This window comes from Mercenaria mercenaria, unplaced genomic scaffold (genome assembly GCF_021730395.1).
Source record: "Mercenaria mercenaria strain notata unplaced genomic scaffold, MADL_Memer_1 contig_3081, whole genome shotgun sequence".
Classification (NCBI taxonomy): domain Eukaryota; kingdom Metazoa; phylum Mollusca; class Bivalvia; order Venerida; family Veneridae; genus Mercenaria; species Mercenaria mercenaria.
In genome coordinates this window covers 1-67,280 of record NW_026461188.1, presented here as the reverse complement: position 1 = coordinate 67,280, position 67,280 = coordinate 1, and the positions used below count along the sequence as shown (strand labels likewise).

The following is a 67,280-nucleotide window of genomic DNA, read 5'->3' as shown; positions in this document are numbered from 1 at the left end:
ATTTAAAACATCTTTTAAACATGAATACTATTTGGATAAAATACCACTTACTATGAATACCATTTACAAAGTTAAGACTATCATTGCACCAACTATGTATTGAAACAGGTTGTTATGGTAATGATAGAATTGAACATAATCAAAGATATTGTATGATATGCAACTCTGGTGACCTTGAAGACGAGTACCATTTCATTTGTATGTGTTCAGTATATGACCAGATCTGTAGACGTTATATTAGTAGACATTACTTTTGTAGACCAAGTGTTGTAAAATTTCTAGAACTAACGCAGTCTGTAAATTATGAAGTTGTATTTAAACTATGTAAGTTTATAAATGAAGCCTTTGCAATTGGACAAGATATAATAAATAGTCATAATTAGACATGTATTCACTGCCAATTTTCCCAAACCATCATTTACATACCCTACTTTTATCATTATAAGCCATTAGGATTAGGATTATATTGTACCATTGTTCCTTTTCATATGATAATATATGTGATGTACGCCGTCCATCCTGATGTGCATGTTTATGTAAACTAGTATAAATGTTGTCATATAGTTTTTCATGTCCTTGTACATAATTATCATGTTTGTATGTTACGTTTAGCAAATTATTGTATCGTGTAATAAGAAACGTTTATATGTTTACATTACTTAATAAAAGAATCTTGAATCTTTTTATTAAAGTAAACACATAAATATAAAAAAATTATAAAATTTCAAAATACCCGTTAACATTTCCTGCTAAAAAAGGTAACTGATTCATGATATTTGAGAAATTTAAATATTTTATTTATAAAGAGCTGCTATCATCTGGAGAATTTTTGTTGATGCATTTATCAGGAAGAACATGTCTTTCCTGAAAGAATTGAATCTAGCAGTAGTTTCTTTAATGTTGAATAAATTTTGTACAGGTAAAGTTTATGACCTGAAAATGGTAAAAACTGACAAGTTAGAAATAACTACTGGTAGCCCTTTAAGTAATTGTGTATTTTTCAGCAAATATTTCAGTATAACGTTTGATTTTTCACAAAAAATGTCATGGTTTAAATAGGTATCTACCGGTATATGTCATAAATTGTTAATACAATAACTTTATCAGAGTAAACAACAATTTATCAGTTCAATAAGCCACAGGAAGTGATCAATAATTGCACAAAGTCATGTCTATTTTTAGTCTGTTATGGTCATAGACTTTATGTATAGTGCTGAGCAGTCAATAATATTGTGAGGCCAGGGAGTCATCCTTCTGTTATTTCATGCTTGTAAAGACCTCCATTACACTGTTAAATATCTCTAAATTACCTTTTTGTTTAAACTGTTTGAAAACCAGGAAGCAGTGTATATAGTTACACTTACATTAGATTTTAATAGTTCAGGTATGTCCAGACTAAAATGATTTATGTATGAATGTAGATAAAGCATGTATTCAGTACACACTTTAAAAAATCCATGTAAGTCAAGGCATGCAAAATTTAGTATGAAAATGGATTATGATGAGATGTGAGTCAACAGTAGCTGTTGGTGGTTCCCCTCAAGTTGTCCAATTTGCACTTGCAGTTACATTATTTTATTGATCATATAATTTTTACCTTGTTTTTACCTTGATTACTAATTGACCAAGAAAACAGAAAGCTTATTATGAGTCATGCGATGGCCTGATGTATCTTTGACACATAATAAGAGGTGTAACTTTTAAATATAGTTTGAAGTTAAACAATTATTTGAGTAATAAATTGATTTGCTGTTATTTAATTGGTATTTTGGAATGTGTTAATACATTAATAGGATGTGTAAACTGCTAAATGGTATGATAAATTTATTGTACAATAAGTACCTTGTGTCTGAAACAATATTATCTTCTTCTTCTAATTATTATTATTATTGTTACTATTATTAATTTCATGTACATGTTTAAAAATTACTTGAAAGCTAAACAGTATGGGTAACAGATTTCATGATGTATTAACCATGACTATAGATATGTTGTAATTGTTTAAAGCAATTTTTTAGGTGAAATTGTTTTTCTTTCAAAAATGGATAAAATATGGGTACTGTAATGTGACCAATGGTACTTTGGTACTTCTTGACAAAGTGATTTTTGCAAGATATTCTAATGAATTATCAGATATATCATACAGAAGGGAGTAAACAATTTGTAACACTTTTAAAATAAATGGAGAAAGTCAACATTCTGTTTTTTTTTCCACCAGTATGAGTATATATAACATTTATTATGTCTCCCACCACACAGTGGTGTGTGCCCGCCCGCTTAGCTCAGTAGGTAAGAGCGTTGGTCTACGGATCTCGGGGTCGCGAGTTCGATCCTCGGGCGGGGCGTATGTTCTTCGTGACTATTTGATAAACGACATTGTGTCTGAAATCATTAGTCCTCCACCTCTGATTCATGTGGGGAAGTTGGCAGTTACTTGCGGAGAACAGGTTTGTACTGGTACAGAATCCAGGAATACTGGTTAGGTTAACTGCCCGCCGTTATATGACTGAAATACTGTTGAAAAACGGCGTTAAACCCAAAACAAACAAACAAACACAGTGGTGTGGGAGACATGTTGATTTACTCCTGTCTGTGTATCTGTTAGTCTGTCACAAAGCTTGTCCGCACTCTAAGTCGAACATTTCTCATCTGTTCTTCACCAAACTTTAACAAAATGTGTTTGACCATAAGTCCTCGGCCAAGTTCGATAACTAGCCAAATCGGTCCAGGCACTTTGGAGTTATGGCCCTTGAATTACTGATTGGATCCAATCGTCTAGGCCATGATTGGATCCACTCGTCTAGCCCATCTAGACAAACAAGGCAATTGTGGGAGACATGCGCTTTTCTCAAAAGCATCTCTAGTTTTTACTTATAATTACTTTATATTTTTTCAGTGTCATAATTATATGCACATGTGCATATGCTATATGCCAAACTTAGGAAAACTGAACATGTTTAAAGTGGTTAATCAGAATTGTGTCAAGTACTGTATTTGTTTAAGACTTTAACATGTGACCATTGAAGCTTACTTATCTTGGCTGTGTGATTTATTCTTGTTAGATTTTAACTGGAGATATTGTTAAAATTTGATTTTCCTGTCTTTGTTGGGTAACCAGGGTAACCAAGACAGTGTTATTTTTTGTATAAATGAACTTCATTAACCTACCTAGCCTGAAGGAAAGATATGAATATAAGAACTATTATATCATATTTTATCAAAGAGTTGTATTGACAACTATGCATTTAGCCAGTATTCATTAAAATTGTTATTGCCTCCCTTTACCTATCTTGGTTGTGCAACATAGGTTGGAAACAAATTAATTCTGAAGCAACACACACTTTCAAACTTGCCTTTTGGTTCAAGTTGTTGAAATATCCTAATGTCTATGAAATTGAAATGTAAACTAAACCAGAAATTCTTTTTGAGTATTTCCAGTTACATAACTTAATAAAAAATAAAGTTTACAATTCCAGTAGAGATCTAACTGTATGTAATGGTCTTTTTATTCCTTAAATAAGTCTTTTATACAATTCTTGTATATGAAAAGTGAAAAATGTCACGAAATGTTGCTTTAATATGATTGAACACCTTTAAAGGTTTTAAACAAAGTAATCTTTTTAATTACTGTTCTACCACATCATAGTGGAGTGCTTGAAACTGTTATTAATACTTACTTTAATGCAAAAACCTAAATTCAAAACTTTCATTGCACCAAAAGAGATGCAAGTCAATCTGTACAAAAAAAGTTTGAGTTTGAGTCTATCATTGGACAAAAACAATCTTCTGATTATCAGAGAAAATCTATGTGTTATGAAAACAGCTTGAACAAAGAAAAGTGAAAAAAAAAAAACAACTCCAAAATATTCAAAAGAGAATATATCTGAAATTTGTATTTTATCTTTTCATGTATTTATACTGTGCTTGCCATTTATATTTGTACAAGAAAGGGTTATCTGCACCATGAAATTTACATGGATGGTTCTGTTTAAGCATTTCTTTGTGTCATAACTTCCAAACAATATTACTTACCGAAAAAGATTTGTATTGCAAATATTTGTCAGTTTATAATTATATGATATAGAATGCACTGCATCATAGATATTCTTTTACTTTACAGTCTCACAGTAAGCACCAAATGGTGGAAATAGTAATCAGGCAGTGTACCATGGAAATTATTTTCATTTACAGTCAGTATGTTAGCAGTGCACTGTAAAATTTCTTAACAGTTGGTTACTTTTTAGCTCGACTATACGGAGTATATGGAGAGCTATCCTACTCACACCGGTGTTGGCGTCCTTCCGCGTCACCACCTTGGTTAAAGATTTTTTACACTTTCTCTTTTTTCTCCTTATCTCTGTAATTACTTGATAGATTTGTTTCAGACTTCAAATAGTTATTCCTCATCATCACCAACATCATATGACACAAGGTCCATAACTCAGGCACCAATTTTTCATGAATTATCCCCCTTTTTTACTTGGAATTTCAGGTTAAAGTTTTGGTGCACTTTCACTCTATCTCAGTTATTACTGTATGGATTTGATTCATATTTAAAATGTTTGTTCCACATCATCACCAACATCATATGACACAAGGTCCATAACTCAGGCACCAGTTTTTCATGAATTATGCCCCCTTTTTACTTGATGTTTTGGTGCACTTTCACTCTATCTCTGTTATTACTAAATGGATTTGTTTCAAACTTTAAATAGTTGTTTCACATCATCACCCACATCATATGACACAAGATGCATCACTCTTGCACCAATATTTCATGAATATGCACCTTTTTGTATTAAATGTTTTGATACACTTTATCTTTATCTCTCTTATCACTTAATACTTTTGACACAGACTCAAGCAATTGTCCAATATCTTCATCCACATTGGAGTCATTAAACACTCCAGTGACAGCTCCAGCCTCCTCAGATGTGCCCAGTTTCACTATCCAGCGTCGAAATAGTCGAGCGTGCTGTCTCCTATGACAGCTCCTGTTAATCAAGCATTGTACTATGAAAATAATTTTTATTTACAGTCAGTAATTCAGCACTGCACCATGGAAATTCGTTTTATTTACTGTCAGTAATTATATGCTTTGCACCATGGAAATTCTTTTCATCTACTGTCAGTAATTAAGCAATGTAAAATGGAAAGTCTTTGCAGTCAGTAATTATGCACTGCACCATGGAAATTCTTTTTGTTTACTGTCAGTTATTAAGCACTGCACAATTATAAATGGAAGATCTTTACAGCCGTTAATTTAGTACTGCACCATGGAAATTCTTTGTATTTACAGTCAGTAAGTGAGCACAGCACCATGTAAATTCCTTACAGCCAGCTAGTAAGCTGTGCATTTAAATTATTTACAGTGAATCACTCAGTAAGTACTGTACCATAGAATGTTTTTCTTTACTGTCAGTAAGCACTGCCTCGTGTAAGTGTAACTTTACAGTACAGTTAGTCTTAAAGCACTGAATCATGACTTTTTAAATAGTAAGTATGCACTGCACCATGGAAATTATTTTCTTGACAATAAGTAAGCACTTCTTCATGTCACTTCATCTTCTTTACAGTCAGTTTTTAAGCACTGAACCATGACTTTTTTATCCCCCCCCCCCCGCCAAAGGCGAAGGAGATATTAGAAATGCTCTCCGTCCGTCCGTGGGTCCGCAACGATCTTTGTCCGGAGCATAACTCCAAAAGTACTGGAGGGATTTTCTTCAAACTTCATACACTGATAGAACACATTGGATGGAAGTGCATTGTGCAAGAACAATAACTCTACCTTGCCTATTTTTTGAGTTATTCCCCTTTATCATATTTTCTTAAAAAAATTTGTTCGGAGCATAACTCCAAAAGTACTGGAGGGATTTTCTTCAAACTTCATACACTGATAGAACACATTAGGAGGAAGTGCAGTATGCAAGAACAATAACTCTTCCTTGCCTATTTTTGAGTTATTCCCCTTTATCATATTTTCTTAAAAAAATTTTGTCCGGAGCATAACTCCAAAAGTACTGGAGGGATTTTCTTCAAACTTCATACACTTATAGAACACATTAGGAGGAAGTGCAGTGTGCAAGAACAATAACTCTACCTTGCCTATTTTTTGAGTTATTCCCCTTTATCATATTTTCTTAAAACATTTTGTCCGGAGCATAACCCCAAAAGTACTGGAGGGATATTCTTCAAACTTCATACACTGATAGAACACATTGGGAGGAAGTGCAATTTGCAAGAACAATAACTCTACCTTGCCTGTTTTTTTAGTTATTCCCCTTTATCATAATTTCTTAAAAAAATTTGTCCGGAGCATTACTTCTTCATGCATAGAGGGATTTTGATATAACTTGGCACAAATGTTCACCACCACGAGACGGAGTGTCATACACAAGATCCAGGTCACTAGGTCTAAGGTCAAGGTCACACTTAGAGGCCAAAGGTCAGATACAAGAATGACTTCGTCCGAAGCATTTCTTCTTCATGCATGGAGGGATTTTGATGTAATTTGGCACACTTATACACCATCATGAGTCGAAGTGTCATGCACAGTTCCCTTCTTTAGAATTACTTCCCTTTGTTGTTACTTTAAATAGCTTTTATTGTAACTTTTTCATTAGGAGTCATAGTGAATTTCTGTAGTACAACATGCATGCTAAATCCAATTTTGAGGTGTATTTTGACTAATCTCTACCTGATAAAGAGTTTTGTGTGGACTTGCAATTTTTTTTTTTTTTTTTTTTTTTTTAAGATTAACTTCCTTTAGCTGTTACTATAAATAACTTATATTGTAACATTTTTATAATTGACCGTAGGGAAAAAACAAGACCACTTTTCTGTGGTACAATATAGATGTTACTCTCCAATTTTAGGTGTATTTTATTATTATATATATAAGATATCTCTACCTGGTAAGGAGTTTTTTTGTGGACTTAAAAAAAAACAAAAGCCTTACAATGATTACTAAACAACCACAAAATTAACATTCCATTTGCAAATACAGCTGCTAGAGTAAAGAAATTTGCTGCGACGGGCATATATTGTGACATTCTGGCACTCTTGTTCCCTGTTAGCTTTCCATTCCTTCTTTTTACAGTAGCCATATAGAAAAACATCATAGCTATACTGTTCATGAAAATTAATAAAATTTAGCAGTAAACCACCTCACTACTGACTTATCCTTTCTTCCACATCTTAAAAACCCCTTATGCGGACCACAACTAAACGGTTGTTCAAAGCTTTCCCCAAAATTAATAGTTTCAGACACTAACTTGCTAGGAACTTTAGCCTCCAATTATAATATGCCCGGTGGGGGGATTAGCCATGTCTTAACATGGCTCTTGTTAACAGTAAATATGCACTGCACCATGGAAATTATTTTCTTGACAGTAAGTGAGCACTTCTTATGTAACTTCATTTTCTTTACAGTCAGTTTTTAAGCACTGAACCATGACTTTTTAACAGTCAGTAAGTATGCACTGGAAATAATTTTCTTGACAATAAGTAAGCACTGATCTGTACTTTGTAAAGATTATACCATGACAATTTTTAGTTTGTCTGAATTTAAACAAATTGTCACTTGATCGTCCGGAAAGGTGTTATTTAGATATACACTTTGTGCATTAGTGGTGAAAGTAGGCCAACAGCCATTACTCTCACTTGCATTTTGTCGGAATTATGGCTTCTTTTGTACTTGCAAAATTTATTTCTTGGTTACGATGTTTATGTCTACTGAGCTTAAGCTTTGTGCCCTTGTTTATTATCATTTGATGTGTATGAAGACTATGATCAATAACCCTGTCTTACCTTTTGTCAGAGTTACTGCTCTTTTAAAATGAGAAAATTGGTCTTCTTGATTAGAATATTCATGACTATGTGCACTTTTCCTTTACATGTACATTTACTTTGTTATCATAAATGAATAAGGAGATCAAGAACCATAACTCTTTTCTTGGATATTGCTATTAGTTTTTCTTCTTGTATACAAGGGTTGTCCCAAAAAATCGCGAACTTTTTTTATTATTTCGAAAATAAGTGACACATCAAATAATTATTTCAACTGGTGTTATTTCAATGTATACTCTACAGGTCTATAGAGTTTATAATTAAATATCTGTCATATTATTCGAGTATTTTTTAAGTAATGGACAGTAGTCAGTGCTAGTCGGCGCACACCTAGTTTTTCTTCTACAGAAAGAAGCAGCTTCCTTTTAAATTCATGTAACTTACTCGATATACATCTCACACGATTGAAATTTATATCCTCGTTAATGGCAATGTGTGGCGCATAATTATTTTGTATTTCAAGTCTTTTGCGTTGCTTACATTCAAATAGTGATGTAATTTTGAAAGTCACAGCCGCACACACTTTCAGAAGTGACAGCATCAGAGAAGTTCGCGGCGCAGAAAGTATTAGAAGTATTTTGTCACCCTCTCTTTGAATCACTCGCCCAACCTTCCTTAAAATGTTTGTGCCACGTAAAGACAAATGTCCTGCTAATATCTGTCTAACTTCCAGAATTTTCCACTTTCCGTTTTGTTCGTGAAGGAGCCATACCGCGATCTACACAATATTTTATTAATACTTTCTGCGCCGCGAACTTACCTGACGTCGCAATTTCTGAAAAAGCGTGCGACCACTACTTTCAAAATTACATCACCATTTTAAAGCAAGTAATGTCAAAGACTTGAAACGCAACATAATTACGTGCCACACATTGCCATTAAGGGCTATATGAATTTTTATCCTATGAGATATATATCGGGTAAGTTATATGAGTTTAGATGCAAGCCGCTTCTTTTTGTAGGAGGAAAACTGAGCGTGCGCCAATTAGCACTGACTGCCGTCCATTATTTAAAGAATATTCTTATAATATGAGAGGTATTTAATTTTAAACTCTATAGTCCTGTCGACTATACATTGAAATACCATCTGTTAAAATAATTATTTCTTGCGTCGCTTATTTTTGATATAATAAAAAATTTTCACAATTTTCTGGGACAACCCTTGTAATGTTAGAAATTCTCTGTTAATAAGATATTAAAAAAACAGTGTTCATTATTTAGTATTAAAAAGATGTTTTCATTTAGGTGTGTGTACACATGAAACTATGAGTCATGTTGCAACAGCTTGTAAAACAGCAACAGAAACATTTGGTGCATTTAACAAAATGAGATATATACTTAATTGTATTAATTATTTTTTTCTGTATGGAAAAAAAAGTTTTCTATATAAAATAATAATAATAATTGCAAGAATGTACTAATGTAGTATTTATGGAATATGTGCATAAATTTCATTAAATTTGGTCATGCTTCAGTTTGATTTATGCAGTCTTAATTAATCAAACTTAGCTAAGACTACAGACATTAAGGTAGAAGTTTTGCATTATTGAAAAAAATGATAGAACTTTATAAATTTGTACAATATTTCTGTTATAGCCCACATTGGAGACATGCTATTTAATCCTTATACAGACAATTTAGCTGCAAGGAAAAAGGGGATGTAATTCTAGTGGACCTAAGTATGTAGTGTTTTATGTGATCTTGGGAATCAATAGCCATGTGGCTGCTTGGCTGCGCCTGTTTGTAATTATTGATGACGCTATACTCAGACATTAAAGGAAAGCTGTACTGAGCCGAGAGATGGCTGCCAGTGTTTATTGGAATTTGAAAATAATCGTAACACCGATAGACAGCAAAACTGATAATGTTATTCAACTTTGATTTTTGTTCAGTTTTGCAGTAGTTGACATTGTTGATGTTTTTTAATTCATATGAATGTTGTGTTCTTTTCTTTATTGTGTTGCATTATTCACTGAAGAGGTATGACATTGAAGGAAAATAGTCTCATAATAGGACATGGAGTTGTATCTCGGCTTGTATTGTTCATACAAAAAAGGATTTAAGTGAAGTAAAGTGTTTCATGGTGTTTTTTTTTTGAAAAGGTGATTCTTGTAACCACGGTGACTACAGGTAGTAAGGTAGTAAAATGTAGTTTAGTTTAGAAGGAAATAGTCATGATTTTGTATTTTTACCAAAGATTTTGTATGATCATTTGGTAAGGAAATGTACATACATGCTTATACTGTAGGTGTTGATAAGTTTGCGGCTTTGCCTTTTGTCATCTAGAAAGATAACCATGAATTGATCACCTACATGAATTAGATATTGGATAAAGTGGTGTCATTTAGATAGTTGAACATGAATTTGACCAGGGATTTATTAGTAAAATATTTGTAAGCTGGATAGATGACCATGAATTTGTTACCAATAGAGTTGACATTGAATTTATACCTACAATAATGGGCAAGATACAAGCTAGATGACAATAATTTTGTCGCGTAGATAGTTGGAACTAAATTTCTTTGTAGATAGTTGACCCTGAATATAATGTAGATGACAGTAGGATTTGTTACCTAGATAGTTTACTCTGAATTTGTACCTACATAGTTGTCTAAAGATAGAAGGTAGATGACTATAGATTTGTTACCTAGATAACTGACTGTGAATTTGTACCTAGATAGTTGACCATAGATAGAAGGTAGATGACTATAGATTTGTTACCCAGATAACTGACTGTGAATTTGTACCTAGATAGTTGACCATAGATAGAAGGTAGATGACTATAGATTTGTTATCTAGATAGCAGACTGTGAATTTGTACCTAGATAGTTGACCATAGATAGAAGGTAGATGACTAAAGATATCTTACCTAGATTGACTGAGTCTGTACCTAGATAGTTAGCCATGGATAGAATATATGTTACCTATAGATAATTGCCATTGATTTTGTACCTAGATTGTTCACCATGGATAGGAGGTAGATGACAATAGACTTGCATCCTAGACAGTTGGCATTGAATTTCTACCTAGATAGTTGACCACAGACAATAGATTTGTTACCTGGATTATAAGGGAGCATTAAATGTTGACTTTTGATTTTTCTACAGAAATGATAAATTGTGTAGGTAATTTACCTATGTAATTGACACAAAAGCTAAATGTTCTTTAACTTGTATGTGTTATTAAACATGGTGTTTGCCGCTCACCTGGGAAAACATGTGTTTGAGCCTAACTAGTTACGTACTGGTCCATGATAATATACCATTACTCATGTATTTACTTTATGAGTTGTGCAAATTTTAGTGAGCTAAACTTCCATTATACTCCCTGATACTAGTATCTGTGGGCTATTCTAGACTCCTTCATCCGTCTGTTGGTCGGTCTGTCCGTCCGTCCGCCAGTAGATATAATTTGTCTGCACTATTTCTTAGCAATTATTTGCCAGATTTCCATCAAATCTTGTAATTATTATCAGTACCAAGCCTAGTTGTGCATGTGTGAAGCAAGATCCATTTGGATGATTTTCAGCTCATCTGATTTTTGGAAAAAAAAAGATGAGTTATTGTCATCACTTGTTCGGTGTCTGCGTCGGCGTCGGCGTTGCCTGGTAAAGTTTTATGTTTAGGTCAGCTTTTTTTCTAAACTATCAAAGCTATTGCTTTGAAACTTGCAACACCTGTTCACCATCAATAGCTGACTCTATACAGCAAGAAACATAACTCCATCCTGCTTTTTGCAAGAATTATGGCCCCTTTCGGACTTAGAAAATATCAGATTTCTTGGTTAAGTTTTATGTTTAGGTCAACTTTTCTCCTAAACTATCAAAGCTATTGCTTTGAAACTTGCAACATTTTGTTCACCATCAAAAGCTGACTCAGTACAGCAAGAAACATAACTCCATCCTGCTTTTTGCAAGAATTATGGCCCCTTTTGGACTTAGAAAATATCAGATTTCTTGGTTCAGTTTTGCATTTTAGGTCAACTTTTCTCCTGTATGGTCAAAGCTATTGCTTTAAAACTTGGAGCAGTTATTCGCCATTGAAAGCTGACTTTGCACAGCAAGTACTGTAACTCTACATTCCTTTTTGCAAAAATTATGGCCCCTTTTGGACTTAGCAAATTATGAGTAGGACAATAATTCTATTATACAGAGACAAAAAAATCAGATGAGCATCTGCACCCGCAAGGCGTTGCTCTTGTTCACTTAGTTAAGGCCCTTTATTAATTTTTTGTTTATATGTATATGGAAAAATTTGTCCACGCTATTTCTCGGTCCTTCAATACCCCTGTTCCTCTGACAGTAAGCTGCTGTCTGGGTGTATTCATCACCAGTAATGATAGGTCTTGTTTTCAAAAATTGCTAAAATGATTTGTTAGATTCATATTTAAGCCTAATAAATTATTAACATTACTACCTGAGTTTAAAAATAAAACAACTTCTGCTAGATTGATTGATTTTTTCCTAGTAGAAACATGCATGTTTGTGAATGAACAAAAACAAAGTCATATTGGAAAATGCAGGTTTATTGGATTTTTCTGCTGACTTAAAAACCAACACACAGTGGCATTTGTTTGCATTTTTCCTGGAAATGAGTGAAGGTCAAATGAAAATTGGAAACTATTTTTTTGTTGATATTTAGATGAATGTTTCTGTGAAACAATTTAAGATACAACACCACAAAAAAGTCTGCTTGCATTCCTCAACTGAAGCTGCAGTTTTGCCTTGGATGTTTGTTGTGGTATGTTTATATACATACTATTAACTTCATCACAAACACAGGGATGGGACCTATATATATATATTGTGTCATGTGGTGGTATTTTAAAGAAATTCTAGATTTATGATAAAAGTCTGTTAATTTTTAGCTCACCTGTCACAAAGTGACAAGGTGAGCTTTTGTGATCGCGCGGCGTCCGTCGTGCGTCCGTACTTTTGCTTGTGACCACTCTAGAGGTCACATTTTTCATGGGATCTTTATGAAAGTTGGTCAGAATGTTCACCTTGATGATATCTAGGTCAACTTTGAAACTGGGTCATGTGCCATCAAAAACTAGGTCAGTAGGTCTAAAAATAGAAAAACCTTGTGACCTCTCTAGAGGCCATATATTTCACAAGATCTTCATGAAAATTGGTCAGAATGTTCATCTTGATGATATCTAGATCAAGTTCGAAACTGGGTCACGTGCCTTCAAAAACTAGGTCAGTAGGTCTAAAAATAGAAAAACCTTGTGACCTCTCTAGAGGCCATATATTTCACAAGATCTTCATGAAAATTGGTCAGAACGTTCACCTTGATGATATCTAGGTCAAGTTCGAAACTGGGTCACGTGCCTTCAAAAACTAGGTCAGTAGGTCTAAAATAGAAAAACCTTGTGACCTCTCTAGAGGCTATACTTTTCAATGAATGTTCATGAAAATTGGTCAGAATGTTCATCTTGATGATATCTAGGTCAAGTTCGAAACTGGGTCATGTGCCGTCAAAAACTAGGTCAGTAGGTCAAATAATAGAAAAACCTTGTGACCTCTCTAGAGGCCATATTTTTCATGGGATCTGTATGAAAGTTGGTCTGAATGTTCATCTTGATGATATCTAGGTCAGTTTCAAAACTGGGTCAACTGCAGCCAAAAACTAGGTCAGTAGGTCTAAAAATAGAAAAACCTTGTGACCTCTCTAGAGGCCATATTTTTCAATGGATCTTCATGAAAATTGGTCAGAATGTTCACCTTGATGTTATCTAGGTCAAGATTGAAACTGGGTCACGTGCCTTCAAAAACTAGGTCAGTAGGTCAAATAATAGAAAAACCTTGTGACCTCTCTAGAGGCCATATTTTTCATGGGATCTGTATGAAAGTTGGTCTGAATATTCATCTTGATGATATCTAGGTCAAGTTCGAAACTGGGTCAACTGCGGTCAAAAACTAGGTCAGTAAGTCTAAAAATAGAAAAAACCTTGTGACCTCTCTAGAGGCCATATTTTTCAATGCATCTTCATGAAAATTTGTCTGAATGTTCACCTTGATGATATCTAGATAAAATTTGAAACTGGGTCACGTGTGGTCAAAACTAGGTCAGTAGGTATAAAAGTAGAAAAACCTTGTGACCTCTCTAGAGGCCATACTCTTCATGAGATCTTCTTGAAAATTGGTGAGAATGTTCACCTTGAAAGTATCTAGGTCAAGTTCAAAACTGGGTCATGTGCCTTCAAAAACTAGGTCATTAGGTCAAATAATAGAAAAACCTTGTGACCTCTCTAGAAGCCAAATTTTTCAATGGGTCTTCATGAAAATTGGGTCATGTGGAGAAGGTGAGCGATTCAGGACCATCATGGTCCTCTTGTTTTAATTGTTATATGTGTTAACATCATATCTAAATATGCATTTGGAGAATAGTATAAGGAGGAGTGTTGTACTCGTCTCAAGAGTTGATGCCACTGTTATTATTGCTGCCGGTTAATCAGGTCAAAGATTTTTGGCAAGCTTTTCAATTTCACTGTTACATTTTGGTCATATTATAATCAAACATCGTATAAAGATTGGTCATAAGAAGAACATACATCTATTTGCTTAGGGGTAGGTTTCCCAAAGGTCAAGGTCATTAGAGTCAGATTTTGTAAAAGTGTTGATTATTGCAAGCTTCTATGTTTTATTGCACCTATAATTATCAGATCTCACTTAAACCTTATCATGCTGGACACTATTGGTTCTGCCTTTGTGACCAGTGTAGATCATGATCAGCCTGCACATCCATGCAGTCTGATCAAGATCTGCACTGTTCACCATTCAGTCAGTATCTTTTTGGCAAGCACCTCTTTTAACAGTTAATGGTACTGTCCAAATTGAAAGACGGACAAGTTCATTAAAGAAATTTAGCAGGTTAAGGGTTTGATTGATCTTGGGAAGGGGAAAACACCATTTGGTTTAGGGTTAGGTACCCAACTCCATTTTTTATTAGCTCGACTATTTGGAGAATTATAAGTCCGAGCTAGTCTACTCACCCTTAGGCATCGGCATCACACTTTCGTTAAAGTTTTGCATGCAAGTACTTATAGCTATTATTTAAAGGTATATAGCATTAAAACTTTTTTTTTCTAGGTCAATTACCAACCTCACTGGGTCAAGTCCTATAACTCTTGACATGTATTTTTGGCAAATTATGCCCCCTTTTAGACTAAGAAAATCCTGGTTAAAGTTTTGCATGCAAGTTACTATATCCAAAACTAATGCAGATATTGAATTGAAACTTCACATGTGTCTTCAGGGTTATAAAACTTAGTCATAGCATCAAGTCCCATAACTCTGACATGTATTTTGCAAAATTATGCCCCGTTTGGACTTGGAGAATCCTGGTTAAAGTTTTGCTTGCAAGTACATATAGCTATGATTTAAAGGCATATAATTTGAAACTTATTTTTAGCTCGACTATTCAAAGAATAGGTAGAGCTATTGGACTCACCCATGTGTCAGCGTTGGCGTCCCGATTTGGTTAAGTTTTTGTATGTATCTCAGTAAACACTTTTGGGAATAGATTGAAAACTTCACACACTTGTTCACTGTCATGATCTGATATGCAAAATTATGCCCCTTTTTCGACTTAGCAGTTCTTGGTTAAGTTTTTATATGTAAGCTGGTATCTCAGTACCTATTAATGGGAATTGATTATAACTTCACACAATTGTCTATTGTCATGAGCTGATATGCATTATACAGGTTCCATAACCCTATTTTGAAAGTTTAAAAAATTATGCCCCTTTTTCAACTTTTTTATTCAGTCAATTGACAAGGCTGTTGAATAGTTGAGCATTGCTGTCCTCCGACAGCTCTTGTTTCTTTTTCTAGGCAAATAACAAACCTCACAGAATCAAGTCCAATAACTCGGACATGTATTTTGAGCAAATTATGCCCCCTTTTGGACTTAGAAAATCCTGGTTAAAGTTTTGCATGCAAGTTGTGCATATACATGCACATGTAATTTGAAATGTGCATGCTTGCATGGTTGCAAAATAGACTTTCCAGCTAAATTGTACTCAGTAATTAAGTGTTGTGCTACGTACAAAAAGTATCACATCATAGTTTCCTCTCTAGTCTTGCTAGCCAAAACTGTAATTGTGATTGAGACTTTGTCATTAGACAGGTTCTTTGCTGATGGCACAAACAGAATATTAGACTTGCTCTAGTTCTTGAATATTGAGAAGGAGGTAAAATCCCTTTTATACATTAAAGTTGTGAAAATAAAAATTTGTGTTGGCATTTTGTTTTTGCTTGTCTAAAGTAGCAAAGAGAGGAGAATGCATGCCAAAGTTTTTTTAAAAACATCTTTTGGAGGGGGGTTGTTTTCCTGCCCCCAAGCAAGGCTTTTGCCCTGGATCAGCTGGAGACCAAACTTCCCCAAGACTCAGGAGTTTTGGAAGAGTACGTTCAGATTGCACCATTATTTCTGTACTTTGAAACTTTCAAATCCATGAATTCATGTCCACATGAAAGACTGCATTGAGCGCAAAGGCTTTTGCCTGAAATATCTTTTGCTGCTGTCTCAAAGTATGTGCTTTGCACTTGCCTGAAATATCTTTTTGCTCTGTCTCAAAGTATGTGCTTTGCACTTTCCTGTAATATCTTTTTGCTGCTATCTCAAAGTATGTGCTTTGCACTTGCCAGAAATATCATTTTGCTGCTATCTCAAAGTATGTGCTTTGCACTTACCTGTAATATCTTTTTGCTGCTATCTCAAAATATGTGCTTTGCACTTGCATGAACTATATTTTGCTGCTATCTCAAAGTATGTGCTGTGCACTTGCCTGAAATATCTTTAACTGCTATCTCAAAGTATGTGCTTTGCACTTGCTTGAAATATCTTTTGCTGCAGTATCTCAAAGTGTGTGCTTTGCACTTGCCTGAAATATCTTTTGCTGCTATCTCAAAGTGTGTGCTTTGCACTTGCCTGAAATATCTTTTGCTGCTATCTCAAAGTGTGTGCTTTGCACTTGCCTGAAATATCTTTTGCTGCTATCTCAAAGTGTGTGCTTTGCACTTGCCTGAAATATCTTTTGCTGCTATCTCAAAGTGTGTGCTTTGCACTTGCCTGAAATATCTTTTGCTGCTATCTCAAAGTGTGTGCTTTGCACTTGCCTGAAATATCTTTTGCTGCTATCTCAAAGTGTGTGCTTTGCACTTGCCTGAAATATCTTTTGCTGCTATCTCAAAATATGTGCTTTGCACTTGCCTGAAATATCTTTTGCTGCTATCTCAAAGTGTGTGCTTTGCACTTGCCTGAAATATCTTTTTGCTGCTATCTAAAAGTATGTGCTTTGCACTTGCCTGAAATATCTTTTGCTGCTATGTTAAAGAATGTGCTTTGCACTTGTCTGAAATATCTTTCTGCTGCTATCTCAAAGTATGAGATTTGCACTTGCCTGAAATATCTTTAACTGCATCTCAAAGAATGTGCTTTGCACTTGCCTGAAATATCTTTTTGTTGCTATTTCAAAGTATGTGCTTTGCACTTGCCTGAAATACCATTTTGCTGCTGTCTCAAAGTATGTGCTTTGCATTTGCCTGAAATATTTTTTGCTGCTCTCTCAAAGTGTGTGCTTTGCACTTGCCTGAAATATCTTTTGCTGCTATTTCAAAGTATGTGCTTTGCACTTGCCTGAAATATCTTTTGCTGCTGTCTCAAAGTATGTGCTTTGCATTTGCCTGAAATATTTTTTGCTGCTGTCTCAAAGTGTGTGCTTTGCACTTTCCTGAAATATCTTTTGCTGCTATCTCAAAGAATGTGCTTTGCACTTGCCTGAAATATCTTTTGCTGCTATTTCAAAGTGTGTGCTTTGCACTTGCCTGAAATATCTTTTTGTTGCTATTTCAAAGTATGTGCTTTGCACTTGCCTGAAATACCATTTTGCTGCTGTCTCAAAGTATGTGCTTTGCATTTGCCTGAAATATTTTTTGCTGCTCTCTCAAAGTGTGTGCTTTGCACTTGCCTGAAATATCTTTTGCTGCTATTTCAAAGTATGTGCTTTGCACTTTCCTGAAATATCTTTTGCTGCTGTCTCAAAGTATGTGCTTTGCATTTGCCTGAAATATTTTTTGCTGCTGTCTCAAAGTGTGTGCTTTGCACTTTCCTGAAATATCTTTTGCTGCTATCTCAAAGAATGTGCTTTGCACTTGCCTGAAATATCTTTTGCTGCTATTTCAAAGTATGTGCTTTGCACTTGCCTGAAATATCTTTTTGCTGCTATCTCAAAGAATGTGCTTTGCACTTGCCTGAACTATCTTCTACTGCTATCCCAAAGTGTGTGCTTTGCACTTGCCTGAAATATCTTGTGCTGCTATGTTAAAGTATGTGCTTTGCACTTGCCTGAAATATCTTGTGCTGCTATCTCCGTGTGTGCTTGGCACTTGCCTGAAATATCTTTTTGCTGCTATGTTAAAGTATGCAACAAGTCTTTTTTGAACAATGGCAATGACTTTTGCAATATTTGCATATATTTACAGTTGGAATGTTTATCTTTTGATGAATAAACAACCTCTGAATTCTAATTACCATAAAAACTTGTCCCACAAATGCTTAGGTACACATAGTGATTGGATGGTAGAATGTTTTTTTTTACTCCAACAGCCACCTTTATTTGACATTGTGTCATTCACCTACATTAAACATGCCTAAGGTAGACCTACAGTAAACGCTTAAGATAAGAACATAAATCTCCTACATTTGTGAGTTAAGGCCTTCATCTACATTATACAAGCCTAAGGTGTGAGCACAGACCCTTCAGATGCATTAAACACAAAGTTGTATTTAGTACCCAAAGGAAACTGCTAAAACCTCAGTTTTGTTACTTATGTAAATATTTTTTCTAAACAATACACCTGTAGGTTTTACCTTTTTGTTCATAGGGAATTGTGTTTGGCTGGTTTCTCTGTAGTAAGAACTAATCTAATAACTCCTTACAAGACATTATGTATCATTAAATGAATTTTGAATCTTCCATTTTATAAAGTTATGTCACAATACATGCATTCAGAAATATAGCTAGAATTTTATGTGTTAACTGTTGCAGACAAGCTAAAATTTGTAATATTATCTTTTACTAGATCTCACTAAATTAAATGCATTTCATAATAAAATGCTATGGTCATTCAACAATTCATTGAGTCATCATTTTGTACTTCAGACCTAATGTAGTTATGTTCTATGAAAAGTTTGTCCCATTGTACATTTACCAGACATCTATATCACTGGAATGGAAGTTGGAATAATGTCGCTATCAATGCCGGAGAATTTCCCTGGATTTTTATAAGTCTTTAGGGAAACTGATTACAATCTTTCCTATATGGCTAGCTGTGTAAGAATGTTTTATATATAAGTGCTACAGTATTTAATGCCTCTCTATATGATTGATCTCATTCCTTCAAAAAAGTGGCCAAAAAGTTGTGTTGTCATGGTGACGGTTTCTGTAAGAAATGAATGTTTGGTCATTCATGATCTGAAGGATAGATTTCATTGATAAATGGTAAACAGTTACCATGGAAAACAGTTACTGTTTATCTGAGATTCCTTTTAAGCTGAATTATGTCTTCTGATACTCGCGAGCTTAGCTGGCCGTCTGTCAGTCTGTCACAGAATCGATTCTTTTCTGTATTTTTGCTCTGCTTAAAGGATTGTCAAATAACTTTGAATTAGATATATGAAAATATGGGAAAACATGCAGACAGCAGTTTTCATTTGTGTCAGTCCAAGGTCAAGGTCATACAGTGAGCAAGCTTTTCAGCATTCCTACTTTTTCCTACATTTCCTATTTTTTCCTACTTTTCTATAAAACCTCCTATTACTCCTACTTTTTCATCTCAGAAGTAGTAAAAATGCATTTTTTATATCCCAGAATCAAAATTTTCTCCATGCAGGAGGGGACACCCTATCCCAAATGAATGCAAATTAACACCTTGGAGTGTTTTTGTCGATGTTCAAAAAAGTATATACTGTGGTTTATGAATGTAGTTTGGATTCACTAGGTGTGTCTTTAGTGCATTTAATTGTGAAACAGTGAAATGTCGTTGATTCCAGTGCAAAAGCCCTTTTTTGTCCCAAAAGCTCTTTTTGTCAAAGCTTGTAGCTTACATAAAGTCCTACTTTTTTTGTCAAATTTCCTAATTTTTTCCTACTTTTCTCCTACTTTTTTGCCACATTCAGTCATATTTTTCTCCTACTTTTTTTGTAATGGCTGGCTGGAAAGTCTGAGTGAGATCAAAGTTTAGGTATGACGGTAGTAATGCACCGGTATTCCTCCGTGGTCCACTTGAATGTTACGGTCCTGACACTATATAGTTCAAATTTTTTTGGGGGTTAAAAAGGCATTTTCATGCTAGGTATTGCTTTTATTTTCAATTTAATCAGTAATAATATCCTTCTAGAGTATTTTAGAAGAGGTCAGATATATGGAAGATGGTTATATGTAGTTTTGTGATGTCACATTTTATTGAGAATTTCAGTTTAATTTTATGCTTTTTCACTGTATCTGTGTTGTTAATAAATAGATTTGATTCAGACTTATTCCTTGTCATCAACTAAATCATATGACACAAGGTCCATAACACTGGTAACAATATGTTATGAATTATTCCCCATTTTTACTTAAAATTACAGGTTGAAGTTGTCATGCACTTTTGCTCTATCTGAGTTATAACTGAATGGATTTGATTCAAACTTTAAATGGTTGTTCCACATTATTAGCCACATGATATGACATATGGTGCATTACTTTTGCAGATATATTCCATGAATTATGTCCCTTTATTACTTAATATATTGATACACTTACACACTATCTCTGTTATCACTTAAAATACATTTGACTCAGACTTAAGCTATTGTCCATGATCAGTCATTAAACTTTCCAGTGATAGCTTCAGCTTCTGCAGATGTGCCCTGTTTGACTATCCACCTCTGAAATAGTTGAGCGTGCCGTCTCCTGTTACAGCTCTTGTTAACAGTTCCTATTTGCCTGTTAAATTTCAAGCAGTGGATTTCATCTCCTGAAATTATGGAAATTTTTGATGATTGGGGAAAAAAAGTTGATTAAGAATTTCATCAAAATTTTGTGTTTTCTTGAATTACATAAGCAGACAGTTGCAGAGAGAAATGATTGTAGATGAATATTACTGAGATAGAATCAGCCTTACTGGAGACTTGTTTATCGATTTCTGCCAAAACATTGACCCCCGATCCCTCTTTCTTACAACATTGTGAGAAAATCTCTAGCCATTTCAGGTCTATGTTTTGATTGTTTCGGTAATTGTTTTGTGGAAATCTTTGTGTTTTCCAGTCAAAATTAATTGAATTCATATTTATTTATATGTTTCCCCTTCCAATATTTCTCCCAAATGACAGTCAACTCAGTAAGTGGGTGGATTTACGATGAACTTTTTTCTTCAGAGGAAGTTGACTACTGTTGATGTCAGTTTGATATAGTTTGACAGTTATTTCGTTAGTTGGAATTCTTCACATTTGGACTTTTTCTTGTGAGACATAGTGCTTTAAAATTTGTAAGTCGAAAGAAGTTATGCATGAAAGTTGTTTTTATTGCTTTAGTAAAATTTCAGTTTGTAACTGAACTCTGATACTTTTGAGGTATGATATATTGTAGTACTGATTTTTGAAGTAAAATGCATTGCAGTATTGAATGTTGAAGTACCAGGGCATTGACTGTTGAGGCAAAATGCATAGAAGTATTGACTGTTAACGTAAAATGCATAGAAGTATTGACTGTTAACGTAAAATGTATTGACTGTTAACGTAAAATGCATAGAAGTATTGACTGTTAACGTAAAATGCATTGTAGTATTGACTGTTGAAGTAAAATGCATTGTAGTATTGACTGTTGAGGTAAAATGCATTGTAGTATTGACAGTTGAGGTAAAGTGCATTGTGGTATTGACAGTTGAGGTAAAATGCATTGTAGTATTGACTGTTTATGTAAAATGCATTGTAGTATTGACAGTTGAGGTAAAGTGCATTGTAGTATTGACTGTTGAGGTAAAGTGCATTGTGGTATTGACTGTTTATGTAAAATGCATTGTAGTATTGACAGTTGAGGTAAAATGCATTGTAGTATTGACTGTTGAGGTAAAGTGCATTGTGGTATTGACTGTTGACGTAAAATGCATTGTAGTATTGACTGTTAATGTAAAATACATTGTAGTATTGACAGTTGAGGTAAAATGCATTGTAGTATTGACTGTTGAGGTAAAGTGCATTGTGGTATTGACTGTTGATGTAAAATGCATTGTAGTGTTGACTGTTTATGTAAAATGCATTGTAGTATTGACTGTTGAGGTAAAATGCATTGTAGTATTGACTGTTGAGGTAAAGTGCATTGTAGTATTGACTGTTGAGGTAAAGTGCATTGTGGTATTGACTGTTGGTGTAAAATGCATTGTAGTATTGACTGTTGAGGTAAAGTGCATTGTAGTATTGACTGTTGAAGTAAAATGCATTGTAGTATTGACTGTTGATGTAAAATGCATTGTAGTATTGACAGTTGAGGTAAAATGCATTGTAGTATTGACAGTTGAGGTAAAATGCATTGTAGTATTGACTGTTGAGGTAAAGTGCATTGTGGTATTGACTGTTGACGTAAAATGCATTGTAGTATTGACTGTTTATGTAAAATGCATTGTAGTATTGACAGTTGAGGTAAATTGCATTGTAGTATTGACTGTTGAGGTAAAGTGCATTGTGGTATTGACTGTTGACGTAAAATGCATTGTAGTATTGACTGTTTATGTAAAATGCATTGAAGTATTGACTGTTGAGGTAAAATGCATTGTAGTATTGACAGTTGAGGTAAAATGCACTGTAGTATTGACAGTTGAGGTAAAATGCATTGTAATATTGACTGTTGAGGTATGATACATTGAAGTGTAGTCTGTTTAGGTAAATTGCATTGTAGTATTGACAGTTGAGGTTAAGTGCATTGCAGTATTGACTGTTGAGATACATTGAAGTAATGGTTATGGAGTAAAAATACATTGTAGTATTGGCTGTGGAGGTAAAAAAATAGATATTGTTTTGTAGTATTTAATACTGACTGTTCTGTTCTTCTTATCTTTCTTCAATAATGTAGAAGTGAAGCATCCCGCACATGTGGGACCTGTAAGTGAGGAATAATAATATATATTATTGTAGATGGTGTCTGAGTAATCTTCAGTGTTCTGTTTGGATGTGGCATAACAATAATTGATGTGAAGACAACTTAAGGTTACATATGGTATTATCATAGGAGTATTGACTGGTGAAGAAAGTGACCAATATTATTTCAAATTACCAAAAATGGTAAAGATATAACATGTAAGAAAACAGGTTTTTTTTTTAAAAAAAGGAATAAGTTCTGATATTTATTCTATATATGGATTATATCAACTGAATATTTTAAAATGTGACAATCAGCAATGTGCACAAGTGGAAGTCGGCCCCACAGAGTTAGAGGTCAGAGATATAGTGGTTTAGAAGCTTGCAAAATTGAGAAGGAGATTGAAAACTTTGTTGAGAATTTCAAAAAGAAAGGCTCCGCACTTGATCAGCCTCTATCATTAGAACGACCACCAAGTTTAGAATCGTGCAGTTCCTCTTTATCTAAGTCATCAAGGCCATCCAGTTCACTCTACTCGTCGGACTATACTGACGAGAGTCCGGAGAAAACTGGTTACTTGATGCCAGAAATAGTCCGGAGATATCGCTACAGCACAACAACCACAAGCGATTCCGATGCAGGGGAGGAAGATTTTAGAAGACTTTTGTTAGCATACAAGGACAGTAAAAAACATACTGGGGGTCATGCTTCCCATACAAGTACACATACGTCAGGTCGGAGGTCAAATGTAGATTCGGTTACAAGCTCAAACACTGAAGGCCCTGACGGATATGGAGGTAATAATCGAAATAAGCATTCATACTATTATATTCTTACACATAGGTGATTTTACCCTTTGCCAGCTAAACTCACATGGCATCTCGAATGTCAGATGACTGTTGGGCAATTTGTGCATTGATGATCGATCGTGCGTTATTGCTATTATAAAATTCCATAAAAATCAAATACTTTAGATAGTTGCACTTTGTTCTTTGTAGTATATTTATCAATTACAAAAAAATTCATAACATTATGCTACAAAATTTTAAATGATTAAACTGAAACTTTGTTGTGTATCTTTGAAATATCATGATTTCAATTTCCTGTTTATGGCACTTTCTGTGAATATGCTACTATAAGAAAGACTGCTGCAATGGAAAGTATTTATTTTTGCTTTATTTATTTCTATAATTTGTAAAGTACGATGTGCAAGAAATCTACCACTGTTCGTAAGTGCACATGGAAATAACTGTTTTGTAGGTCGTACGTACGGCAGAACATCCTTACTGCGAAACAGTTACCCTTGAACCAGATATTTCTAGACTGCATCTACAGCCAGTGGCAGACTATTACTGGTCAGCTGCTTTCAGTGAAGATTACACAATTTTTTATGCACTTTATTCTGATTAAGTCAGTAGAACTGTATTATAGCTGTCATGTTTTGTGACTTAGAAAGTCTTTAAGGAAATTACCTCTGATCAGACAGTTTTTCAGTACTTTCAAAGTATAATAAAACATGAGATATGTCTAATTTCTGTGAGGTATATGTTACAGGATATGAGGGTAAGCAGGGTTTATTGCTAGGGTTTCTTTAAAGAGGCTCAGCCGTAGTAAATTTCAGGGTCTAAATATCATGATCCAGGACTTATTGTTGATGTTAGGGATTCTGCTATCATCCTTGGTCTGCATATTATGTCTAAAAACAAATCTACTTTTGAAAATCCAAACATACTGTTTGTATTTGACTATATATGGAGAGAAGAAATTTACTAGTACCACATTGCTTTGTGTTTTCTACAAATTGTTGCCTGTTTTAAAAGGTATCACAAATTGTTACTGTAACATCTGTTTAACAGATACAAATATCAAAGGTATCATTTGACATCATAAACATGAAACAGAATATAATAATAATAGAGCCACACTGTGTGAAAAAAAATAAACCCTCATATATATGTTTGGCTTAATTAGAATTAAATTGTCATTATCAGTTGTTTCTTAATTAGTACTGTTTTCTAGTACATTTGTACTTGAAATTAATGTTGAAACTTATTTGATATTCAGAATTTTGATTAAAATTTATTGATTGGAAAACATTTTGAGGGAACAGATTGCATATTATATTGTATGTTTTAATAGAATATGCTGCCAGCTGTTACTGTCTACATGAACAAATCATTATTCCAGGGAATAGAAAGGATGTATACTGTGACATGTTGTTATAGGAGATGTTTTTACGAAAAATATTGCAGGAAATAAATATATGACTTTAAAAGATAAGCGATCATGAATTCAGTGGCTGAGTTTTGTGCAGAGTGAAAAATGTTTAGCTACTTGCTTGATGATTGCCCCGTTTCAGGGAGAAAAGTTTGTTTCTGGAGTGATGTCAATGAGTGATTGTAAAATTTGTCAAATCTATTCCTAAATATTTTCAACATTTTTTTTTGCTTTTATAGAGAAAAATAAACCAGAAATGATTTGAAGACTTACTACTGTAAAATATTAGGAAGTGTAATTTAAATTTTTTGCTCTTACTGTTTACTTAATATTTTCTTTCTTTCTATGGTTGTTTTGTCAGACAGAAAAAATTGATATTTATCACAACTAGGAAGTTGAAAAAGATACATAATGAATGTCCTAATTTTACCTTTACTTTAAGATAAACATTTTATCTGATATGGTGCATCCTTTGTAGAGCAGTTCCACTGGAAATGCCAAACTTTAATTGTTGTACAGAGGTTTTTGCTATTAAGAGGATAGATCTAATATACTAAAAAAAACTTGTTTATTTGGAAGGAAAATGCATTTATCTCACTTTATAGGGACGTATTCCATGTTCAGAGATGTCAGTAAATCCTGTATAGAGGTGTCAGTATTCCCTTTACAGAGATGTCAGTTGATCCTGTACAGAAGTTTCAGTATTCCCTTTTAAAGAGGTGTCAGTGTTGTCAGTATTCCCTTCACAGAGGTGTCAGTGTTGTCAGTATTCCCTTCACAGAGGTGCCAGTGTTGTCAGTATTCCCTTCACAGAGGTGCCAGTGTTGTCAGTATTCCCTTCACAGAGGTGCCAGTGTTGTCAGTATTCCCTTTACAGAGATGTCAGTTGATCCTGTACAGAGGTTTCAGTATTCCCTTTTAAAGATGTGTCAGTTTTGTCAGAATTCCCTTTACAGAAATGTAGGGCTGGGTACCGCCTTGAAAAAAATACCGCAGTATACCACGTTTTTTTCCTAATTACCGCGGTATATACCATGGTATACCATCATATTTATTGTAAGACTTACAGCAATGGTAGTGGTCCTAAAAATATTGAAAAACTCTCAGAAATACTTAATTTATTATGAGCAACAACGAAGACTAGTTACTTGACTAGAATTAAAGAAAAAAATACACTGGAATATTAACTTGACTAATGACTAGTTAGATTAATGACCCTTAGTATTTTTTACCAGCGTGTATTCCTCGAAGACGCCATATTGTCTCTAGGGAAGCACTGGGTCACATGTATATAGGTCGCGCTTGTTTGAAGTTCGATTCGTGCACCCGTTTGATAAACCAGTGACGTTTATGAAGGCTTCATCAGATTGTTTTCAAACAAAAAAAAATAAATTTCGACTGAACATTTTCCATACTATTTATTTCTTTTTTAATACGTGCAAATACATACTGGGATATTTCAAACTATCATCATTTAAACAAGAAGTCGGGACTCGCCGAATTTACCAGACTCAAAGTAAAAACAAGTGCGCCCATGACGTCATCCATCTATACGGAATAATCTGGAGGTTTTCGAAGGTTTTGATTGGGGATCACGCGGTCGATCATACATGTTCAATTGCACCATTGGGTGGTTATTTTTGGAAACTAATAATAGTAGCATGGGAATTCCAGAGATATAAGTCGGAAAATCATGCATGGTGTCAATTGCTGTTACGGAAGGCTACATAGACAAACTATATTAAAAATAAACAGAGGTAGGGATAATGTTGATAAAATACCGGTATTCCCCGATGGTATTGCGGTATCGTACCACGGGAAGATGGTACCACGGTTACCAGTGTACCGGTAATACCGCGCACCTCTACAGAAATGTCAGTAAATCCTGTATAGAGGTTTCGGTATTCCCTTCACAGAGCTGTCAGTATTGTCGGTATTCTCTTTACAGAGGTGTCAGTTAATCCTGTACAGAAGTTTCAGTATTCCCTTTTAAAGAGGTCTCAGTGTTGTCAGTATTCCCTTCACAGAGGTGTCAGTATTGTCGGTATTCTCTTTACAGAGGTGTCAGTTAATCCTGTACAGAAGTTTCAGTATTCTCTTTTAAAGAGGTCTCAGTGTTGTCAGTATTCCCTTCACGGAGGTGTCAGTTTTGTCAGTTTTCCCTTTACAGAGATGTCTGTGAATCCAGCATAAAGGTTTTGGTATTCTCTGTCCAGAGGTGCTAGTATTCCTTCAACTGATGTGTCAGTATTACTTGTACGGAGGTGTCATTAACACAGGTTAGACTGTTGTTGATGTTCTTAATTACTGTTTAACACCTCTACTGTTGCCACGTATATATGATGAATAGTACCCCATGGGTCTGAATGAAAATTAAACTTGAAAAACTTGAAACTTTTAAACAATTGAACCAGTTGTCTCCAAGATTATGACACCTCCAGTTTGATATTATTGTTTGTAAATAACCTCTCCAGGGCAAAACCTCCCTGCAAGAAATAGTTTCATTTCACTCTAAAAGAGGTAAAACTGTAATGGGAAAATTGTAAAACATCCTTGTTTGCAGTTTGGCATAAAAAAAAAATATTTAAGGTTTAAGGTAAATATGCATGTTTGGGACATAATATTGCACTGAAGTGTAGATTTTTATTCAAAGTGCCGGTATATTGAAGGGGATTCGAAGGATAGGGTCATGTGCTTAAATTTTTATTAGACAGATTTGAAAATATTGGTCCTATATATTCCCTATATACCTATGGGAAAATCCCAGAGTTTATGACATTTTCGCATGTCAAAAATACCATAGTGTAGATTTTGATGAAACTTTTCATAATTATAGATTTACCAGTTGTGAATCACATGGCAAAAAAACATAATATATAGGTTGCCAAATATCTTACATTGCTGCTTATTGTTTGTTATGATTTTAAATTGTTTTATATCAAAACATATCTGTTATCAACATTAACCGTAGCATTCATTGTTTAATACTTGATACACAGGATGTAATAGATTTCCTTTAATATTTTTGCTACCCGTACCAAAGTTACCAGGAGTTATTTTAGGGTTTCCGGATAAATGACATTCTGCTTAATCAAACATGCAGAACTTCCTTGAAGACACTGCAGTATGTTGAGATTTTCCCGTCATTGTTTCATATGAAGACATTTTCGATATTTATATTGACCTCTAATGAACCAAGTGGGTAAATTTAATAATTTACTGAGCATTAATCAAAAACCAAGCAGTGAACACACAAGATGTGTTTGTTGGACGTGATTGTAAGACATATGCAGGACGATATATCAGAACTGCGTGGTAGTTTCAGACGTGCAAGAAAATCGTGGAAATTTAGGTCCTCAATGAAGCATTTATTAACTTGTGACGAAGCTGAAGTTATCTACAAAATATGGAAGTATGGAAATTCAGGTGATTGTGCTAGTAAAAATATTGTCTAAATGAAACATAATCATATAAACAGGGGCTTGTAACATGGTGCAATTAGTCTACATTAGTTACATAGAAATAAGTTGATTCACAACTACATGAATGCCAGTGATAAACATCTTTCCTTACTTTGTTAAAGATAATATGTCTACAAGCAAAGACCAATGAAAACAGAACTGAAATTTCTCAATTAACATAGAGTGAAATCTCCCTAAATCTCAAGACAACCAAATGAAATTTTGTTTATCAGTGATGACACTTATAAGCACCTATACCTTTGGTGTATTGTCACAGTGATACATGTGTTGTAAAGTTGGATTTTTACAACATAATGTTACATAATACATAGTTTCAGTATTGCATAATATTATCTAACAGTCTAATATTTTATCATAAATGTTTGTATTTACAAATAGTATGGTATTTTAAGATTTGAAAGCATAGACATTTAGCTAGTCTATTAAGGGCATTCAGCTAGTCTATTAAAGACTGCTGATTTATCTATGTAGATCATTCTTCATGCACATTCACACAGTTCCATATATTCATTTGATACTTTATTATTGCTTATTTACTTCATAGTCATCAGTACTTTCAGTTTATCTTTGCTGCAACAAACTGCATTTGATATCATTACATATTTTCATATTGTATTTACATCAGCTATTTTTAGTAAGATCAGTTATGAAAGAACTTTGAGCTATTTTTAGATTAAAGACAAAGAGCTTACATAAACACTGTCAAGGTCATAGCTGATATGTAAGATAAATGTTGAATGGCTTATCAGAAAAATGCTGACCAATCAGAATGTACTTTACATCCTTCATGGTTGAATGCATTCTGGAAGAGTTTACCTCAGTAGAATTTCAGAGCCATTTCTTCACTCTGTAAGGAACTTTTGGACAGACAACATCTAAAAAACTCTCTTTGGGTTTAGTAATTAATAATTAATTAATTTTGTATTTATTTTTGGCTATTTATTTTACCTAAGAGTTTTACTAAATTCATTGTAACTTTTCTCTAAATTAGTAAGTAATTTTCTTTAATTAAGTAACTTAAATTCTATTGTTTTAACAGCAATTGTTTTAGATTTTCATCTTTAAATACTTCAGTAAATATTTATAATTAATTTACATTGCTGTTAATTTTGAACAGAGTCATAAAAGTACAGAGTCACAAAATACATTTAGATACTTTAATAATACCATTTATTGAGATTATTATTTACTTTCTGACAGAACTTTAAGAACTTCATCTTTTCATTCAATAAGCTGATTTGTCATCTTTATCAGTATTTTTGGCATTTTTCTAACTTGTATATTTAGATCACTTTGTAAAATATTAGTTTAGAAAGATAAGTAAAAATTTGGTTGGTTTTCAAATTTATTCAGTATTTGTGTTTTTATTTTCCCTTTCTAAGTAAAGGGTGGTGTCATCCTGACGTGTCAGTTATTCTGACGTAATAATTTACTACTAGCAAACTGCTAGGCTAGACCACTGCTTCCAAGCAAACTATTAAATGAACATATAGACAGGCTGTTAAACAAGACAGCAGTTAAGTAAACAAAAATTTTTATTCCCCACAACAATGGTGTCAGAATCGGGATAGTTTTGAAAATTGTTAATTTTCTCAACTTGGAAGCAGCTTATTTTTGAAATAGTAATTTTTTATATTTTTGAAGTAGTAGATTTTTCAGAATTATTTTTGAAGGCAAATTCAGCAATTAAGTATCAAAGTGAACTGCCACACTACAGTATTACCTTGTCCTTTCTATTCTTCCTTCAGCTGTGCTAAGCAATTTGTTCTATTTCAACTGACAAGGATTGCCGTAAGGTTGAAGCTCGGTGCGAGTTTGATCAGAAAGCTTAGTTTCAGTTTAATAGCATATAAGATAGAACGGTAAATGCATTGACAACCTTCCGACTATACGGTGTGGAAGTTGGATAAAACTGGGCGTCATATGACTTTATCGTTTTGTTGTGCCCCCCCATGAGTGGTGGGGGCATATAGATTTGCTCTTGTCCGTGCATCCGTCCGTCCATCCGTCCGTCCGTCCGTCCGTCCGAAGTTCGTGACACGCCTAGCCTGAAAAGTATTTGATATAAATTGATGAAACCTTGCATGAGTCTTTATCATGATATGAACTTGCGCACCTCCTATTTTTCGTCTGGCTCCACCCCCTATTTTCAGAGTTATGGCCCCTGAAATAGTCAAAAATGCACATTTTGACCTTGTGACACGCCTAGCTCAAAAAGTATTTGATATAGATTCATGAAACCTTGCATGAGTCTTAATCATGATATGAACTTGCGCACCTCCTATTTTTCATCTGGCTCCACCCCCTATTTTCAGAGTTATGGCCCCTGAAATAGTCAAAAATGCACATTTTCACCTTGTGACACACCTAGCTCAAAAAGTATTTGATATAGATTCATGAAACCTTGCATGAGTCTTAATCATGATATGAACTTGCGCACCTCCTATTTTTTATTTGGGTCCACCCCCTATTTTTAGAGTTATGGCCCCTGAAATAGTCAAAAATGTACATTTTCACCTTGTGACACACCTAGCTCAAAAAGTATTTAATATAAATGGTTGAAAACTTGCATAAGTCTTTATCATGATATAAACTTCCACACCTTTAATTTTTTGTCTGGCTCCACCCCTTATTTTTAAAGTTATGGCCCCTGAAATAGTAAAAAGATGCACTTTTTCACCTAATTATATATCTAGCTGAAAAAGTATTTGATGTAAATTCAGGAAACCTTGCTGGAGTCTTTATCGTGATGTGACCTTGCACACTTAGCATTCTTCTTGAGAACCTTAGCTCTTATTACAGAGTTATGGCCCTTGAAATAGCCAAAATAGTGGATTTTTTGTTTGTGATGCTCATAGCTCAAAAAGTATAGCGCCTAGAATAATGAATCCTTTTCAAAAAATGTTTGTTGAGGCTATACCCCATTAAGACTGCAAACATTTGAATTATTGCCACTTATTTGTGACAAATGTACCAGTGGGGGGCACACCCTGTGTCCTACAGACACATTCTAGTTATTATTTCAGTACAGCGGTAAGAGCATATTTCTGGCTATACGTTGAGGAAGCTGGAGCACGCAAGTGTTGTATATGATTTTTATGGCTGTACACCTCTTTTCTTTCTTCTGCCCTGGCCTATTGTTCTCTTTTAAATTATAAAGGCCAACTCCCTTTAGAGACCTTGACCCTCAAGCAGTTCAAGTCAAGTACTCCAATATTACACTGAGATCTGCAGCAGACCCAGTTTCAGATCTATGAAGTGAAGTCTTTAGCCAACTAATAACTCATTCACTTCAGCGTCCGTAAGTGCTCTACATTTTTAAGTATCCACAATTTACTTTTGGCATTATTGCATGGATGATTTCATTATTTTGTCCGAAAAGGCTACCCTCTCAAAATTTTCAACTTCAGAGCACTCCACAGGCATTTTACAAAATTAACCTCAAAATTCTGTCCGTTTATTGGCTTCCACCAAATAGAGAAAGAATATTTCTCTCAGTAATTGTCACACCAAGATATTGTCAGCTGCCAAGAAACACAAAACAGCCGTACATTCTACCGAGCAAAACTATAGAAGATGGCACCAGAAACCAGTACTCTACCAGTCCTACCGCTCTACACCAACTACAAACTGAACCATCACGTCACGTCTACATGTGATGACTTTTTATCATCAGGCAACCAAATCAGAAGTCAAAACTTAATTTCTGACGAAGACCAGGCAACAAACAAAACACCACTGCTGCAAGATGTTACAATAACTACAAACCGGAACAGACCTGTACTGGAAGCAGGTAGAAGAAACACCACCACAGAAGTAACAATACAACTCCAACCTACGCATGATCTATTACCCGCTCATCCATGTTCTACAAGCAGTCGGCCAGATGAAAATACAAACCATCAGCCAACCTTTGAAGCTTTACACAGTCACAGAGGAAAGCTTCAAGCAGGCCAGCATAGAATGCCTCAAACCACTGCTCTTGCCAACATCAAATTCAACTATCTTCAAGAAGGTCTACCACCACTACCACAATTGTATCCTGTTCCTGTAGTGGGACACAACCTACCAAACAGGCTCCACAACAAGACTAGACTGCAGTGCCTTGTCTGTCCTCCACTGCAAAACTACAACATTGTACCTTCTTTGTCAAACCAGAAACACCAGAGGACTGTAATACCAAAGCCATACTTCAAAGAAGAAACAAGAAACACCAAATCAACAAGAGGCAGTTATCCAGAAGACCACCCCTGTTCAGACCATAACCATCTTCCTACATGGTTTACTCCAGGTTTTCTACCGAAACACACTACCAAAGAAAACCATGAAGCGGTTACAATCAACCATCGAATTGTCAACAAGAAGTTCATGAAGAACCACCAGATGTTATACTGGTATACCATCAATGATGTCATTCCAAGATGTCCAGATAACCCAGAGATGACGTCTACAGATTTGCAATCAGCATTCGTATACAACCCGGTCTAGATCATGAAAGATATTCCACTTGATCGCGGTAAAGACCAGTGTTAAGCATAAGTGTTACTAAGTATTCGCGTAAGAAACATTACTTTCTTTCGGCTCAATTTATGATTTCGGTGATCTAAGATTTTAAGTATCATACATTTAAAATGTTACAACTCCATGCCATGCCATTTTAAAGTGTAAAATAATTTTGTGTAAATCATTGTATATCATTTGATTTTCTGTTTGTTCATGTTAAGATTTTTGCTTTTACCTATTAATTGATGTTCACCATACATTTTTCATGCTAAGAATTCAGGCTGATATATTTCAGTAATTTTAACAATTTTTACATACGATAAGTAAAAAGTTTTACTTAAGAATGTCTTGTATATGTGAAAATGTTTATTAGCTGTCATATTAAGAGAAGTTTTTCAGAATGAGTCTTTGTAAGGCTTCCTTAGGGTTCTTAGCGATTTTTGGTTCGTTTACATAGAATCTAAGTTTCTATGGGCTTGATATCATTATATAGGTATAATAGGTATCAAATTTTTGTGTTTTCTATAGGATCTAATTTCTATAGGCGTCTGTTGGATGTTTATCACAGACATATTTTTGTTGCTATTGTAACCCTGGGATATAAGCGATCGTGTCATATTGGTGCGTATAGCCCCACTCGCGGCTAAGTCTAACACACAGTATTTTTGTGAGTTTTCACAATGGTGTGAACTTTAATTTTGTTGATTAGTTGATAAATATATTTACATACAGAGTATATTTCTTTATAGAACTGTTAATCAGATTATGAAGACTTAAAAACATCCTCTTCACATATAGATTTACAGACTGACAATGAGTTTTGCTTTAATAATTTCATTTAAACATGATGCATAGGTGAAAGATAAAAATACCTTAGTCTGAACTTGTAAGTCTTAAGTATGTGCACTACTTAATGCTTGAGTTTTCATAGTTTTATTGTTATTATTGTATTGTATTTTTAATGGAGATGTAACAGAGTAAAATGTTTTCGTTATTCGATAGAACAAAAGACTATCTAAAAACAATGCATTTGCATAGTATATAGTGATGTTTCCTTTCCTTTCTTCAAGTGCTATTCTGACGAATAAATGTTAAAGAGAAAAAGTGTATATATAAGTGAAAAAGTGTTTTGATCAGAATAGCACCGCGCAACATCTACAAGACTATTTAAGTTTACATATGCTACTGAGAGAAATAAATTTGTGCAGAGACATTAGGTACAATGAACATTTAAGGTGGTTGTACCTGCGCACACAAACACGCGTACTGAATATAAGTTAACAGTGGGCACGATATAAACATTTAAGGTAGTTGTGTCCACACACACACATATATATTCTCAAATAAACGCGCATCTGAAGACATCAGTAATCCCGAAACTAATGCGACAAAATCTAGTGCAAAGACATTGGGCACAATGAACATTTAAGGTGATTGTGTCAGCACACTAGTATGATAAATCCCGAACGTGACATAAAATTACCCAAAACTAATGTGACAAAATCTAGTGCAAAGACATTGGGCGCAATGAACATTTAAGGTGATTGTGTCAGCACACTAGTACGATAAATCCCGAACGTGACATAAAATTACCCAAAACTAATATGACAAAATCTAGTGCAAAGACATTGGGCGCAATGAACATTTAAGGTGATTGTGTCAGCACACTAGTACCACAAACCCCGAACATGATGTAAAAGAAGATGATGTGAAGAGACAAAAAGAAGACAATAATTGTAATTTGTATTCTCACATTATATTAAACATGTACTTCTTTTCATATTCCAGGACACAACGATTACATCGATAACTCATGAATGCATGACTCCCAAGATAGATTGTTTCTTGAGCTAAAATGTCATATTTTAGTATGATGCAACATTTAGTTTTAGCATCCTTTGAATTTCCACAAGCTTTCGTTTTTTTGAATTTTCAAGTTTCATCTTGAAAAAATTTATTACTTTTCTTAAAGTAATAAATTTTTTCTTTTCCCAAAACCAGTGTGTTGTTGTAAAGTTGGATTTTTACAACATAATGTTACATAATACATAGTTTCAGTATTGCATAATATTATCTAACAGTCTAATATTTTTTCATAAATGTTTGTATTTACAAATAGTATGGTATTTTAAGATTTGAAAGCATAGACATTTAGCTAGTCTATTAAGGGCATTCAGCTAGTCTATTAAAGACTGCTGATTTATCTATGTAGATCATTCTTCATGCACATTCACACAGTTCCATATATTCATTTGATACTTTATTATTGCTTATTTACTTCATAGTCATCAGTACTTTCAGTTTATCTTTGCTGCAACAAACTGCATTTGATATCATTACATATTTTCATATTGTATTTACATCAGCTATTTTTAGTAAGATCAGTTATGAAAGAACTTTGAGCTATTTTTAGATTAAAGACAAAGAGCTTACATAAACACTGTCAAGGTCATAGCTGATATGTAAGATAAATGTTGAATGGCTTATCAGAAAAATGCTGACCAATCAGAATGTACTTTACATCCTTCATGGTTGAATGCATTCTGGAAGAGTTTACCTCAGTAGAATTTCAGAGCCATTTCTTCACTCTGTAAGGAACTTTTGGACAGACAACATCTAAAAAACTCTCTTTGGGTTTAGTAATTAATAATTAATTAATTTTGTATTTATTTTTGGCTATTTATTTTACCTAAGAGTTTTACTAAATTCATTGTAACTTTTCTCTAAATTAGTAAGTAATTTTCTTTAATTAAGTAACTTAAATTCTATTGTTTTAACAGCAATTGTTTTAGATTTTCATCTTTAAATACTTCAGTAAATATTTATAATTAATTTACATTGCTGTTAATTTTGAACAGAGTCATAAAAGTACAGAGTCACAAAATACATTTAGATACTTTAATAATACCATTTATTGAGATTATTATTTACTTTCTGACAGAACTTTAAGAACTTCATCTTTTCATTCAATAAGCTGATTTGTCATCTTTATCAGTATTTTTGGCATTTTTCTAACTTGTATATTTAGATCACTTTGTAAAATATTAGTTTAGAAAGATAAGTAAAAATTTGGTTGGTTTTCAAATTTATTCAGTATTTGTGTTTTTATTTTCCCTTTCTAAGTAAAGGGTGGTGTCATCCTGACGTGTCAGTTATTCTGACGTAATAATTTACTACTAGCAAACTGCTAGGCTAGACCACTGCTTCCAAGCAAACTATTAAACGAACATATAGACAGGCTGTTAAACAAGACAGCGGTTAAGTAAACAAAAATTTTTATTCCCCACAACACATGTTTTCAAGAGAAAATGTCAGTTTTGATTTTATTTTCTGATTCTTATAGTGTTTTATGGTTCATTTTTAGCTCCACTATTTGGAGAATAAGGGTACTATTCTACTCGCCCCAACGTTGGCATAAGCTTTCTTGGTTAAAGTTTTTCAGCAACCATTGTTTTTCTTTGTTACTATCGCTTATATCTTACTGTAACTTCACATTAACATTGTTCAGCATCCAAAAAAATAATGTGCAGGGGCCGGGCCTATTATACCCAAGGTCAAGGTCACCAAGGTGTTATACTTAGGTTATTTTTAAGGTTAAAGTTTTTTGGCAACCTTGGTTTTTCTGTCATATCTTTGTTACTATTGCTTATATCTTACTGTAAGTTCACATAAATATTGTCAAGCATATAAACAAAGTATATGCAGAGGCTGGGCCCATTATGCCCAAGGTCAAGGTCACCAAGTTGTTATACTTGGAATTATTTTCATGTTAAATTTTTTTTGAAAGCTTTGTTTATAGACATCTTTGGTACTTCAAAAGTTGATGACTTGAAATTAAATATATTTCTTTATAATCATCATCTGCATGATTGTGTAGCTACAATCCCCATAACCTTAATTGTATTTTTGACCAAATTATGCCCCATTCATACTTAAAAAAGTATTTTAGCAGTCTTTGTTTTCTGGACATAACTTTGGTTCTATATAAGATAATGACTTGAAACTCAAAATATATCTGTACCATCATCATCTACATGTGTGGTAACAATCTCAATAACTCTAATTTGTGTTCTTGACAGAATTATGCCCCTTTCATGCATCAAGCTTTTGGGCAAACTTTGTTTTCTGGACAAAACTTTAGTACAATATAAGATAATAACCTGAAACTTAAAATGTATGGTTATCATCATCATCTGCATGTGTTTTAACAATCCTCATAACTTTGATTTGTATTTTTTGCCAAATTATACCCCTTTCATACTTATATGTTTTGACAAACTTTGTTTTCTGGACATAACTTTGGTTTCTTTATAGGTCACAATAGCCTAAATAGTTTTCCCTATATATTCTATATAAAACTGACCGTTTTCAAAGAGCTACCAAACATAGCTAGACCCATTTCAGAGAACAAATCCTTACCTCATTTTAAAGAGTTATGATAAAACTGATATAAAATGAAGAGAAAAGTAGGGGTCATGTATCTTCTAAGAGAGATTTCTCTGATCACATTTGCTTACTGTAAACTGACATCAAAATCACACTGCTGTGACCTGGAAGTACTACTCATACTAAAATTGAGCTTGACTTCACCAAATACAACCTGCTCTCCCATTTTTCCTACCAAAATGTCAAAAATACATCCACAATGAAATTTAAACAGAAACTAGCCTCAATTTAGACCTCTGTTGCCATGCCAAGTGAAAAATTAGTGTTCAAACAGGGTTCATCCTAGGTCAAAATTTTAGGGAGAAGTGACTTCTCCCGCCACAGAATTTAGGGAGAAGTTGAGAAATTCAAGGAGAAGAATGGGCATAGCATTCAGTTTCTTGCCTATATATATCCACTTTCTGTGGGTCTAGCTGTAACTTATAAACAGTAATTATTTAAGGAAATTGATTCTTGCATTATCATTTTCATGAATTTCTAAATAAAATATAAACTTAGCTAAGGAAAAGTCGGCTTTAAATTTTTAACCGAAATTTACATGTCCGAAACTCGTAAATTTAACTGGTGCACGATCAAAACAGGGTGAAAATTTTCATTCATGTTTCGATTCTCGTACTTTTATAATGCCCGATTTTTGCACCAACTTGTTCAGATTTATACATTTAATTTATCTATTTATTATTTTTTTCGAAAATAATATCTAACTCGTAGATAATGGCGATCTTTTTACAACATTTTGTACGGCAGTTCTGACGTCCGTGAAATCATTTTTTATCCTGATCCACAGTACCCTAGCCGTTCATTTACAGAAATTGACCGTAATTATGGTAATTGAAATAATTTTTGAAGTAATCTTTAATAAAATGAAAGAAAAATATACAATAGTTGCATAAGATCATGCTCTCGTTAAGTTTATCGGTTTTTTACACGCCGATTGAAAATTTTCAAAATGGCGGCGGCTTACAATATTATTGATTGACACTGTTAGATATTAACGCTACGATTGGCTGAAGTTTGACAGGCGAGTAGGCGGGATTGACTATGGATTTATCGATAATTTAATCTAGAATATGCATCAAGTTTTACAACTTTAAGTAAACAGATAATAACTCGCTGAAAAACTCGGCGATTTGGATTTTGCCCGGAGGCGATAATTAGGCGAAGTGGCCAACTTTAAAGCGACGATATCGCTCAAATCGCCTTGTAGGATGATCCCTGTCAAATACGTGGCAGCCATTACGCGACTAGACCAGATGGCTCCCACGCTGGTTCCTTTAGTATAGTTAGGCCTATAAGAAAAACTGTTTTTCTGTAATAGTCTCAATTTCATTTGTATAGTACCAGTAACATATCTGCATGAAAAATACCAAGTTTCAGCTTGATTAAATCAGTTTTCCAGGTTTTATGGCATTTTCAGTAATGCGGGTCCCTGCGCCAATTTTCCTTCAAAATTGATGTGGCGACATAAATTTTAACCAGTTCTTCTAGCCAGAGCTGGTTTTTGCCCTATTTCATACATTTTTACCATAATTTGCAAGCAAATTACACACTTACACTTTGAAATATACCAAATGTCCCCTCTGAAAGGTATAGATGGGCAAAATTTAGAGTGTAAATGTGCATTTTTTAAAAAAAAATACACCCAACACAGTGAAAATGTGATTTTTTTGGTTTTTATCAATTTTTGCAGCAAAATTTCAATGAAATGCTCATTTTTTACCAAAATCTGACCAAACTAGTTCATTTATATCAATATCTGGACAAATCTCAATTTTTGCCCACATTTTCTTATAGGTCACAATAGCCTAAATAGTTTTCCCTATATATTCTATATAAAACTGACCGTTTTCAAAGAGCTACCAAACATAGCTAGACCCATTTCAGAGAACAAATCCTTACCTCATTTTAAAGAGTTATGATAAAACTGATATAAAATGAAGAGAAAAGTAGGGGTCATGTATCTTCTAAGAGAGATTTCTCTGGTCACATTTGCTTACTGTAAACTGACATCAAAATCACACTGCTGTGACCTGGAAGTACTACTCATACTAAAATTGAGCTTGACTTCACCAAATACAACCTGCTCTCCCATTTTTCCTACCAAAATGTCAAAAATACATCCACAATGAAATTTAAACAGAAACTAGCCTCAATTTAGATCTCTGTTGCCATGCCAAGTGAAAAATTAGTGTTCAAATACCTGGCAGCCATTACGCGACTAGACCAGATGGCTCCCACGCTGGTTCCTTTAGTATAGTTAGGCCTTATAAAGTAGATGTCTCTTATTGAGACATAAATTCATTTTACTGCAAAATCACCAAATAGTGGAGCGGCTGTTTTACAGACAGCTTTTGTTCAGGATATGGTTCAGAGACCAGTGCCTATAGTCTGCTTTATGATTGTCATAGTTATTAAGCATGGGAATGGAATCATGAACCATGATTCTCATAGTTATTATGCATGGGAATTGAATCATTAGCCTATAGTGTGCTTCATGATTCTCATAGTGATTTAGCATCTGAATGTAGTCATGAGCTGATAGTCTGCTTCAGGATTCTCATTGCATTCAGTTCTTGTATATTTTCAGGAGATGGTATCGGTATGGAGATTGTAGTCAGCATCATGATTCCCATTGCATTCTGTTCTTGTATATTTTCAGGAGATGGTATGGAGACTATAGTCTGCTTCAGGATTCTCGTTGCATTCTGTTCTTGTATATTTTCAGGAGATGGTACAGAGACTATAGTCTGCTTCAGGATTCTCATTGCATTCTGTTCTTGTATATTTTCAGCAGATTGTATGGAGACTATAGTCTGCTTCAGGATTCTCATTGCGTTCTGTTCTTGTATTTTTTCAGGAGATGATATGGAGACTATAGTCTGATTCAGGATTCTCATTGCGTTTTATTCTTGTATATTTTCAGGAGATGGTATGGGTATGGAGACATGTCCATACAGTGTGCTGGATGTAGCACAGCTGCTTCAGACCAATTTTGCTTTTATATCAGGTAAGTTAGAAAGACTGTTTTAACAGATTGTCAGGTAAGTTTTATGTTGATATCAAAATAGAAATATCTCCTAGAAGCTCACTGCTCATATTTTACTAGTTTAAATAAGATTGGGATGTTTATTTGAATGATTAAAAATACCTGCTAATATATACAGTTGAAACTCGGTATCTGAAATTCCAAGGGATCAAGCTTTTCACTCCGAGATAACCGAAATTTGATTTAAAATGATATTTTGTGCAGAAGTTTTTCGGACAGGATTGAAAATGTTTGAGATGGCGGGAATTTTGAGAAAAGAGAGGTTGAGATATCAAGTTTTAACTAGTGTATATTGTATCTTAACAGGAGCCAAGGCAAAGAATGGGGCACCAATAATGACATTTCCAGATCGACCAAATCTACCGGAACCCAATGAAGATGAGTACCGGAAAATTGTCACCTACCTCTGTAGTATACCTCCGTAAGTTTCAACAATACACATTCCAGTCTTTCTGCCATTGTAATAATTCATTCACCTACAATCAGTGCAGCCATCTGCCAGCCCGAACATTTACTTAGTCCAGATAATATAAGAATATGGTGATATGTTTTGCTGTAGTAAGGGTTGATGTATCTGCTGTTGGGAGATGGTGATATGTTTTGCGTTAGTAAGTGGTGATGTATTGGCTGTTGGGAGATGGTGATATGTTTTGCGGTAGTAAGTGGTGATGTATTGGCTGTTGGGAGATGGTGATATGTTTTGCAGTAGTAAGTGGTGATGTATCTGCTGTTGGGAGATGGTGATATGTTTTGCGGTAGTAAGTGGTGATGTATCTGCTGTTGGGAGATAGTGATATGTTTTGCGGTAGTAAGTGGTGATGTATCTGCTGTTGGGAGATGGTGATATGTTTTGCGTTAGTAAGTGGTGATGTATTGGCTGTTGGGAGATGGTGATATGTTTTGCGGTAGTAAGTGGTGATGTATTGGCCGTGGGAGATGGTGATATGTTTTGCAGTAGTAAGTGGTGATGTATCTGCTGTTGGGAGATGGTGATATGTTTTGTGGTAGTAAGTGGTGATGTATCTGCTGTTGGAAGATGGTGATATGTTTTGTGGGGGAGACAATCAAAATCCCCTTGATCAAAATCCCCTACACTGAAAAATGACAGGGTGTTACAAAATCCCCTTCGTACTTTTGCAGGGGGTATCATAATCCCCTCTGTGATTTTTACTTATTTCATCAAGTTCAAATACAACTATATACAACTTAAAAGTCTGTTGCATAAAGCACGTAAATACAATGCCTTTAGCAAACATAATATAATTTGGAGCAATGATATCTATATATCTATAATGTTAATCACAGAGGGGATTATGATACCCCCTGCAAATGTGCGAAGGGGATTTTGTAACACCCAGTCATTTTTCAGTGGAGGGGATTTTGATCAAGGGGATTTTGATATACACTCGTTTTGTGGTAGTAAGTGGTGATGTATCTGCTGTTGGGAGATGGTGGTATGTTTTGCGGTAGTAAGTGGTGATGTATTGGCTGTTGGGAGATGGTGATATGTTTTGCGGTAGTAAGTGGTGATGTATCGGCTGTTGGGAGATGGTGATATGTTTTGTGGGTAGTAAGTGGTGATGTATATACTGTTGGGAGATGGTGATATGTTTTGCGGTAGTAAGTGGTGATGTATCGGCTGTTGGGAGATGGTGATATGTTTTGCGGGTGGTAAGTGGTGATGTATCGGCTGTTTGGAGATGGTGATATGTTTTGCTGGTCTTAGGTGGTGGTATGTTTTGCTGGTCGTAGGTGGGTATTGGAAATCAGGCTAGCTGTTTCGTAGTTAATGGTTACAGCAAACAAAAAGGAAGGTATATTCTGAAAATAGGAGATTGTCGATAGATTCTGATGAACTGCTTGGTCTTTAGCAACAGTATAGGGTCCTCTACCAAACTTGTTCAAATTTTGGTGCTTTACCCTTTTCAGGGGCAGCTAGAGCTAAAAATAGAAAACCCTTTAAATGATTTCTTCTCATGAACCACTTGATGAATCATCATTGAATTTGGACTGTAACATCATTATAAGGTCTTCTCCCAATGTTGTTCAAATTGGGGTGTTTGGCATCTTTTAGGGACTGTTAGAGCTAAAAATGCTTTTAAATGACATCTGGTCATGAATTGCTTGATAGATCTTCTCTAAACTTTTTCAGCAAATGTTTAGCTTGTCTATTCAAAGAATAAGTAGAGCTATCCTACTCACCAAGGTGCCGGCGTCACACCTTGGTTACGTGTTTCGTACCAGTCCACAGTTTGACAAAACCTTTAAACTTTATACAACTTCTTCTCATAAATCACTGCATGCAGATAACCATCATAAAGAGACCTTCCAGAACATCCTCAGACTGCTTAAATGGTCTCTACATATTTTTTCCACCAAAGATTTAAGAAGCATAAAGTGAAACTCTCATCAATCAAGTATGCAATACAAGGCTGTACTCTGTTCATTTTCCAAGTCTTTACCTACTTACTCTTGCTCCTATTTCATTGAAATTTGGCCAGTTTGTTTTGTCATTTGTCGCCCACACTTTAAAGCTGTCTGGCATGGATTTTTGTACAAGCTTAGTTTTTGGACAACCTATAGACTGTCTACAGGATTATGGAAAATATTTTTTTTGCAACAGGAATGGTTTAAAGAAAATAGCATAATTTCAGTTATTGGTTCCTGGCTGCCATTCGTTTCATGCCAGCATTCTCTGTCATTATTTAGTTAAGTGGCAGACCTAAAGACCTTTTAGCACAAAATGTCAAATGTCTATAATCTTTAACAATGGCTGTAAGTAATTGCTGCCTGCAGCAGTTTCCTCCTAGAATATAAAACCACAAATTATACAGGCACCTTCAGTTTTCCAAGGTTTATAATAATATCTGCATATTCTCAGGCAAATTGTGGTACAATACAGAAAATGGTAGAAACTGTTTGCCAATGAAGCTAGGAAATAGAAATATGTGGTACATGGAATCTTGTTTGTAACTTTTTGAAAAATCATGAATATTGGACATGTCTGTAATAATATTACACTGAACTAATGCTCTCTTAAACAGTCATGATATATTTGAACACTTTCTCAACTCCAGATTGTTAGGATATAATATTTTGATCCATTGCCATGGTTTATAAACCCTCCATGGGACATATTTCTTATATGGTTCTTCTAAAATCTAATTTGCATTGAAAACTGTGCACATTATGCACTCTGCCAATCCGATCAATGTTCAGGCAGACATTTATATAGCAAAGGGAAATAACTCATACAATGGTCAGATAAGTAGGTACAGAATTCAGTTTAGAAGTTTGGTGTAAATACATCAAATGCATTATTATTTTCATGACTGTAGAGAATTCAAGAAATTGTAGTTCTTGGTCTTTAAAGTGATTAACCTTTTGGCCAAAATGCCAAAAAGAAATGCTACAGGTAGAACTCCTGAATGGTGAGATTTTAGCTATCTGAGAAAAAGGTAACTCAAAAGCAGTTTATCTTTGGTTCAATATGACTAACAATGCTTTAATCATCACAACGATATTATGTTGACGTCATGTCAACGTGATATTTAGCGCCATGTATGCATCAAGAAATAGCTCTTTCAAATTTCATGAAATATTTTACTTAACATGTTTTAAATGAAATGTCACATTGCACAAATGTTTTGATTAATTTACAAACATACTGAGTTAGTTATTTGCTTTGCTGAATAATTCGCAATAATTTTCGCCCGAACTGAATTCTGCCGCAAGACGTATTACCATTTCCGGCCCTGGCGTTTATAAACAAAGGCCTACTATTGGCGCCATGCATGAGCGAAGAAACAGTTCAATCATATTTGATATAAATTTTACAATAAAGAAGATATTAGAATCGAAATAATTTATAGCAAAACAGTGCTTTATCACTTTTTATACACTTGGGCAGTTATATGTCGTCCAAAATAATTTCACTCGGGCTGTGCACTTGTGAAATTATTACGCCCGACGTATAACCGCCCATCGTGTATAAATAGTGATAAAGCACTGTTTTGCTATAAATTATTTCTTAGTAGAATGGAGTAAGAACTAATAGTATATATCTTTGTTTAAAACAACTGTTTAAAACCATTAGCCTGCTGGCAGCCTTTGTGACAAATACAGACCAGTCATGGTCTGAACTGTTCGCTCTTCAGTCAGTAAATTTTCAGTGAATACCCCTTTTAATAAGGAGTGGTATTGCGGAAATAGAATGATGGACCAGTCCATTTTAGGAATTAGTAAGGTAAAGGTTAAAAAGCACAGACTGTGAAATCAGTTGTATTTGCAAGGGGAGAGGTAGGGGTTCAGGCAAGTTTTCTTTGATTTCATTGCTTTGTTCATCCATGGAATAAGAACCCAGTGAAGTAGTCAAATTCCCATTTCGTTTTACATTAAAAGTTGGAATCCATTTATTCATGTCCTCTACAAAATAACCATTTCTGCATATACCACAAAAACAAAACACTGTCACAGCATGTTTTTTTCTTACAATGTTTAGTATGTTCACAGCTTCACAGCTTTAGTATTTGATATGATTTCAGGCTACATGAGACACAGATGGGATACGTGTTGTTGGTAGATCGCAGACAGAGTGGCTGGGGTTCTGTCAAGACAATTCTCATGAGATTCTCAGTAAGAATTTAAGTTGTCTACATTGATAATATAAGAAGCAGAACAGTTTCCAATATGCTGCTTTCAGCTGTTGAAATTAAGAAAGACATGTACAGATATTATTAATGATCATTTTTTGTCGAGCCTGCTTGCTGATGCGAAGACATAGTTGTCCAAATGGCTGTTCGGTGTATGTGCGTGCATCCGTGCGTGCGTCCGTTCGGATTTGTTTGTCCGGACCATAACTTTGACATGCATGGAGCAATCTTGTTTATATTTGGCATGAATGTTAACCTCAGTGAGACGGAGTGTCCTGCGCAAACCCCAGGTTCCTATCTTAAAGGTCAAGGTCACACTTACAGGTCAAAGGTCAAATTCAAAAATGATTGTCCGGAGCATTTCTTCATGCATGGAGGGATTTTGATGCAACTTGGCACCAGGGCTTCGGAAATTTGCCGGTTTGTCGGTTTTGGACCAATTTTTGACTTTTCAGACCGATTCGTGAAGTGAAAAAACGAAAAAAATCGGTCCCGTAAAAATGGAGAAAAGTATAAATTTCGGTCTGAAATCTCAATACACGATCACCTGCCAAGCGGGAAATTGTTGGTCGCACCCTCAGATAATCAATAAACGTGTCAAATGGTCTGATTGTCACCTTGATAATCGGTCCGTAATTAGCATGTGACGCAATCAGTGCTCGCGCGGCACATCCTTTAATGTTTGCAGACAGCCGACTGCAATGTATTAAACATTTTTGACTGGTTTCCAAATGTTTCTGACTGGATCCAAATCCTTTAGACGGGGATCCACTTCTTTTATTTAGAATCCGACGGATGGTTTATTTCAAAAGGCTATGTTTGATCACGGGTAAAAAACAAATGGTCACTGCATTTAATGAGACATCACACGGGAAACCGATATAAATATTTTTTATAATTACTTGATTTGTAAAATTTACATGATACATTTGTTGGGGCTCCAGTTGAAACAAGTGCAGAAAATCGTCTTTGCAACCCGACTGTACAAAAAAAAGAAAGAAAAAAAAATGGACTGACAAACACGAATGATAAAGAAAACCGGAGTGGCGCTGTTTATCAAATCGGTCTTTTAAAAAACGTTTCAAAACGAAATTTTGTTTACATAAGAAGAGAACATATAACTTAATAAAATGTAGTTGCTTATTGAAGTACAACGCCAGAGAAATGAAATATCCGTGGCCAACCCGCGTGACAAAATGGTACTATACATGCGGGAAATTCGACCTCAGCGTTCACATAACGTACACATTCGGTCCGCGGCAGAGTATTCTTAAAATACTGAGGATGTATAGCAGGGAATATGTGTCGTGTAATTCAATTTGACGCATTGTATTTTATAAAATTCCGTCAAAGAATGAGGAAACCACAAATTATCTGCCGTGTATACGTTACCGAAGTCACGTGCGTTGGCTTTTAGACTAGTTAGGTACACGGTGTATGCCTCGGTAATTTTATCCTTGCAAGTATTTTCTCAGAAAAACATCGAAATTTAAACAAAGTAACGATCACACATAACACTGAATAACTGTCTTCATTGTATGGTAACTCGCGTTGACCGGTAACTCAGTTTTAATGCATGACATGCTTATTATCACGTTTTATAAATATGGTATATTGGTAATGCGGTGGGTGGGGTAGCGCCGATGTCAGGATTTTCGTTTCGGACCGATTGAGTTCTCATAATTTCCGGAGCCCTGCTTGGCACAATTGTTCACCATCATGAGACGAAGTGTCTTGTGCAAGAACTAGGTCCCTGGGTCTAAGGTCAAGGTCACACTTAGAGGTCAAAGGATACAAGAATTACAACTTTGTCCGGAGCATTTCTTCTTCATGCATGAAGGGATTTTGATGTAACTTGGCACAAATGTTCACCACCATGAGACGGAGTGTTATGCGCAAGAACCAGGTCCCTAGGTCTAAGGTCAAGGTCACGCTTAGAGGTCAAAAGTCAGATACAAGAATGACTTTGTCTGGATCATTTCTTTTTGATGCATAGAGGGATTTTGATGTAACTTTGCACAATTGTTCATCATCATGAGACGGAGTGTCATGCGCAAGATCCTAGAATTACTTCCCTTTGTTGTTACTATAAATAGCTTATATAACTTTTTTATTACTGGTCGTAGGGAAAAATCAAGGCCACTTTTCTGTAGTACAACATGCATGTTACATCTAATTTTCAGGTGAATTTTGACCTATCTCTACTGGTGAGGATTTTTGTGTGGACTTAGAATTTTTTTTTTTTTTTAGGATTTACGTCCCTTTGTTATTAATTTAAATAACTTATATTATAACTTTTTTCAATCTCTTTTTTATTTGGCATAAATGTTTGCCTCAATGAGACCGGGAGTGTCATGTGCAACTCCCAGTCTTTTTGACAGCTGGCGGGCTAAACATGTTGCCCGTGGGCATCTAGTCTCAAGTATGAAATGAAATCTAAAAGGTGAGCCTTTGGGAAAAATAACATAGATATTGAATGAACTCCATGATCCCATAGGACCAGAGAATATAACAACATTGAATCCAAGTACTGAGTGCAATTAGAGCACAGGATCATGGTTCAAGCAATCACAGGTTTGATCACCATGCAGAGGTGATGTTCACATTTATGATTTCACAAAAGATCCTTCCTCCTCCAACTCTGATTCATGTGCGAAAGTTAATCTGTTTTTAAGAAAGACAAGTCAGTACTGGTGCAGAATCCAAGAACACTGGTTAGTTTAAGTAACTGTGACTAGATTACAGAAATACCTTTTTGAAAAAATATTTAAGAACACGTCAAAACAAACCAGACTACATATGCTGTGTGTCAGGTCTGCTCAGTATGTACCATGATTACCAATGTATAAATTGCAAGTTTTATTGTCCAGGTAGGCAGATATTCTCTGTGATGATTTTAGAGAAGTTATAAGAAGTTGTTCATCTTCTAGCACTAATTTGTTTGAGGAAGTTGTCAGTTTCTTGTGGAAAAAAACTTAAAAGTACTCCAGGAGCTTTGGATATGTTAACTGACTGATGTTATACTACAGAGATCTGATTGAAAATCAGCATTTAACCCATATCAGAAAAGCAAACAGAGATTTTTCTATATTTCAGAGTTTCTTCCCCGGTCATATACAGGTGGTATTCCTGCTACAGCCACACGGCTTCTTCCAGCGAGCTTTCTCGGAATATAGGTCAAAGTTCAAAGAGGAACTCGAATATAAGGTATATATTTTCACACCCTTTTTTTGTAAATATCAATTTATAGTTTTGGTTCAAAGATGAGATTTTCCATACTGAGTAATTAAGTATTCATGTCAAAGATAGAGCTAATTTTGGATTGCTTTACATACATTTGAAGTGACATATTTCTTTTTGATCTGAGAACACTTAACTTTTACTGCTAAGTTGCTTATAATGATTTTATAAAATTTTTCTTTGTTGAGTTACAGAATATATACATTAAAGATACTTGTCATTCCAACCCTTCAGTCCGGAGTCTGTAATATATCACAGACGCACCAGATCTGTTTTTAGTCACAGTCTTAGCTCTTGAGTGATGAAAGCATTTTTATGCCCCCCTTCCTTGAAGGAGGGATATATTGTTTTGCAGATGTCAGTGTTGGTCGGTTCGTAGACCAATCCGTTTCCGGATGATAACTCAAGAACACTTGGGCCTAGGATCATGAAATTTGATAGGGGGGGGGGGGGGGTCATGACCAGTAGATGACCCCTATTGATTTTGAGGTCAAAGGTCAAGGTCACAGTGAACCGGTACAGTTAAACAGTTTCCGGATGATAACTTAAGAACGCTTTGGCCAAGGATCATGAAAGTTGATAAGGAGGTTGGTCATGACCAGCAGATGATCCCTATTGATTTTGAGATCAGTAGGTCAAAGGTCAAGGACACAGTGACCCGGAACAGTTAAACAGTTTCCAGACGATAATTAGAGAACGCTTGGGCCTAGGATCACGAAATTTAATAGGGATGTTGGTTATGACCAGCAGATGACTTTTATTGATTTTGAGGTCAGTAGGACAAAGGTCAAGGTCACAGTGACCCAGAACAGTTAAGCCGTTTCTAGATGATAACTCAAGAACACTTGGGCCTAGGATCATGAAAGTTGATAGGGAGGTTAATCATGACCAGCAGATGACCCCTATTGATTTTGAGGTCAGAGGTCAAGGTCACAGTGACCCGGTACAGTTGAACAGTTTCCAGATGATAACTCAAGAACGCTTGGGCCTAGGATCATGAAAGTTGATAAGGAGTTTGATCATGACCAGCAGATGATCCCTATTAATTTTGAGTTCAGTAGGTCAGAGGCCAAGGTCACACTGACCTGGAACAGTTAAACAGTTTCCGTACAATAATTTGAGAACCCTTGGGCCTAGGATCGCGAAACTAAATAGGGAGGTTGGACATGACCAGCAGATGACCCCTATTGATTTTGAGGTCAGTAGGCCAAAGGTCAAGGTCACAGTGACCGAGAGCAGTTAAAAGGTTTCCTGATAATAACTTAAGAACGGTCGGGCCTAGGATCATGAAAGATGATAGGGAGGTTGGTCATGACCAGCAGATGACCCATATTGATTTTGAGGTCAGTAGGTCAAAGGCTAAGGTCACATTGACCCAGAACATTTGAACAGTTTCCGTACGATAACTTGAGAACGCTTAGGCCTAGAATCATGAAAGTTGATAGGGAGGTTGATCATCCCCAGCAGATGACCCTTATTGATTTTGAGGTCAATAGGTCAAAGGTTAAGGTCACATTGACCCAGAACAGTAGAACTTTTGTGTACAGTAAGCAAATTATTTCTGTTCCGTGTGCAATTACTGAATGCATCAAGGGGGCATTTCGTGTTCTATGAGCTCTTGTTAGTAGTTACTAGAGTTAACCCTGGTCAGTGAGCTGAACTTGCTCACTTTCTCCTGTGATCAAAAGTTAACATTCAATAAATTTTCAGAATTATTTCAAAGAAATACCATTTGTTAATTATGTTGTGCATGAAATGTGTATGAAATTTCAAGACAAGTGATGCCTTCATACCCTTGAGGAAGAATGTCATGCATTTAGGAAAAACTTGATCCCGACAGGCATAAAGAAAAATAAAGCATGTAACATCCATGAAGTAGAATGTACTTTGTAACAAATCATGCTGGTATAATGCTAGACAATTTCTATTTTAAGGCATAAAATGCACCGAGACTCACAGACCATCCTTGATATTCAGAATTTAAAGAGAAATTAATCCCCAGAAAATTGCAGTAGCAGTATATCTGAATTAGATCTCAAACAAACAAATTGCTTCCAGTATGACTAGATATTCCTGCTATTCTTTGCTATTCAATGAATAGAAAAAAGGTTTTCTGTGGAAAAAGTGATCATCCGGAACTATTGCAATCTATTTGCAATACATACAGTAAAAATGGTATTGCAAAAATCATAGTATAGAACGGAATGGTATGGAATGGAATTGAATAAAATAGAAAATAGAACGGAATAGAATGGAACAGAATATAATAAAAAGTCAGGGTTGTCTCAAGGTTGTCCCTCACAAAATTTAAACCTGATTAATTGGTGTGAAGTTTGTGTTGTTTTTGTCCCTTTTCCTCAGTAAGATATAATATTGAGAATTAAAGAAATTTAATTTTAACAGGTCTTTGAATGATCTACAGATACCACATGGTGCTATGGTGGTATACGCCACAGACCAAAACATTTAGTAACCTGATGCTCAGTGAATTGTTATTGGTTACTTTTGACTGTGGCTGGCTTCAAAGTGTTTTGAGGCTCAAATAAGTTTCTGCAGTAATGTAGTCTCCATTATTGGGCTTCTTTTTACAGAAATAAATTAGGAAATAAAACAAGTTTGATGTGTGTTTGGGGAACAGTCCAACTTGTGTTCTTCAGTATAGTGGACAGTGTTTCGAAATGTTTCTGTCTGAATATTGGCCGCAGCATAGTTCTTATGTCTGAATATTGGCCGCAGCATAGTTCTTATGTCTGAATATTGGCCCCAACATAGTTCTTATGTCTGAATATTGACCTCAGCCTAGTTATTATGTCTAAATATTGGCCTCTAGCACAGTTCCCATGTTGTTCCCACTGTCTTGGGAAAATAGTTTTGACATTTGCCTAGTAACTTGTAAAATGATTATATAAAGTACACTGAAATCCGTATCACATATTTCGGTTTGTCCATAAAATACGGCCATTTTATTGTTACATCATACAAAATAATAGTGGATGCTGTTACAAAAACAATATGTAGATAAAGGGTTGAATATAACTGTGGTAACTCCTATTTGATAACAAAGGACTTATGATGGTTTTCAATTCAAACCTCAAAATAATACTAGTATTAATTTGTAATTTCTTAATTGGAGTTGGAAAAATGTCATGAAAGAAAGTGCAGTAACAACTAGACACCATTTAAAAATCACAAGGAAATGTAAAAATGATTTATTTGTGTTTTTCAGGTAGTTTCCTTGGACACTCCAGAATCAATGTTTGATTACATTGCACCTGAATATGTAACACCTGATATGGGAGGTCAGCTAGAATTTGATGCTATTGAGTGGACACAACACAGATCTGTAAGTACATGAGATACCTGGTTAGAAAACAAATGTAGGGTAAAAATATGTAAAAGTGAGACTATGAAAGGTACATTACTTTGCTGCACATTTTTTTCAAGTGGTTTGACTATTGGAAGAATAGGTAGAGATATTGGACTCACTCATGTGTCTACGTCAGTGTCAGTGTTGGTGTCCCTATTTGGTTAAGTTTGGTATCTCAGTAACCACCTGTTGGAATGGATTGAAACTTCACACACTTATTTACTGTGGTAAACTGTCTTATATTATACAGGTTCCATAACAATGTATTGCTTTTTATGCCACCACACATTTATGGGGGAGGGGTGGGGGGCCATATAGTGATGCTGCTGTCCATATGTCCATCCATCTGTCCATCCGTATGTCCCGAAATCTAGTGTGTCCAACTCCTCCGACACTATTAACCTGATTTGCTTCAAACTTTCACAGATAAACAAGCTTGATGTGCAGATGGCCATAAAGGAAGTATTTTTTTCTGTTTCTATTTTTACTGCAGTTATGGCCCTTTGATAGTTTTTGCTATATAGAGGATGAAACAGTGTGTGGGGGCATCAGTGACCTATGGACACAATACTTGTTTACAGAATTTTACCCCTTTTTTGACTATGCAGTTTTTGGTTAAGGTGGCATCTCAGTACCCACTGATGGGAATGGATAGAAACTTCACACACTTGTTCACTGTGCTAATCTGACATCTGATGCACAGGTTTCATAACTCTACATTGCATTTTTACCAGATTTTTTCCCCTTTTTAGCTCACCTGTCACAAAGTGACAAGGTGAGCTTTTGTGATCGCGTGGCGTCCGTCGTCCGTGCGTGCGTCCGTCCGTCTGTAAACTTTTGCTTTTGACCACTCTAGAGGTCACATTTTTTATGGGATCTTTATGAAAGGTGGTCAGAATGTTTATCTTGATGATATCTAGGTCAAGTTCGAAACTGGGTCATGTGCAATAGAAAACTAGGTCAATAGGTCTAAAAATAGAAAAACCTTGTGACCTCTCTAGAGGCCATACTTTTCAATGGATCTTCATGAAAATTGGTCAGAATATTCACCTTGATGATATCTAGGTCAAGTTCGAAACTGGGTCACGTGCCTTCAAAAACTAGGTCAGTAGGTCAAATAATAGAAAAACCTTGTGACCTCTCTAGAGGCCATATTTTTCACTGGATCTGTATGAAAGTTGGTTTGAATGTTCATCTTGATGATATCTGAATTAAGTTTGAAACTGGGTCAGCTGCGGTCCAAAACTAGGTCAGTAGGTCTAAAAATAGGAAAACCTTGTGACCTCTCTAGAGGCCATACTTTTCAATGGATCTTCATGAAAATTGGTCAGAATGTTCACCTTGATGATATCTAGGTCAAGTTTGAAACTGGGTCACGTCCAGTCAAAAACTAGGTCAGTAGGTCAAATAATAGAAAAACCTTGTGACCTCTCTAGAAGCCATATTTTTCATGGGATCTGTATGAAGGCTGGTCTGAATGTTCATCTTGATGATATCTAGGTCAAGTTCAAAACTGGGTCAACTGCAGTCAAAAACTAGGTCAGTAGGTCTAAAAGTAGAAAAACCTTGTGACCTCTCTAGAGGCCATACTTTTCAATGGATCTTCATGAAAATTGGTCAGAATGTTCACCTTGATGATATCTAGGTCAAATTTGAAACTGGGTCACTTGCCTTCAAAAACTAGGTCAGTAGGTCAAATAATAGAAAAACCTTGTGACCTCTCTAGAAGCCATATTTTTCATGGGATCTGTATGAAAGTTGGTCTGAATGTTCACCTTGATGATATCTAGGTCAAGTTCAAAACTGGGTCAACTGCGGTCAAAAACTAGGTCAGTAGGTCTAAAAGTAGAAAAACCTTGTGACCTCTCTAGAGGCCATACTTTTCAATGGATCTTCATGAAAATTGGTCAGAATGTTCACCTTGATATCTAGATCAATTTTGAAACTGGGTCACGTGCCATCAAAAACTAGGTCAGTAGGTCAAATAATAAAAAAGACTTTGTGACCTCTCTAGAGGCCATATTTTTCATGGGATCTGTATGAAAGTTGGTGTGAATATTTATCTTGATGATATCTAGGTCAAGTTTTAATCTGAGTCAACTGCGGTCAAAAACTAGGTCAGTAGATCTAAAAATAGAAAAACCTTTTTGACCACTCTAGAGGCCATATTTTTCAATGGATCTTCATGAAAATTTGTCTGAATGTTCACCTTGATGATATCTAGATAAAGTTTGAAACTGGGTCACGTGTGGTCAAAACTAGGTCAGTAGGTATAAAAATAGAAAAACCTTGTGACCTCTCTAGAGGCCATACTCTTCCTGAGATCTTCATGAAAATTGGTGAGAATGTTCACCTTGATAATATCTAGGTCAAGTTCAAAACTGGGTCATATGCCTTCAAAAACTAGGTCATTAGGTCAAATAATAGAAAAACCTTGTGACCTCTCTAGAAGCCATATTTTTCAATGGATCTTCATGAAAATTGGGTCATGTGGAGACAGGTGAGGCATTCAGGACCATCATGGTCCTCTTGTTTGACTTACCAGTTTATGAATAAGTTTTTGTATGTAAGTTGTTATATCCGTACCTACTAATGGGAATGGACTGGAACTTCATGCACTTGTTCACTGACATGATCTGACATCCAGTGCACAAGTTCCATAACTCTACTTTGTATTTTTATAAAATTATTAACCTTTTTTGACTTAGCAATTTTTGGTTTAGTTTTGTATGTAAGCTGGTATTTCAGTACCAACTTATGGACACACACTTGTCCAGTGTGATCAGCTGACATGCATTGTACAGGTTCCATTACTCTGTTTTTAAGTTTTACAAAATTATGTCCCTTTTTCGACTTCTATATTTATTCATTTGACAAGGCTGTTGAATAGTGAAGCGTTGCTGTCCTCTGACAGCTCATGTTTTCAAGACTTCCAAGTAAGTTTGAACAAAGCAAATAATATGATTGTATTTTTTTTAATGTCTGATATGGTTTAAATCCATTTTTCAACACTAACTATGCTGCCACAAACTTAAGTTTTGTGGGGTATATAGGTGTCATTTTATGGGGTTTGTTCGGTTGCAATAAAAAGTTTTGGCACAATCTACAGCCAAGCATTGCAGAGTTTTGTGCATTTGGACTTACAGAAGATACGTACACTGGTATCGTTGGTACTTGGAAGTGTGTTTAATGGACAACTTTAAATTTATAGTTTTACAGTCATGTATTCCAATGAATCTGCCACTGGATGGAGATGTGCATGTAAATGTTTTAGGCTCATTTGACATATTGCAGAGTTATGCTTTCTTGGACTGAGACGGCATTTCTTGTTTCTTCTGAAGAAGTCTAGTTAGGTTATTGTAATGGTGGCCTGTTTACGTAAATAGTCTTTTTAGCTCACCTGTCACAAAGTGACAAGGTGAGCTTTTGTGATCGTTCGGCGAAACAAAATCCTTGTGACCTTCCTAGAGGCCATGTTTTTCAGTGGATCTTCATGAAAATTGGTCAAAATGTTCACCTTGAAAATATCTAGTTCAAATTCGAAACTGGGTCACGTGCCATCAAAACCCAGGACAGTAGGTCAAATAAAAGAAAAACCTTGTGACCTCTCTAGAGGCAATATTTTTCGTGGGATCTGTATGAAAGTTGGTCTGAATATTCATCTTAATGATATCTAGGTCAAGTTCCAAACTGGGTCATGTGCGGTCCAAAACTAGGTCAGTAGGTCTAAAAATAGAAAAATCTTGTGAACTCTCTAGAGGCCATATTTTTTAATGGATCTTCATGAAAATTGGTCAGAATGTTCACCTTGGTGATATCTAGGTCAGCTTCCAAATTGTGGCATGTGCAGTCAAAAACTAGGTCAGTAGGTCTAAAAATGGAAAAACCTTGTGACCTCTCTAGAGGCCATACTTTTCAATGGATCTTCATGAAAATTGGTTTGCGTGTGGACAGGTGAGCGATTCAGGACCAGCATGGTCCTCTTGTTCTAGATTTCATACTAGGACTTGCTTGTTCACAATAAGTAACTGACAACTAATACACGTGAGTCAGAGATGAAGGACCATTGAGTAGATATATTTTCTGCTGTAAATTTGTCAATTTGATGAGAGGCAATTAAATTACAAAGAAATTTCTTTTTTATTAGCTCACCTGAGCAATGCTCAGGTGAGTTTTTCTGATCACTCAATGTCCGGCGTCCGGCGTCTGTCTGTCTGTCTGTCTGTCGTCTGTCGTCTGTCAACATTTAGCTTGTGTATGCAATAGAGGCTGTATTTTTCAATTAATCTTCATGAATATTGGTCAGAATGATAATCTTGATGAAATCTAGGCCGAGTTCGAAAATGGGTCATCTCGGGTCAAAAACTAGGTCACTAGATCAAATCAAAGAAAAACCTTGTGTATGCGATAGAGGCTGTATTTTTCAGTTGATCTTCATGAATATTGGTCAGAATGATAACCTTGATGAAATCTAGGCTGAGTTTGAAAATGGGTCATCTCGGGTCAGAAACTAGGTCACTAGGTCAAATCAAAGAAAAACCTTGTGTATGCGATAGAGGCTGTATTTTTCAATTGATCTTCATGAATATTGGTCAGAATAATTGCCATGATGAAATCTAGGCCGAGTTCCAAAATGGGTCATCTCAGGTCAAAAACTAGGTCACTAGGTCAAATCAAAGAAAAACCTTGTGTATGCGATAGAGGCGGTATTTTTCAATTGATCTTCATGAATTTTGGTCAGAATGATTACCTTGATGAAATCTAGGCCGAGTTCCAAAATGGGTCATCTCGGGTCAAAAACTAGGTCACTAGGTCAAATCAAGGAAAAACCTTGTGTATGCAATAGAGGATGTAGTTTTCAATTGATCTTCATGAAATTTGGTCAGAGTGATTGCCTTGAGGAAATCTAGGTCGAGTTTGAATATGGGTTATCTGAGGTCAAAAACTAGGTCACTAGGTCAAATTAAAGAAAAATCTTGTGTATGCGATAGAGACTGTTTTTTTCAATTGACTTTTATGAAATTTGGTCAGGATGATTGCCTTAATGAAATCTAGGTCTAATTTGAATATGGGTCATCTGAGGTCAAAAACTAGGTCACTTGGTCAAATCAAAGAAAAAACTTGTGTATGTGATAGAGGCTGTATTTTTCAATTGATCTTCATGAATTTTGGTCAGAATGATTGCCTTGATAAAATCTAGGTCGAGTTTGAACATGGGTCATCTAGGGTCAAAAACTAGGTCATATCTAAGAAAATGCTTGTTTTATCGCAAGAGACCAATTTTTTGGTCCAATCTTAATGAAAATTGGTCAGAATATTTGTTTCCATGAAATCACTAGGTCAAACATGTTTTACACTGTTACGGTGTGTTTCGTAGGTGAGCGACCTAGGGCCATCTTGGCCCTCTTGTTTAGGACATCTTTTATCAAATTCTCTTTTTATTATTTATTTATGAATTTTCCGTCTTAAATACAGCATGTATTTTACTAACAAATACAAAATCTTGTATTCAACTCCTATCAGATATGGAAAAATATTCAATAGTGGGTGTAGTTATCAGGTCTATTTTTGCTTATGCTTTTACAATAAATACAGATTTGTGCAACAGTTTTGTGCTAATTTGTTTCTTTTTTGTAATATTTCAGGCTGTAGAGAAGTTCAGTAGCAATACCGAGAAAATAGCCCTGTCTCTAACCACTTTGATAAAGAAAATGGAGAATGCATGTACACCAAATGATGTAGCAGGGACTGAGAAACAAATCAGTGAGCATTCTTCACAGAGAAGAGAGCTTCTGGAAGACCTAGAGTCATCAAGCTTCCATGGACAGACTTTATTGAGCTGTATCAAGGGAGATAATGAGAGAACTCCTCTTGTACAGTTGTCACATGTTCTTGATGTTGAAAGGTGATTATCTCCCTTACATAATGTTAACATTTAACTGCTTAAAAGTGCCCCCACCACTCAGTGGATTTTCCTCTCTATATATTTTTGTCTACCAACTGGTTTCATCTACAACCATTGCTATTTATAAAGTGGAAACTTTTAAAAAAATCTGCAGACCCAGTTTTAAAATAATTTTACAGAAATGTTCCTTTATAAAGATTGTTCAGATTTTTCTGATTCGTCAAAAAACATGGTGGCAAGAAGGCATTGTCACTTTTCCCTACATGTGGAAACTTTAAAAATCTCCATGTCAGAAACTGCTGGTCTGATTTTAAAATAACTTTACACGTTAAATGTTTCTTGCGTTACCCTTCATTAAGATTTACAAACTTTTTGTGTTTTGTCAAAAAATATGGTGGCCAATGGGTGTGGTCACTTTCTCCTGAAACTTTAAAACTCTTATTGATTGATATCATCTCTTAGTGTCCTGTGTAATCATTCCCCCACCTCCCTCCCAACATACACACATACATATCCAACACACACACATTACCCGCCCATACTTATTTTGTAGAAACTTTTAAAATATTCTTGTCAGAAAACACTGGCACAATTTTAAAATAATTTCACAGACATTTTCGTTGTATAACCATCTACAAAAACTGTTCATGAAATCAGTGTAACTCAGGTGAGTGATCTAGGGCCATCATGGCCATCTTGTTGATGCATGTATAGATATTTGAACAACTTGTCACAAACATTCACTGTAACAAGACAGTGTGTCACATTTAAGACCCACAGCCCCGTTTTAAAGGTCAATTGATACTTAGAGGTCAGATTTCTTGTCTGCTATATGACTTCTCACAGAAAAGAAAACGTTTCGTAGCTAAGTATTTTCCGCCACATAATATATCATATGGCCGTTTTATATCTAACCAGCTGAACTCCGTCTTTATATATGCATGGATAGTCATATAAATTTGCACAAACATTCACCGTAACAAGACAATATTTGACAATTTTACCCTTAGTGAAAGGTCAAGGTCACACTTAAAAGGTTGTACATTATTTTTTGTATTCTCTTTGCATCTTTTGTATGGATGGATGGATATTTAAGTAAATAGTCACTAATAGGCAATGTGTTGCATGCAAGACCCAAACCTCATGCTAAAAGCTCAAGGTAACATCACATAGAGGGGACATCTCTGGACATATTTCTAGTTATGATTATTTTCTTTGAGGATATGATATTGGACTTACGATACAGCCTTGCAGTGTAGCAAAAGTAAAATATAAGTATAAAGGACATTTATCATAGGAACCAGTCCAGTAATTACAAATATTTTGTTGGAAACAGTGTTTTTAGCTCACCTGTCACAAAGTGACAAGGTGAGCTTTTGTGATCGCGCGGTGTCCGTCGTCCGTCGTCCGTCCGTGCGTCCGTGCGTCCGTAAACTTTTGCTTGTGACCACTCTAGAGGTCACATTTTTCATGGGATCTTTATGAAAGTTGGTCAGAATGTTCATCTTGATGATATCTAGGTCAAGTTCGAAACTGGGTCACGTGCCGTCAAAATCTAGGTCAGTAGGTCTAAAAATAGAAAAACCTTGTGACCTCTCTAGAGGCCATATATTTCACAAGATCTTCATGAAAATTGGTCAGAATGTTCACCTTGATGATATCTAGGTCAAGTTCGAAACTGGGTCACGTGGGGTCAAAAACTAGGTCAGTAGGTCTAAAAATAGAAAAACCTTGTGACCTCTCTAGAGGCCATATTTCTCAATGGATCTTCATGAAAATAGGTCAGAATGTTCATCTTGATGATATCTAGGTCAAGTTCGAAACTGGGTCACGTGGGGTTAAAAACTAGGTCAGTAGATCTAAAATAGAAAAAACCTTGTGACCTCTCTAGAGGCCATATTTTTCATGAGATCTTCATGAATATTGGTCAGAATGTTTACCTTGATGATAACTAGGTCAAGTTCGAAACTGGGTCACGTAGGGTCAAAAACTAGGTCATTAGGTCTAAAAATAGAAAAACCTTGTGACCTCTCTAGAGGCCATATTTCTCAATGGATCTTCATGAAAATTGGTCAGAATGTTCATCTTGATGATATCTAGGTCAGTTCGAAACTGGGTCACGTGGGGTTAAAAACTAGGTCAGTAGGTCTAAAAATAGAAAAACCTTGTGACCTCTCTAGAGGCCATATTTTTCATGACATCTTCATGAATATTGGTCAGAATGTTCACCTTGATGATATCTAGGTCAAGTTCGAAACTGGGTCATGTGGGGTCAAAATCTAGGTCAGTAGATCTAAAAATAGAAAAACCTTGTGACCTCTCTAGAGGCCATATTTCTCAATGGATCTTCATGAAAATTGGTCAGAATGTTCACCTTGATGATATCTAGGTCAAATTCGAAACTGGGTCACGTGCAGTCAAAAACTAGGTCAGTAGGTCTAAAAATAGGAAAACCTTGTGACCTCTCTAGAGGCGATATTTTTCAATGGATCTTCATGAAAATTGGTCAGAATGTTTACCTTGAAGATATCTAGGTCAAGTTCGAAACTGGGTCATGTGGGGTTAAAAACTAGGTCAGTAGATCTAAAAATAGAAAAACCTTGTGACCTCTCTAGAGGCCATATTTTTCATGAGATCTTCATGAATATTGGTCAGAATATTCATCTTGATGATATCTAAGTCAAATTCGAAACTGGGTCCTGGGGTCAAAAACTAGGTCAGTAGGTCTAAAAAATAGAAAAAACCTTGTGACCTCTCTAGAGGCCATATTTCTCAATGGATCTTCATGAAAATTGGTGAGAATGTTCAGCTTGATGATATCTAGGTCAGGTTCATAACTGGGTCATGTGCGGTCAAAAACTAGGTCAGTAGGTCGAAAAATAGAAAAACCTTGTGACCTCTCTAGAGGCCATATTTTTCACGAGATCTTCATGAAAATTGGTGAGAATGTTCACCTTGATGATATCTAGGTCAAGTTTAAAAGTGGGTCACGTGCCTTCAAAAACTAGGTCATTAGGTCAAATAATAGAAAAACCTTGTGACCTCTCTAGAGGCCATATTTTTCAATGGATCTTCATGAAAATTGGTCAGAATTTTTTATCTTGATGATATCTAGGTCACATGTGCTCAAAAACTAGGTCACTATGTCAAATAATAGAAATAACGACGTCATACTCAGTTGCACACTGGGTCATGTGGGGATAGGTGAGCGATTCAGGACCATCATGGTCCTCTTGTTAGAGTTTATATTCAGTGTTATTGTACCCCCCGACAACAAAGTTGTAAGGTGGGGTATACTGGTTTCAGGTTGTCTGTCTGTCTGTCTGTCCATCTGTCTGGCTGTCCGTCTGTCCGTAGACACAATCTTGTGCGCACCATCTCTCCTCATCCCCTTGACACAAATTAATGAAACTTCACACATATGATCAGTAACAACAGTAGTTATGCATGGGGCATGTTAGGTTCTTTCAGAAAAAAAAAATTGCAGAGTTACGGGACTTTGTTTTTTGTTACTATACTAGATATGTAGACACAATCTTGTGCGCACCATCTCTCCTCATCCCCTTGACACAATTTAATGAAACTTCACCCAAGTGATCAGTAACAACAGTAGTTGTGCATGGGGCATGTTAGGTTCTTTCAACAACAAAAATTGCAGAGTTATGGGACTTTGTTTCTTGTTAATATACTATGTACATACAGTCTGCATATGCAATCTTGTGCGTGCCTAATCTTCCGAACCCTTGCACACCATTTAATAAAACTTCACACAAGTGATCAGTACCAACCCTAGTTGTGCATGGTGCATGTTATGTTCTTTTAGATAAATATTCTGCATAGTTATGGGACTTTGTTTTTTGTTACTATACTGTATACATACAGTCCACATAATTATGCAATCTTGTGTGCGTCAAATTGTCATCATTTTTTGTGATGTATGTTTTAGATTGATTGTACAGTTAGAAGAAACAAAGAAGAAGTTTGACGAGTATTGGGACAAGCATTATTCCAAACTGCAGCAGTCCTTACAGCTGAGGAAATTTGAAGAGAATTTCAAACTGGTACGAACTATAGCCAGTGATTATAATTATATTACTTACTTGATAAAGGGAGACAACTCCGGATGGTGTGGTATCCTAGCATTCTTCTTAGATGGAATAGAAATTGTGTTTTTTTGTTGCAATATTCAGTTACATTTTCAGTTACAGGTTAACATAAGTATATAAATGCATTTGCACTGGTACCGATCGAAAAAATTTAAACTTATCTTCCAAATACTAGAACTAATATAGTATTTGACTCTGACTGAAAACACTATAGATTTGATACAGTTGTTTTTCGAGCCTCAGTTAGTTCTGGAAGGCAAGTACAACACAAAAATTAAATCTGTGGTGGAAATGAATTGTGCAACAAGCTTAAAAAACCCTAGCACCGGCTTAAGCGGTGTTCTACTAAAGCAGAAATGAATGTGCTCAGTTTTCCCAAAAGACCAGAAAATATAGCATATATATTGGTTGTCTGAGTTTGTTTGAGTAATGAAACATGCAATACCACTTACTCCCCCTTGCAAGGAATACTCTATATGGCAGAGCTTGTGATTTCTCATGTATATGTGTAGTAAATCCCTGTACTATAATATAACTACTGTAGATCTGGTATTTTTCTCATCATTCTTATAGTACAATAAATACAAAGCAGCTGTATTTTCATTGTTAAGAATTCATGTTTCATAGCTGGCTTCATGTTTGTTGTTTTAGACTAGAGAGTCAGAAGCCCTGTTTGCTTATACAGTAAAACACTGCTTGCTTAAAGGCATTAAGGGGATAAAGAAATTGCTTGAGTTATGTATGGTTTTGAACATTCTGAACAAAGAAATTATAAGAAAACAACCTGAGACCACATTATTCACTCGATTCAGTCATTTTGGCTTTAGTCCACATGCTTGAGTCACTGATGCTGATGCAGAACAAGTGGTGTTTCACTGTTGTAGCAAAAATATTATCAACAGTAGCTTTAAATATAATGGTGCTTATTTCAGTTCCAAATTATCTGTGATAAGAATATGGACTGGTTAGAGAAGAAAATGAAAGAGATAGGGGATAGTGTTAAACAGGTGGAGGAGCTTATTCAAGAATTTGATGAGTTTGAGACCAAAGCTAAGGTGAGCAGTCCAAGGTCGAAAGGTTATAAAAATGAATTTGAAAACCAGTCTCAGAATTTCAGTATCTGATTGGTTGTTTCTGAGCATAGTTTTGAAACTGACCAATGATAAGCTTACATCTTAAGACTGGTTTCAGAATATAAGTTTTATAACCTTTGAGCCTTATATAGCTTGTGTTTATGCTGGTGCATTGTGGTTGTGGATTCTACACGATACAGTTACAATAAAACAAGTTGCACACTTCTGTACTGCAACATTAATACCAAGACCTCTTTTAGAAACCCACGGCTGACTTTTCATTAATTAGTTATCATCAGAGGAGGTGATACTGAGAGAACAGGGAAGGGTAATGTATTATACGAAATGATAAACATAGTTTTAAGGTTTTGATTGATCATAGAAGATACCAGTGGCTAAATTATGACAAGCTGCACATAAATTATTATAATCTTGTTTGTCTCTGTCTGTTGGACTGAGATCAGCACTTTACTGACTACAAGTACATAACCAAAATGGTATTTTTACCCATGTAAGATAACCAAATTTTGCTAAAACATCAATTTTAAGTAAATGTGTATAATGATAAATAATTCAAGTGAAGTTAATTGAGCAAACAAAAATTTAACCTCACTGTCTTGTCAGCTTGGTAACTTAGATTAAGAAATTAAGTCAAATGCTGCAGTTAAATGGATGTTTATAATGGAATATGTTATATATAAGACCTTTTAGCTCACCTGAGCCAAAGGCTCATGGTGAGCTATTGTGACCGCTCAATGTCCGGCGTGCGTCGTGCGTCCGTCAACATTTCCTAAAAAAATCTTCTTCTTGAAAACCACTAGGCAGAATTACACAAAACTTCGCAGGAATGATCCTTGGGTGGCCCCCTTTCAAAATTATTCAAAGAATTGAATTCCATGCAGAACTCTGGTTGCAGTGGCAACCGAAAGAAAAAACTTTAAAAATCTTCTTGTCCAAAACCACGGGGCCTAGGGCTTTGATATCTGGTGTGTAGCATCATCTAGTGGTCCTCTACCAAAATTTTTCAAATTATTCCCCTCGGGTCAAATATGGCCCCGCCCTGGGGGTAGCATGGTTTATATAGACTTATATAGGGAAAACTTTGAAAATCTTCTTGTACAAAACCACATGGCCTAAGGCTTTGATATTTGGTATGTAGCATCATCTAGTGGTACTCTACCAAGATTGTTCAAATTATTCCCCTAGGGTCAAATATGGCCCCGCCCCAGGGGTCACATTGTTTATATAGACTTATATAGGGAAAACTTTGAAAATCTTCTTGTACAAAATCACAAGGCCTAGGGCTTTGATATTTGGTATGTAGCATCATCTAGTGGTCCTCTACCAAGGTTGTTCAAATTATCCCCCTAGGGTCAAATATGGCCCTGCCCCGGGGGTCCCAAGTTTTACATAGACTTACATAGGAAAAAAAGTTAAAAAATCTTCTTGTCTGAAACCACAACACTTAGACGTTTGATATTTGGCTTGTAGCATTGTCTTATGGTCCTCAACCAAAATTGTTCAAATTGTACCCCCTTGGGTGAAAAGAGGCCCTGCCCTGGAGGTCCCAAGTTTTATATAGACTTATATAGGAAAAAGCTTTAAAAATCTTCTTGTCTTAAACCATACGACCTAGGCTTTTGATATTTGGTATGATGCATTGTCTAGTAGTCCTCTACCAAAATTGTTCAAATTATGCCCCTGGGTTTAAAAGAGGCCCCGCCCTGGGGTCACATAGTTATTATGTGAGTTATATAGGAAAAATACTTAAAAAATTATCTGATCCTATTTCCAAGACTGTTTAATTATAATTACCTGATGACTCCAAGTAATATGATGTCACTTGACTGTAACCTTGACCTGCTGACCTACTTTCTTGTTTTTAGCAAAGTGCTCAGGGTGAGTTATTGTGATCGCTCACCGTCCGGCGTCCATCCACACTTTCCTTTAAACAACATCTCCTCCTAAACCACCAGGCCAATTTTGATGAAACTTCACAGTGATGTTCCATGGATGGTCCCCTTTAAAAATTTTTCAAAGAATTGAATTCCGTACTGAACTCTGGTTGCCATGGCAACCGAAAGGAAAAATTTTAAAAATCTTCTTCTCAAAAACCAGAAGCCCTAGAGCTTAGATATTTGGTGTGAAGCATTGCCTAATGGACCTCTACCAAATTTGTTCAAATCATGACCCCGGGGTCAAAATTGACCCCGCCCCAGGTGTCACTTGATTTTACATAGGAAAATCTTAAAAAATCTTCTTCTCAAAAACCAGAAGCCTAGAGCTTAGATATTTGACATGTAGCATTGCCTAGTGAACCTCTACTAAAGTTGTTCAAATCATGACCTCCAGTTCAAAATTGACCCCGCCCCAGGGGCCACTTGATTTTACAAATGAAAATCTTCAAAAAAATTCTAAAAATAAACCAGAAGGCCTAGAGCTCAGATATTTGACTTGTAGCATTGCCTAGTGGACCTCTACAAAATTTGTTTAAATCATGACCCCCAGGGTCAAAATTGACCCCGCCCCAGGGGTCACTTGATTTTACATAGGAAAATCTTAAAAAATCTTCTTCTCAAAAACCAAAAGCCCTAGAGCTTAGATATTTGGTGTGAAGTATTGCCTAATGGACCTCTACCAAATTTGTTCAAATCATGACCCCGGGGTCAAAATTGACCCCGCCCCAGGGGTTACTTGATTGTACATAGGAAAATCTTAAAAAATCTTCTTCTCAAAAAGCATAAACCCTGGAGCTTTGATATTTGACATGTGGCATTGCCTAGTGGACCTCTACTAAAGTTGTTCAGATCATGACCCCGGGGTCAAAATTGACCCCGCCCATGGAGTCACTTGATTTTACATATGAAAATCTTCAAAAAAAATTCTAAAAATAAACTAGAAGGCCTAGAGCTTAGATATTTGACATGTAGCATTGCCTAGTGGACCTCTACTAAATTTGTTCAAATCATGACCCCGTGGTCAAAATTGACCTTGCCGTAGGGGTCACTTGATTTTACATATGAAAATCTTTCTGAAAATAAACCAGAAGGCCTAGAGCTTAGGTATTTCACATGTAGCATGGCCTAGTGGACCTCTACAACATTTGTTAAAAAATGACCCCCGTGGTCAAAATTGACCCAGCCCTAGGGGTCACTTGATTTTACATATGAAAATCTTCAAAAATGTTCTAAAAATAAACCAGAAGGCCTAGGTCTTAGATATTTGACATGTAGCATTGCCTGGTAGACTTCTACAAAACAATTTCAAATCATGACCCCTGGGGTTAAATTGGCTCCGCCCCATGGGGTTACTTGATTGTACATAGAAAAATCTTTAAAATTTTCTAAAAAAAACCAGAAGGTCTAGAGCTTAGATATTTGACATGTAGCATTGCCTAGTGGACCTCTACAAAAATTGTTCAAATCTTGACCCCCCCCCCCCCCCCCCCACACACACACACACCACAGGGTCAGATTGACCCAGTCCCAGGGTTACTTGATTGTGCATAGGGAAATCTTCATAAATTTGCTAAAAATAAACCAGAAGGCCTAGATCTTGTTCAGGTAAGCAACTCTACTCAGGTGAGCGATATAGGGCCATCATGGCCCTCTTGTTTAAGATACAGCCTTGAAATTTTGATGATATACACAGTTTTGCACACAAATCCTAAAACTGAATTTCATTGACCATGAATTTGACCTACTGACTTTCTTAATATTTTATCATCAGTTTGACATTTGAAACATGTAGCTCATAATTACTCAGGTGAGCGATCCAGGGTCATCATGACCCTCTTGTCTGTTTCACTGATCAGTAAAAGTAAATACCAGTTACATTAATCCATATATTTGCTCATTCTTTAGCAAAATTAAAATTACTTATGAATGCTGCCATATGTCAGTAGTCCAGTTGAAGTTATTCTCCCAGTCCTCTTTTAGAAACCAATTTGTACATATTGCACTAATTTGCTTGGGTGATTAACAAGATTGAAAAGCAGCCAATACAACATCTGTCTAATTGGTGCAACCAGTTATTTTGTAATTAAGTGATTTGCTGCAGGCAGTACATACAAGAATTACTTCCCTTAATGAGTTCACATAAGATACAATTTTAATAAATAATCAACTTGGACTATTTTCTTGGGGGATTATTGATGCAAACTGCTGAAAAACTACCATGTCCTATTGCTGGCACCCCATCCATGAAATCATATGTCGTATACATTTGATTCATGTGGAGAAGTTATTAGTAACTTGCAGAGAACTTGAGATT

General features: G+C 35.4%; 1 protein-coding gene across 1 annotated transcript; it reads left to right on the top strand.

Moving 5' to 3' along the window:
• Positions 1 to 40,550: 40,550 nt before the first annotated feature.
• LOC128552717 (probable guanine nucleotide exchange factor MCF2L2) lies at positions 40,551 to 62,990 on the top strand (the record flags this gene model as incomplete). The annotated part of the gene is made up of 8 exons (XM_053533764.1): positions 40,551 to 40,626; positions 40,972 to 41,086; positions 45,210 to 45,300; positions 48,414 to 48,524; positions 51,784 to 51,900; positions 57,570 to 57,829; positions 61,776 to 61,890; positions 62,868 to 62,990. Coding segments are annotated over exons 1-8 (1,008 nt in total), but the record flags the coding sequence as incomplete, so codon positions are not given.
• Between the last annotated feature and the right edge of the window lie 4,290 nt (positions 62,991 to 67,280).